Source organism: Dryas octopetala, chromosome 5 (genome assembly GCF_963921425.1).
Source record: "Dryas octopetala chromosome 5, drDryOcto1.1, whole genome shotgun sequence".
Classification (NCBI taxonomy): domain Eukaryota; kingdom Viridiplantae; phylum Streptophyta; class Magnoliopsida; order Rosales; family Rosaceae; genus Dryas; species Dryas octopetala.
This window is the reverse complement of record NC_141370.1, coordinates 1408114-1480202: the sequence shown is the minus strand read 5'-3', so window position 1 is coordinate 1480202 and position 72089 is coordinate 1408114. Positions and strand designations below refer to the sequence as shown.

The window sequence follows — 72089 nt, the reverse complement described above, 5'->3', positions numbered from 1 at the left end:
AATTTTAAATTTTGGAAAAAGGAATTTAAAAACCCAATTTTAACCCAAAAATCCTTTAGCTTAATTTCAAACTCAATATAGCTAAGTAATAGAATTTAATCATCAACATGTAAAAACATTTCAGAAAAATTTAAAAGTTAGTCCACTCACAGTGAGAAAATCTAACTTCAATCCTCCGCCAGATCGTCACGAACCCCGGTCGTCTCGCCTATACCATAAACAATAAAATACAATTAGTTTCGACTTGGCGATATTTAAAGTGTGTGTGTATACGAGACCTGACGTCATACCCGTCTCTCGTCCAAAATAAAGGTTAACAAAACCTCTTCTCTCACACCTAAAAGACCTTACTTAAATTCGAAACTTTCCGACTCAAATTGATGTTGAAGACAAAAGGTAGTCTAACCCTAAGTCCAAATCAAATATACAAATAAAAATATACATAGTCTACCCCAGAACCATTATCTATTTTAAGGCTAGTTTCGGTAATGGATAAGTACCCAAATATCGACTCAAAGGAAAACAATCTAATCCTCACCAACCCTTCCACCAAACTACGACCAATCATTAACTCAAAGACTCTCAAAGGACGATAGAAACCAAAATTTATAACCGAAGGAGTCATCACTACTGCCACTGCCCAAAGTGGCAACCCCAAAAGACAAGCTCACCCAAAAATTTTAGAATTTTCTTAAAGTTCCCTATTAGGCTCGGCACTTTGGGGTTTCAACGAGTAGAAATTTTCCCAAAAACACTCCAAAATTTCTACAACGTTCAGCCAAACCTCAGTAGACCCGAAATGGGTTCCCACCTTTGAAATCAGACTTCTCAATGTTCAAATTCTTCCAAATTTACTCTAAATTTATGGTTCCAAATGACAAGTGGGATTTCTAGAGACGTAAATTGTCCAAGAGAACATCAATAACGGCCCCAAACTCAGAGTTTCACAGTGAACCCGAAAATGGCCTTGAACCTAAAATTTTAAGTTTCAAAATTTATGATTTTAAGCTATAAAACTAAAGGAAATGAAAGCCCAAAGGAAGAGGAAGGAAACCCACCTAAAAACTCAAAGATTGAGGTGAAAATCCGACTAAAAATGGAGGGGAAGGCCGGCGGGTCTGTGTGGCTTTTCCGAGCAAAACCAGCGTGCAGGGGGGCTGGCTGGCTGGAGGAAGAGTCGGCGAGCTGGCTGGCGTCTGGAAGGCACGCCGCTGATCTCAGGTGGCTGGAAATGGCTGGGCAAAGAGAGGGGCGGCGGCTGGGGATTTTCTGACTTGTTCCCTGCGCGAGTGAGTGTTGGCTGCTGAAGGGAGTGGCGAGGAGTGGTGGTCGGCGCCTGGGAGGCGCTCGCCGGGGCAGAGGCTGGCAGGGGTGGCCGGCGATGGTGAATGGTGGTGGCTGGTTGGTGCGCGCAGGGGAAGGGTGCGGGGAAGAGAAAACACCCCCCGAGTGAGAGAGAGAGTGCGGGGGTGATAAATAGAAAGGGAGAGAAGGTTCTAGAGAGAGAGAGAAAGTTCAAAAAAAATCAGATTTTTTTAAACCCAATTTGTCATTTTACGAAATTGCCCCTCGTTTCAAACGCCCATATCTTCCAATCTGTAACTCGGATCGAAGCGTGCTACGTGTCTATGAACTCGGGGGATCGAAACCTATCTAACGGACCCAAGGTCAAAGTCGAAAACCCATTTATTTTAAAAGTCAACTTTTGGTCAAGCTTAAATTAAAACAAAAATAAATATTTAAATCAAAACCCTTTTTATTTTCCAAATAAATCTCATAATCTTTAAAATGAAATTCCACACCTTAAAAAATATCTCTTAAAAACATAGTTAAATAAAAATTTAAATTTCTAGTAAAAATTTGGGTCGGGTCGTTACAATTTTTATAAAAGCAAGGCAAAACTGGTGAGGAAGTTGCAAAATGCCCAGATCCAACTCCAAAGGTAAAATGATTCAAATAGTTTAAAACAACAAAGACATCTTCTTCTACATTCTATTGCCCATTTTCCAAATTATAGTGTAGAAAACTGTATCAACTAACATGTTTACCTCGGAAGCTGACATTTGAGTATTTTTATTGGTTTTATTTTAGTCTCCAGAACGTAGTACCCAAGTCCCTCCTAATGTGAACCTGTCTAGTGGAAACCTTGTTAAGGGAAAGTGTACACTTTTAAATTGGGATGGAACAGGCCAAGAAGTGGCAAGAGCAGAGATTGAATCTACAGATCCGACAACACTTATACATCATGTTGTCCTTGGACCAGATTGCTATAAAGTTTGGGTGCAAGACATTGTAGTTCATCAAGTGCCATTGTTCAGGAGTTCACGTGAATTTTTCATACTTGATGATGCTTTGGGAAGCACTGTTGCTTGGCCACACAAGTATATTAGAATTGACTAATGTTTGAGGTAATCTCCAAAGACTTTGGTTTAGTTATGGCTTTTTATATTGTCAATGTTTAATTTTCTTGCTGTTAAGGTACAACATGAATGATGTGATTGTAGATCTAGAAGTAGTTGCTAAGGACACTAATTAACAAGTGGAAAAGGTTTGAGGGTGTGGTCATCAACTTTCTATAAAATCCAGCTTCCTATTTCACAATACAAAGAGATAAAGTTAATCGTTTTGTAAGATTATATAGTGATACTTGCAATTGATATTGTACAATTTGTGAACAAATGTTGGAGAAAATTCCTTTGTCAAATTAAATAGTAAAAAGGAAGAAAACAAAAAACAAAAGGAGAGGACAAAAATTTGTGCTTTTTGTGACTGTGAGGCAACTGCAGGCTGCTTTCTTTATATTATTAAATAAAACCCTTATTTTTTAGGTGAGGTTATTTAATTTTCAGTCCTTTAGAATGTCTCATATGCTCTATGAAAATAAACCCAACTAGAAAATATATATATCCCTAGCTTGTTATGACAAAACATTAATTAAATGATATCTTGTCTGGATAGGAGAAATATAATGGCCATAAGAGTTTAATATCATCCTGGGACTTTATGATCAGGGAAAACATGCATCTTGATCATGACCAAATATTTCATTTTGTACAAGGTGCTAGGGAAGCATATATATTCATGTGGACATATATTGCAGAAAAAAAAAAATCTGTCTATTAATGTAGGTTATTGCATTTCCTAAATTTCTTGACAATTCTTCTTGCTTGGAAAAAATAACAAATTAATAGACATTTATTACATGAATACCTTCAGTTTGGTGATTCCCTATGCATCAAAATATAGAGGGTACCTGTTAAAAAACTCAATTAAGCTTAGGATTTCCTTTACAAGTCAGATAAAGCCTAGGAGTACCTGGAAATATTTGTTAGAAATACATTATGATTGTCCTTTTTTGAACATCTGAGTTACGAAAGCGAAACATAACTCAAATTAGAAATCAAAATTGTGGTGTTTGAATCAATAGCTGAACAATTTATGGCTTTTTTTGGTGTGTATGTTTTCTAATGAGTTAAGGATTGAAATAAACTATTAGTTTCTGACCAATATAAGTTTTATTATTTGAGATGGGTCTGGTACTCTGGTCTGATTTTGCTCAAGTCATAATTATGCACATTCCCCACAAACGGGTATACACACACACACACACACATACACACACACACACTAGTCATTACTGTTTTCAAGGAAAAAAAATTGTAATGTTTAGTAGGACTTGGACTACTTTGGTGTTCATCTCCAAGTTTGTCCATCACTAGTGTATTAGCTGCAAAAGGGCTGAGCCTTAAGTCCCAAATTTATATGTGATTGAGAATTGAGAAAAGAAAGTAGGCCTGGGAAGTCCCAAATTTATCTATTTTGCTGGCAGATTTCAACCTCATCATTTCTGTCCTCTGCAACATCCTTGTATAATTTGCTAGCTTTGATTAATTAAAGCTTTGCCTTGAGTTTGATCAGAGTTTATATCAACTAGGGATATATTTAGCTTTTCATACATACATATGGCCAGTGACTTGTTTGCATGATTTTTTTTCATCCAATGTTATAGGTCATCTAATGTTAAACTTTTTCAATGGCAATGTAAACAATGCCATAGAAAGGCTTTCATGACATTTAACAAACGTCATTGAAACGCTTTAACATGGCATATTTCAGATGTCGTTGTAGGCCCAACCCTTTCAATGGCGTTTGAATCATGCTATGTAAACACAATTAGATGACAGTTACTGAAGTCATCTAAAGTTAGCCATTTTCAATGACATTGAGATAACGCCATGGAAAGGTTTTGCATGACATTGCTCAAACGCCATATAAATTGTACCCTTTCAATGGCGTTGAAGCCATGCCATGTAAATTCTTTAGATGACATGTACTGAAAGTCATCTAAAGTTAGCCATTTTCAATGACATTGAGATAACACCATGGAAAGGTTTTGCATGACACTGTTGAAACGCCATATAAATTGTACCCTTTCAATGGCGTTGAATCCATGCCATGTAAATTTTTTAGATGACATGTACTGAAAATCATCAAAAGTTAACCATTTTCAATGACAATTAATTAACGCCATGGAAAGAATTTACATGACACGAATCAAACGCCATAAAAGGTGTGGAAGGATGACAATTTTTCAACGTCATGGAAACTATTTTAGATAGCGTTTTTCCGGTGCTGTAGTAGGGCCACCCTTTCCATGGCACCGTTATCTACAACGTGGTTCGTGGCGTCTGGAAACCGCCATGAAAAGCCTTCCATGACGTTTGAAAAACGCCATGGAAAGGGTTTTTTGTTGTAGTGTTTGTACAAGTATGCCCCGAAATAACGTTTTTGTGCGTTCATAACACCAAATGTAGTTCAATAGATGTTGAACGCTACTCCTAATATAAGAAAGTGCTTTCCCATGTCTTTCTTGCCAACCGGGCACCTTTTTTGTACAATTTGGACGAAATTGGAACAAGTATGCACCAAAATAATGTTTTTGTGCGTTCTTAACCCAAAATGTTGTTCAATAGGTCTAGAATGCTAGTCCTAACAACTGAAAGTGCTTCCCCATGTCTTTCTTTCCAACTGGGCATATTTTTGGTGCAATTTGGACGAAATTGGAACAACTATGCACCAAAATAATGTTTTCGTGCGTTCTTAACACCAAATGTGTGTCAATAAGTTTAGAACGCTAATCCTAACATGAGAAGGTGGTTCCCCATGTCTTTCTTGCCAACCAGGCACATTTTTTGTGCAATTTGGACGAAATTGGAAGTATGCACAAAAATAATGTTTTCGTGCGTTTTTAACCCAAATGTGGTTCAATTGGTTTAGAACGCTATTCCTAATATGAGAAAGTGCTTCCCCATGTCTTTCTTGCCAACCAGGCATATTTTTGGTGCAATGTGGACGAAATTGGAACATGTGTGCACCAAAATGATGTTTTCGTGCGTTCTTAACACCAAATGTGGTTCAATTGGTCTAAAATGCTAATCCTAACATGAGAAAGTGCTTCCCTATGTCTTTCTTGCCAACCGGGCATATTTTTTGTGCAATTTGAAGGAAATTGGAACAAGTATGCACCAAAATAATGTTTTCGTGTGTTCTTAACACCAAATTTGGGTGAATAGGTTTAGAACACTAATCTTAACATGAGAAAGTGATTCCCCATGTCTTTCTTGCCAACCGGGCGCTTTTTTTGTGCAATTTAGACGAAATTGGAACATGCCCCAAAATAATGTTTACGTGTGTTCTTAAAACCGAATATGGTTCAATAGGTCTAGAACGTTAATCCTAACATGAGAAAGCGTTTCTCCATGTCTTTCTTGCCATCCGGGCACGTTTTTGCTGCAATTTTGACGAAATTAGTACAAGTATACACCGGAATAACGTTTTCGTGCGTTCATAACACCAAATGTGGTTCAATAAGTCTAGAACGCTAATCCTAATATGAGAAAGTGCTTCCCTATGTCTTTCTTGCCAACCGGGCATATTTTTTGTGCAATTTGGATGAAATTGGAACAAGTATGCACCAAAATAATGTTTTCGTGTGTTCTTAACACCAAATTTGGGTGAATAGGTTTAGAACGCTAATCATAACATGAGAAAGTGCTGCCTCCTGTCTTTCTTACGAACCAGACACGTTTTTTGTGCAATTTGGACGAAATTGGAACAAGTATGCACCAAAATAATGTTTTCGTGTGTTTTTAAAACCAAATATGGTTCAATTGGTCCAGACCGCTAATCCTAAAATAAGAAAGTGCTTTCCCATGTCTTTCTTGACAACCGGGTATATTTTTGGTATAATTTGGACGAAATTGGAACAACTATGCACCAAAATAATGATTTCGTGCGTTCTTAACACCAAATGTGGGTCAATAGGTCTAGAACGCTAATCCTAACATGAGAAAGTGCTTCCCCAAGTGTTTCTTGCCAACCGGGCATGTTTTTTGTGCAATTTGGACGAAATTGGTACAAGTATGCAGAAAAATAATGTTTTCGTGTGTTCTTAAAACCAAATATGGTTCAATAGGTCTAGAACGCTAATCCTAATATGAGAAAGTGCTTCCTTATGTCTTTCTTGCCAGCCGGGCATATTTTCTATGCAATTTGGACGAAATTAGAACAAGTTCACCAAAATAATGTTTTCGTCCGTTCTTAACACCAAATGTGGGTGAATAGGTCTAGAACGCTAATCTTAACATGAGAAAGTGCTTCCCCATGTCTTTCTTGCCAACCGGGCATGCTTTTTGTGCAATTTGGACGAAATTGGAACAAGTATGCACCAAAATAATGTTTTCGTGCGTTCTTAAAACCAAATATGGTTCAATAGGTCTACAATACTATTCCTAACATGAGAAAGTGCTTCCCCATGTCTTTCTTGCCAACCAGACACGTTTTTGGTGCAATTTGGATTAAATTGGAACAAGTATGCGCCAAAATAATGTTTTCGTGCGTTTTTAACACCAAATGTGGTTCAATAGGGCTAGGACGCTAATCCTAACTTGAGAAAGTGCTTCCCCAAGTCTTTCTTGCCAACCGGGCACGTTTTTTGTACAATTTGGACGAAATTGGAACAAGTATGCACCAAAATAATGTTTTTGTCAATTAGTTGGGGACTCAAGACTACCCAAAACAAACAAAAAGACTCAAAAACTTTGTTTTTAAAATAATGTCGCACACTTCTAAAGATTCAAATCCATCACCAGGTGGATGAAATCTAAAGAAAAAGTGCATTTTGATGTGGGTTTGACACCCTAAGTTGAAAACAAAAGTAAATTTTTTTTTCTAACCTAAAAACACCAAATAAAACAAAAACAAATGTCTTCCCCCCCAAACTTAAATGGTACATTGCCCTCAATGTATAAGACATAAGTGCATAAATGCTCAAAATAAGTAAAATGGGAAATTGCAATTATCCAAAACCAAATAAACACACAACTAAAATGAAAATTATATTATGAAGCAAATAAGGAAATTGTTTACTTGCTCACGCAAGTTGGACACTCCAAGGGTTGGCGCGGCCTCCTTGGTCTTTATTAGCTTCTTCTGGATTCTTGAAAATAAAAACTTGGGTTGCCTCCCAATCAGCGCTTGGTTTTCTGTCTTCAGCCTGACATTGCCACTCCTCTACGTGTGTCCTTTCTTCTTTTTCTTGCCATTGTTACTCTCGACATCCCCCAAGAACGATTTGAGGAGATTCTTCATCTCTTCCTTCTCATCTCCACAATAGGTGATCTCCTTGCTGTCCGAAAGCTCAGAAGTGAGTTGGTACACTTCTTGGTGGTTTCTATGGTAGATCTGCATTAAGCACTCCATCGCCTTGTACTCCATGTTAGCGGTGCACAAGAATGGCCTCCCAAGAAGGATAGACATGTCTCCCGGAAGTCTTGGAACATCTAGCACTATGAAATCAAAGAGAATTAATAAACTTCAACATTTAACCAAAACGTCAACAAGCATACCAAGGGCTTTTTCAACCGAAGAGTTGGCGAAGCGAATAGTCGACTCAAACGGGTGCAAAACGGCTTCCACGAATCCAAGCTTCTTGAACACACAAAGCGGCATAACATTGTAAGCTGAGCCACTGTCAATCACGGCCTTCTCAATCCGATGCTCTGCTATGCTGCAAGGTATGATCAATGTGCCCGGATCTCTCTTCTTTGTTGGATGAGTCATGAAGAGATAACCACAAATCTCCATAGGAACGTTGTGACTATGCCCTTGCTCCTCAACCTTCTTCTCAATTGACTTCAATTCCCTCATGGTTGCTGGAAACTTAGTGACATCAATGTCCGGAATGAGAGGGATCACGCGCATCTTCTCATATTTTTCAGTCATAATTGGATCCTCTTCTTCCTCACTATCCATGATCTCAATCACCTCCTTGGTCTTAATTACTCTCACCCTCTTTCTTGGAGTTGTCTTCAGAATAGCATTCACATGCTCCTCATTCTTTGGGTTGATGACGAGCTAACTAAGTAGCTTCCCCTTCTCTCTTTGCCCTAAAGTTGTAGCAATCTGCCCCACTTGACTCTCTAAGTTCTCAATAGCCTTCGAATTGGCTTGCATCTACTGCTCGGTTCGGTTCATAAATGCGTTGGTGCTTTGAGCTAGGGAAGTGGGGCTTTGAGCAATCTGAGCAATCTCCTCCTCCAAGCTAGACCTTTCAGCATTAGGGTGCACATAAGGCTTGTTGTTGCTCCAACTAGCTTGCTGTCTATTGTTGTTGCTCCACCTAAAATTGGGGTTGTTCTTCCATCCAGGGTTGTAAATGTTCGAAAATGGATTATACGGCACCCTAGGGTAGTTCCCAACTTGATTCACTTGCTCCACATCATTCCCTTGTGCTTGCACACTCATCTTCTTCTCTTGAGCTAGTGATAGCTTCTGCATCATTGTCTTGATCTCGGCAATCTGTCCTTCCATAGTGTTAGGCGTATCAACTATCTCATACAACCCTCTCTTTGATCTTCCTCTTGAATGATTGGAATCCCATTGTTGAGAATTCAAAGAGAGCGACTCAAACAACTCATTGGCCTCATCTTCAGTTTTGGACATGAATGCACCACTGTTGAATGTGTTTTCTTAGAACAAAATAAACATTTATCTCATTCCAAGTATACTCGCAAGTGCACGAATCGCATTAGTAGCAAAGCGTACAAGCACGAGGTCGATCCCACATGGAATGGTTAATAAACAACAAATCAATGCAATTAATCACTAGAATAACTAAATGGGGGGTTTTGAAAGATGGAAACACACACGCACACATCAGATAAGCATGCAATAACCATCCAAGGCTAATGACAGTTAATTTGAACACAACATATTAAAGTTTGACTGCTAAAAAGGTTTGGCTAGTTACTTTCTCGCAATTGTTCTGTAACGACCCGACCCAAATTTTCACAAGAAATTTAAATTTTTATTTAACTATGTTTTAAGAGATTTTTTTTAAAAGGATGTGGAATTGTATTTTAAAGATTTTGATATTTATTGGGAAAATAAAAAGGGTTTTGATTTATTTATTTTTGTTTTAATTTAAGCTTGACCAAAAGTTGACTTTTAAAATGAATGGGTTTTCGATTTTGACTTTGGGTCCGTTAGATAGGTTTCGAGCCCACGAGTTCATAGACACGTAGCACGCATCGTTTCGAGTTACGGTTTGAAAGATACGGACGCGTGAAGTGAGGGGCAATTTTGTAAATTTATATAAGTGGGTTTTTAAAATACCCAAAATGATCAAAATCAGAAATTTTTCTGATTTCTCTCTCTCTCTCCAGAAAATTCTACACTCTTCTCCCTCCCCCTTTATCTTTCTCTCTCCCCCCCCCCCCGCACTCTTTCACTACTCCTTCCCTTTCCCGAGCCCCACTCCCCTCCCTTTCTCCCACCGGCGCAGCAGCTCCGGCCACCTTCCCGACGCCCCAAGACCACCGGCGAGTCGGCGCCAACCCCCCAGACCAGCCCCCTTCGCCAGCCAGCCACCACTTCGACGAGGGCCACAACACACAGCCTGCAATCCACCGCTGCACGCACCTGCCTCAGCCACCCAGCCGCGTCCGATCACTTTTTCGGCGACCTAAGGCTCCGGCGAGCCTCCCCCGACGCCTGCTAGCTCGCCGGCCACTCCTCTAGCCAGCCCAACCCATGCGCACAGAAATCCCAGCGGTTTGGCTCCCCTCTGTCTCGCCAAATTTTCGGTGAAATCCGGCGCCAACCACCTCCATACCAGGTGGGTTCTCTCTCCCTCTTGATGGGCTTTCAATACCTTGTGTTGTGGCTGTTTAATTTTGAATTTATATGGAAGATTGAGTTTGGGGATTTTGAGCCATTCGGGATATATGAGAATTTCAGTTTTAGAAGGATGTTCTTGTGGTTTTATATGGACGAAAATCTTCCCCATAAGACCTTAGGAATGTTTAGAATCAGAAATATAGAGTAATTTGGAGAAATTTGTGCAATATAGTTTGGTGCCGCCATTTTGAGCGGCGACAGCGTGGGTTCTGACCACCTGGCTGTCACGTAAATTATCTAGCGCTAATTGGGGTGCTAAAATTGAGTTGGTTGATGATTTTGAATAGGTGGGTGCAACTTGAGCGACGGAATCTCAATTTGGCTCGTGATCGAACACTTTACGGGGATCGTCTTTAATTCTAGGACGACCCCAAGTAAAGTTAGGCCACTTGCCGGTTTTCTCTTGAAATTGTGGCTAAAGTTAAGGACGTGGGTGTCGTAGTTGGAGTCGGGATGGATTTGGAATAGGGTGAGAGTGTATAGTTTAAAGAAAAACGATTTCTAACTAGTAGGAAAAATGTGAGACGGGAGGGACGTTAGGCTATACACACACACTCTTTAAATGTCGTAGAACCGAGGCTAATCTATGGCTTTATTGTTTTATTCTATAGGCGAGACGACCGTGGCTCGTGACGATCCGGCGGAGGATCGAAGCTAGGGCTATCACTGTGAGTGGACTAACTTTTAATTTTTCTGAAATGTCTTATACGTTGATGACTAAATTCTATTTCTTGGCTATACTGAGTTTGAAATTTAAGCCAAAAAATTTTGAGTTAGAATTTGGTTTTTATAAATCTTCCTTTTAAATTGATACTTATGGTTTTGCATATTAAAAGTTTTATGGATTTATGATTGAGATATTTTGAGTTAAACAAATGCATATTCAAAGTTTCGTGGATTTATGAATTTGGTTTTGTTCAAGAAAGTTTAGAAGGATACAAAAAGATTTGAGTTTTATATGTTTACGACGCGGTTGTGGAAAATGGTTTTCAAACCACCTTTGCAGTACCCTCCAGGTTATCAAATTTAATAGGTCTTTGGGACCCATCACGGCACACACATAGGCTTTGGGCCGTGTGTCGGGATGCTTCGCCCTTTGGGGGCCGCTCTGCGTGCACGTACGACAGAATATCCGGCTCTGCGTGCGTACGACAGACTCTCGGCTCTGCGCACGTAAGACAGAATTTGTGGCTCTGCATGCGTATGACAGATTCTCGGCTCTGCGCATGTATGACAGATTATTTATGGCTCTGCATGCGTACGACAGATTCTCGGCTCTGCGCATGTATGACAGATTATATGGGTAACTGACTGGTGTGTGTTTTCAAATGTTAAGTATTTTAAGTGATGAGTTTATGACAGTAAAAGTTTAAGTAAGACGGTTTCAGTTGAACAGTTTATTGATTTTCAATATGTTGAGAATGTTTGAGAAGAAAGTTTTCAGCTCAAGTTATTTATTTATAAATTGACAATATCGATTTCAGTTTGAGAACTTGGATTTCAAAGTTTGATTTTCAACTTCATATTTTATATTTTACTGAGAAATGGTTTTAAAAACTGGGGGATTTCAAAGGACATTCTAAGGTTTTAGAGTTAAATGTGTGAAAAAGGGTTTTTCTGAAAAGATATTTAAATCTTTGATTTTCATCTCCATTTAACTGTCCACTCACTGAGCCTATCTCACCGTTTTCTTGTTTTGTCTTAAATTGTCCCCCCAGGTAGTAGCGTTGGTGGAGGTCGAGCCAAACGCGTCGAGGCAAAGCATCCATTTTTCATTCCTGGTCCCTATAGGCGCTATGTTTATTTTTGTAAAAACTTATTGTAAATGATTAGTGGCTCTGATAACAACTCCTAAGGTTTAAGTGGGTCCAAGACCCTTTATTTGCTTGTGGTAGAGGTGGCTGAAAGACTTAGAAGTGCTTTTTAACAGGTTTAGAAGTTTCTGGGTTAGTCCATTTTCAGGAGAGGTTCTGCCGAATTTTCGGTAGGATTTTCCTTGAATTTAGATTCCCGCAGGACCTCTCCGGGTTTCAGGGTGGAATCTGGGGGCGGTCCTGTCATGTTCTCCTAATGCATAAACTAAGAGCTTCTTGGGCCTTCCTTAGCCAGTTAACCTACATGTTCCCTAGTTCAAGCTAAGGCAGCTGTTACCCATGCAGGAGTCATTAAGTTTTATGAGAACGTCAAACATGCAAAACATATAAGCTTTGACTATTTCCTTATAGAGGTCGCCCAACCCCACTACCAAGAATAATCCCTTATTCCCTTGTTACTTGTGGTTTAGTGTCTTTAACTATTTCACAGCTAAACCTAACAATTAAACCAGATGCAATTACCCTAAGGTGGTCAGTCAAATGATGCAAACAACTAGTGACGGGTTCAAATAGATAGTGGAAATTTAATACATGCAAACATCAAACTAACAGACCAAGAGACAGATAAACGATTTGTTAGAACATGCAAATCCATTAATCGACCTACAACTAACATGCAAGATAAAATAAATAACTACATAACTAAATTAAATAAAACAAAACAGCAACAATAAACAAAGTCCCAATTCATGCTTGCTAAGAAATCAGAAACACAAAGGAAACAAACTTAAAAGCATAAACGAAATAAAATTAGAAACACAACCATACTAGATTGAAAAATATAAACTAATTAGAATCTGAAACATGCATTAAATAAAACCAAAGCTTTAAACTAATTAAATTCAGAAACTTAATTAAATAGATTCAGAGGCATAATCCAACAATAAAATAGAAAACTAGAACAAAAATCGAAGGGAAACAACAAGAGGGGCTGTGGTAAGACAAGGAAGAGAAGGCACCTTGCACAAGCAATTGGCTCACGGCTATGGTGAGCTAGGGCTTGCGGCTTAGGGTTGCTCTTCCTTGCAGCCACGCCACTCCTTCCTCTCTCTTAACTTTCGGCTAGCCCTCACAATAACAAAACTAAAAACTGAAATAAAAAACGTAGAACAGAAAATAAACTAGGAGGCAAGGAAAATTCAGCTCAAGAGTGTGTAGGTCTCCTAGGGTTCTGAATTGATGGGATATATCTAGAGGACAAATCCTTGAGAGGCAAGGATAAGGCTTGCTGCACAACTAGGGCTTGCTGCACAACTAGGGTTTGCTGCTCCTTGTAGCTTGTGGCATCAGCTAGGGTTTCTAGCTATGGGCTTGCGGCAAAGGCTTGTCCTTTTGGGCTTCAGTGGCGCATGCAAGTCAGCTAGGACCTCTCTCCTTGTACATGGGCTGCTGGTCTTGGACCTTGATGGTGCATTGGGCTCACATGTGTTGGGCTGAAGTGGCTTGCACAAGATAGGCTAGGGTTTCACTCCATGGGCTTCCACCTTGGGCTTGCATCTTGGGCTTGTGCATGGGTCTTGCGCATAGGGCTTCTTGGCTGCTAGGGTTTGCATGGCATGCATGCGCATGCATGGGCTGCCACCTTGCTCCTTACGCATACATCTTGGGCTGCTAGGGTTTGGCCCATGCATGTGCATGCATGGCCCATCTTGGGTTCGGCATCCCTTAGGCCCATGGGCCCTTGACTTTTGACTTCCCATTTTGCCCCTCATTTCCATTTGAATTCAAATTCATTTCTTCCCTCCATTCATTTCCATGGATGTCCACCACCTTCTAGAAGCTTCTGGAACCTTGACTTTGTAGAGTTGACTTTGACCAACATTTCCTAGTGCAACTAGGATTCCTTGAAAATGAAAGATTCATTATCCATTTCGACTTCTCGTAATGACCATATTGCCCCTGGGGTCTCCTAGTGTCATTAGGACTCATTTCCCTAGTTGGGTTAAGTTTCCTAGTTCAACCAGGATTTCCTGTTTCAATCAGGATTTCTCATTTCTGGCTCCGCAATGATGGTTCTAGACTTGATGTTTCCTAGTGTGACTAGGAATCCTCATTTGACTAGGATTTCTGTACTTTTCCTGGTTTGACCAGAATTTCACTTGTTTTCCTAGTTTGACCAGGAAATGTCCCAAAATGGCTCCATTTGCTTCTTTTTCTCATTTCTGCTTCATTTGACCTGAAAACACAAAAACAAGACAATAAACACAAAATATCGAGTTCTAACACTCTAGGTTAAGGAATTAGTATCATAAAGTGATGCAAAATGCATACTCATCAACCACCACATGCCGAATCCACCTTAGCTTGATCCCTCTCCAAAAGTCCTTGATAAAAGCAACAAATCACATACCAAGGGGATAAGTTGTGGTGCGGGCAGGTAGTAAGCAACTCATTGAATCTGTCCCAAGTCTCATGGAATGGCTCATCAGCCTTCTGCACAAACCCAAGTATCTCCTTCCTAATCGAATTGGTCTTGGAAATCGAATAAAACTTGTTCAAGAACTTGTTAGATAGATCATCCCAAGTCGAAACAGAACCACTAGGCAACGAATACAACCATCTCTTTGCCTTGTCTTTGAGCGCAAAAGAGAACATCCTCAAACGATACTGATCGGCGTTCAATCCCCTAAATTATGTGTAACGCCCCGAACCTCGGGCCCGTAAATACACTGAAACTTTGACCTTTAACCCCTTTTTTTTTTTGTCAAAGAATGAGCCATGCACTTAACATAATAAATAAATATATTTGATAAATCATAGTGTGAGCCCAAAACATTTATGTAAAATTCATTGTATAAAATCGATTAAATCAAATTAAAAGGGGTCCCGCTGCATCGACGTGGAACGGTCCGACCTCGGTGGTCGCTACTAGCTGGGGGAAACGTCAAAAACAAAATTTTGAGAAAAACTCTTAGTGAGTGGACAAAATAAACTTCAAAACCTTTCATTTTAAAACCATTTTATAAAACTACTCATTCTCTTTGAAAACCCACAATTTTTAAAATACGTTTTGAACTGATAAAAAGAATAACTAAAAACATTTTTATCTAATAAAGTTTTTAGTAAAAACGTTGGCCATCTAAGCACCCAATTGACAGGCTCCACATTGGTACCGTACAAGATCGTCGCACTAAGTGGACCGTCTACATAACCTTCCACTCGCACCGTCGCAACGCCGTCATGCGAGTGGGCTTACTGTGTCCCTTGTACCGTCGCAACGCCGTCATACAAGTGGACTTATGGTGGCCCTCGTACCGTCAAATCGCCGTCGTACAATAAGCCAAAGTATCGTACGTGCACGTAGATTGCCCTTCCACCAGCACCGTCGCAACGCCGTCATGCGAGTGGACTTACGGTGTCCCTTGTACCGTCGCAACGCCGTCATACAAGTGGACTTATGGTGGCCCTTGTACCGTCGAATCGCCGTCATACAATAAGCCAAAGTATCGTACGTGCACGTAGACTACCCCCAAAGGGCGAGGCATCTTGGCACACGGCCCAAAGCCTGTGTGTGTGCCGTGATGGGTCCCAAAGACCTATCTGTATTTGTACCTGTGGGTGAGGGTACTTATATGGCGATTTGAAAATCGCTCTTCCACTTTCTAAAACCATTCTTGTAAATAGATATAGTCAACGATTTCTTAAGCTTTTCACAAATCCTCAAATCATGCAATTAATAAATCGTCTCAAAATAATATAGCTCTTAAAACCATGAAATCAAATGTCAAGCCAAAACATTATAAATTCATTAAAAGTAAGAATAAATCTCAAATTCAATTCTCAATGGATTATATTGAAAAAAATAATCATTCGGAAACCATAAACCTCTTCATATCAAAATCAAACTCACTATTCAACAAATCCAAGTAAAGCTCAAGGCAACAAGTAAGAATTTAAATCATGAAACTTCATAAAAACGTTTATAAAAAGAACAAAGTCCACTCACATATCCAAAATAAATCCCAAACTAAAAAAAAAAAGAAACTTGTCCGAGGCTCACTTCGATTCAGAAAGCTCGTCCTAGAGTAAAATCAGTATTAACAAGGTCTCAAACTTGTCACACCCCTCGCCAAATATTCAACTCGATTCAATTAAAGCACATTCCAAGGTTATTGATTGTCCAAGTAATAGTAATTCATCACATTTGTACATTCCATAGCAATCCACTTATCCAATTAATAGTAAAACATCATCAATCCACAAAACCGAACTAAATTAAATTCATTTAACCATGTATTCGATTATCAATCCACAATCATCCAAAATCATTAACATCACCAATTCAACCATGGCAATTCACAAAAATCTAATTAAATGACTCAGCAGCAAATCAATATGTATTCCCTTATAAAGTTAATAACATCAAGATATTATCAATCAAATGACCAATCCATAGCAATTCATATAGTGCACTAACAGCCCAAAAACATTATCAATTAATCTAGTCAAGCATAATCCAATACCCCAAATAATCTCAAAGAAATCATTTCCTCAATTTAACCAAATTCCATGCACACCAAAATTCACATCAATGCATCCCACAGTAACAGCAATTTATATGAGTAATATTTATACTCAATTAAAAATAACTAAACATAAATATTCATAACTAATGCTCTTTCACGGCACCATTGCTCAGATATCAAATCCGGCAGCATAACGGCATCGGGAATGAGACTTCCCGAACCCGTTTACCTGTTAAGACCAGACAACCAACATTTAAAATATTCAAGGTTCACAACTTGGCCGTTTAACAACCAAAATAGGCGGTAACCACCACGCACGGTGGCTGCTTAGCCCCAAACTACATACAAAACTCACCAACACGTAAACAGACCCTGGGATTGGCCTCTAGGAGTCCTGGGGAGGCTGATTAACAAGAAAAACCACCCAACTCGCCGCCACAAGTGGCGGAGCCGACGGTGGCAGCGGCGGCACAATCTAAAATCAATAATTTCCTAGAGTTTTCAATTCCAAATAACAATTATAGGTTATTGATGAGTGTGCATTTTGCATCACTTTATGATACTAATTCCTTAACCTAGAGTGTTAGAACACGCTATTTTGTGTTTCTTGTCTTGTTTTTGTGTTTTCAGGTCAAATGAAGCAGAAATGAGAAAAAGAAGCAAATGGAGCCATTTTGGGACATTTCCTGGTCAAACCAGGAAAACGAGTGAAATCCTGGTCAAACCAGGAAAAGTGCAGAAATCCTAGTCAAATGAGGATTCCTAGTCACACTAGGAAACATCAAGTCCAGAACCATCATTGCGGAGCCAGAAATGTGAAATCCTGATCCGAACAGGAAATCCTGGTCGAACTAGGAAACCTAACCCAACTAGGGAAAGGAGTCCTAGTGACACTAGGAGACCCCAGGGGCAATATGGTCATTACGAGAAGTCGAAATGGATAAGGAATCTCTCATTTTCAAGAAATCCTAGTTGCACCAGGAAATGTTTTTCAAGGGTCCAGAAGCTTCCAGAAGGTGGTGGAAATCCATGGAAATGAATGGAGGGAAGAAATGAATTTGAATTCAAATGGAAATGAGGGGCAAAATGGGAAGTCAAAAGTGGAGGGCCCATGGGCCCTATGGATGCCGAACCAAGTGGGCCATGCATGCACATGCATGGGCCCAAACCCTAGCAGCCCAAAAGCCACACGCAAGGAGGAAGATGGCAGCCCATGCATGCGCATGCATGCCATGCAAACCCTAGCAAGACAAGGGGCCATGCGCAAGCCCAAGGTGACAAGCCCAAGGTGGAAGCCCATGGAGTGAAACCCTAGCCCATCTTGTGCAAGCTACTGAAGCCCAACATGGAAGCCCAACATGCAAGCCCAAAGCCCAAGACTACCAGCCCAAACACCAAGGAGGGACCCTAGCTAGGCTAGGCGTGAGCCACTCAAGCCCAAAAGGGAGCAGCCCATCACGCCAAGGCCTGATCAGCTAGCCCTAGCTGAAGCCGCAAGGCACTAGGAGAGCAAACCCTAGCCAGCCGCAACTTGCTCTTCCTTGCCTCTCAAGGAAGGCTTCTCCTATTTAAATCCCCTCATTCAGACTTTTAGAGGACATTATTTTCTCTCCTCCTCCAGCCGAAATCACTCTCTCTCTCCCTCTTAGTTTTATTTTGCTGTTTTAGGGTTTTAGTTTCAGACTTTTATTCTTGTAAGGTGAGCCGAATTCAGAGAGAGGTTTAGGAAGAGGGTGGCGTGACAAGTGAGAGGGAAGGATGTTGTATGTTTTCCTAGAGCAAATTAAATAACCTTTTCTGAGCTCTAGGTTAACTCGCAAGTGCACGAATCGCTAAGTAGCAAAGCTTACAAATACGAGGTCGATCCCACAGGGAATTGTACTAGTGTACGATTACTACTTCAATTAAATTCGATTAAATCAACTCTAACTCACACACGCAAATGGGGGGTTTTGAATGGTTTTTGAGACTAGACAAACTAACAGATAAATGACAAAACTTTAAAATAACAACTGAATGAATTTGGATAAAACAATAATAAAGAAACACTAGGGGTCAGAATCCACCACTAGCATACCATTCACTCTACTATGGATATTAACAATCAATATATAAACATGTCAACAAAGTTCGTCTACTAAAAGGTTTGGCTAGTTACTTTTAGCAATTACTCCCCTTACTGTGCATAAACTAAGAGCTTCTTGGGCCTTCCTTAGCCAGTTAACTTGCATGTTCCCTAGTTCTAAGCTAAGGCAGCTGTTACCCATGCAAGAGTCATTACGATCTGTGAGAGTGACAAACACATAGCGCATAGCTCCAAATTAATGTACTGTATGTCATCTATGATCTCTTTTCTCATGAATATTATCTTAGGATATCCACTTGTTGCCTATTGAAACTATCATCCTTTCGAGCTTATTTAGTTTCACAACATATATCTAGATGCATGCAACCTAAGGTGATCAGTCAAAGATGCGAAACAAATAGATTCAATTTAAACAGAGATCCAAGATTTGTCAACATATAAACAATTAAATTATTAATAATCCATAGTAAAAGTGAACAGCAATGCTAGGGCTTCATCCTAGCCCTAGCCCAATATTCAGCTACACATAATTAAATTCACAAATAAATAATGCATGATTAAAATAATGAAAATAAAAGGAAAGGAGAGAGATCAAGCCGGGGCAGCAAGGTGGTGATGCGTGGCTAACGTTGGTGGCTGCGGCTTCAATGATTCCTCCTTCTTCGGTTCAGCACACAATAAAAGAAACACAATGAGAGGGGTTGGGGTGCTCGGCCACAAGAGAGAAGAAGAAAAATAAAGAGAGAGAAGGAGATGGTGGCTGCGGCACAAGAAGAACAGGGGAGAGGGTGCTGCGGCTAGGACAAGGAAGAAACACTAGCTAGGGTTTTCGAAAATAAAAGAGAAGAAAACAAACTTCAGAACAGAACAGCCCCCTTTTCTGATTTTTAGAGATATATTTATAGAGGGAAGTGGGGCTGAGATTTCTCTTTCTCTTCAATGTGGGATAAGTGCATTCCTTGCACACCAAGGCTTATAATTTTCGGCCAAGCATGGGCCTTGGGCTGATTTGGGCTCTTTTTGGGCGTAACTCCTTTTTCAGCTCGCGGAACTGCTGCGCTACCTCCACTAAAATGGCCATATCTTGAGCTAGAAAACTCGGAATCGAAATCCGTAAAATTCCCTGCGAAGCTAACATCCGTAGCTTTCCAACCATATATGGCATGACATCTGATTCGATCTGTAGAAATACAGAATCACTGTCGAAATTTAGTGTCTAGTTTCCAGGGTTTTGACTTTTTCTTTTAGCTAGGATTCCTTGGGAGGCAAGAACAAGAAGGTGCAGCAGCAGCTAGGGTTAGGAGAGCATTGGGCTTCATCTTGGGCTGGTGCATGCATGCATGCATGGCCCCTCAGATTTCGGCATTTGCATAGGCCCATGGCCCATTTGACTTGTTGACTTTTCATAGTTGACCCTTGACCATTAACTTTGACTTCCCATTTTGCCCCTCATTTCCATTTGAATTCGAATTCATTTCTTCCCTCCATTTATTCCCATGGATGTCCACCACCTTCTAGAAGCTTCTGGAACCTTGACTTTGTAGAGTTGACTTTGACCAACATTTCCTAGTGTGACTAGGATTTCTTGTAAATGAAGGATTCCTTATCCATTTCGACTTCTCGTAATGACCATAATGCCCCTGGGGTCTCCTAGTGTGACTAGGGCTCCTTTCCCTAGTTGGGTTAGGTTTCCTAGTTCAACCAGGATTTCCTGTTCCAATTAGGATTTCTCATTTCTGGCTCCGCAATGATGGTTCTGAACTTGATGTTTCCTAGTGTGACCAGGAATCCTCATTCGACTAGGATTTCGGCCCCTTTCCTGGTTTGACCAGGATTTCTCTCGTTTTCCTAGTTTGACTAGGAAATGTCTAAAAATGGTCCTTTTGGCTCCTTTTCTCTTCTTTGCTCATTTTATCCTATAAGAACAAAAACAAACTAACAACACACAAAATATCGAGTTCTTGCACTCTGAGTTAGGGAGTTAGTATCATAAAATAGTGTAAAATGAGCACTCAACAAAGGACCACCTGCTGCTGCAAGCCCAAGCTCACCTTGCCGTGAGCCAATTGCTTGTGCTAGGTGCTTCCTTCTTCCTCCCTCCTTGCCGCAGCCCCCATTTGTTGCACCTCTGATTTTTGTTTTCCTTTTCCTTCTAGTATCTATTCTTATTGTTGGATCATGTTACTGATTTTATTTAATTAGTTTGCTGTTTTATTTAGTTGTCTCTTTAATTCCTTTATAGCTTTGGTTCTGAAATTATTTAGCTATTTATGTTTATGCAATTTAATTTATGTGATCTCATTTAATTGTGTAGTTGTTCTAGTTGCTTTATGTTTCTGATTTTTTTAATTAGTGCATGCGTTTAATCTTGTGTGTCTTGCGTTTCTGATTTCATTTAGTTTATGCTTCTAAGTTTGTTTAATTTGTGTTTCTGATTTCCGTTAACAATCATGAATTGGGACTTTATTTATTTGTTGCTGTTTTGTTTCTTTTATTTGTTTTATTTAATTATGTAGGTTAGTTATTCTATCTTGCATGTTAGTTGTAGGTCGATTAATGGATTCGTATGCTTTAACAAATCGTTTATCCGTCTCTTGGTCTGTTAGTTTGATGTTTGCACGTATTAAATTTCCACTATCTATTAAAACCCCCGTCACTAGTTGTTTGCATCCTTTGACTGGCCACCTTAGGGTAATTGCATCTAGTTTATCCGTTAGGTTTAGCTGTGAAATAGTCAAAGACACTAAACCACAAGTAACAAGGGAATAAGGGATTATTCTTGGTAGTGGGGTTGGGCGACCTCTATAAGGAAATAGTCAAAGCTTATATGTTGTGCATGTTTGACGTTCTCATAAAACTTAATGACTCCTGCATGGGTAACAGCTGCCCTAGCTTGAACTAGGGAACATGTAGGTTAACTAGCTAAGGAAGGCCCAAGAAGCTCTTAGTTTATGCATTAGGAGAACAATGGCGAGAAAGTAACTAGCCAAACCTTTTTAGCTGTCAAACTTTAATATGTTGTGTTCAAATTAACTGTCATTAGCCTTGGATGGTTATTGCATGCTTATCTGATTTGAAACTGAAAACTTAACATTGCAAGATAGAATAAAGTGTGTGTGCGTGTGGTGATGTGTGCGTGTGTTTCCATCTTTCCAAAACCCCCCATTTAGTTATTCTATTGATTAATTGAATTGATTTGTTGTGTATTAACCATTCCCTGTGGGATCGACCTCGTGCTTGTACGCTTTGCTACTGATGCGATTCGTGCACTTGCGAGTAAACTTAGAATGAGATAATTGCTTATTTTATTCTAAGAAAACACATCAACAAGTTTTTGGCGCCGTTGCCGGGGAATGGTGTCTAATATCAATGAATTGGTGTAATTAGTCATTAGAATTAGGTTTATTAGCTAGATTTCAGTTTTTGTTAATTTTTAGTTTTTAATAAATGCCATGCCTTTATATGCATTCTTTCTACTGATTGTGTGTTTTTCTCTTGATTAGGTGTGTTTTATGAACCCTGAGCTTGTTGCTAGGTTGGAGAGGCTCAAGAACGAAGCTTTAGGTGCATCACAAGTCAGCCCGCAACCTAGTGCATCAGATTCGAGTAGTGAAGAGACTGAGAGTGTCGAAATGGCTGAAGCAAATGAGATGGTGCCGCAGCCCCTGAGCCATTTTTCAGCACCTTCGCTGCCCACTCAACCATCGTGCATTCGGTATGCCACCATAGCCACTGATTTCGAAATCAAGAGTGGTCAGATTCACTTGTTGCCGAGCTACCATGGGCTGAATGGGGAGGATCCGATCCACTTTTTGAAGGAGTTTTCTGGGGTTTGTGAAGCCGCACAATTGAGGGGCCTGAATGCCGATCAGTACCGTTTGAGGATGTTCCCTTTTGCGCTTAAGGACAAGGCAAAGAGGTGGTTGTATTCGCTGCCCAGTGGTTCCATTTCGACATGGGATGATCTTTCGAGCAAGTTTTTGAACAAGTTCTATTCCATTTCCAAGACTAATTCGATTCGGAAGGAAATCCTTGGATTTGTGCAGAAGGCGGACGAACCATTCCATGAGACTTGGGACAGATTCAATGAGTTACTTACTAGCTGCCCACACCACAACTTATCTCCTTGGTATGTGATTTGCTGTTTTTATCAGGGATTGTTGGAGAGAGACCAAGCCAAGGTGGATTCAGCATGTGGTGGTGCGTTTATGTCAAAAACGGAGGATGAGGTTACAGAATTGTTTGAGTCGCTTTCTTTGAGTTCTCAACAATGGGATTCCAATCGTGCAAGAGGAGGACAAAAGAGAGGGTTATATGAGGTGGCTGATGTGCCAAACACCATGGAGGGACAGATTATGGAAATCAAGACTATGGTGCAGAAGTTATCTTTGGCTCAAGAGAAGATGATGAGTGTGCAAGGACAAGGGGGTGACGTGGAACAAGTGAACCAGGTTGGGAGCTATCCTAGGGTGCCATATGACCCATATTCCAACACTTACAACCCTGGATGGAAGAACAACCCGAATTTCAGGTGGAGCAACAATAATGGACAGTAAGCTAGTGGGAGCACCAACAAGCCGTATGTGCACCCTAATGCCGAGAGGTCTAGTTTGGAGGACAAGATTGCTCAGATTGCTCAAAGAACCACTTCCCTTGCCCAAAGCACCAATGCCTTCATGAACCGTACCGAGCAGCAGATGCAAGCCAATTCGAAGGCTATTGCACACTTGGAGAGTCAAATGGGTCAGATTGCCACTACTTTGGGTCAGAGAGAGAAGGGGAAGTTGCCAAGTCAGCCCATCGTCAACCCGAAGAATGAGGAGCATGTAAATGCTATTTTGAGGACTACTGCAAGAAAAAGAGTTAGAGTGGTCAAGACTAAGGAGGTGAAGGAAGTGATTGAGATCAGTGATAGTGAGGAAGAGGAGGATCCAGAAATGATTGAAGAGGAAGCTGATACACGTGTGATTCCCCTCATTCCGGACATTGACATCACCAAATTTCCAGCAACCATGAGGGAATTGAAGTCTATTGAGAAGAAGGTTGAGGAGCAAGGGCATAGTCACAATGTTCCTAGGGAGATTTGTGGTTATCTCTTTGCATCTTTTCCAAGCAAGAAGAAGGATCCGGGCTCGTTGATCATACCATGCAGCATAGGGGAGCATAAGATCGCCAATGCCTTAGTTGACAGTGGTTCAGCTATCAATGTCATGCCGCTGGTTGTGTTCGAGAGGCTTGGATTTAAGGAGGCTGATTTGCAACCATTTGATGTGGACATTCGCTTCGCCAACTCTTCAGCCCAAAAAGCTTGTGGTATGCTTGTGGATGTTTTGGTTAAATGTCGTAAATTACTAATCCCCTCTGATTTCATAGTGCTAGATGTGCCGACAATTCCGGGCGACGTCTCTATTATTCTTGGGAGACCATTTTTGTGCACCTCTAACATGGAGTACAAAGCATTGGAGAGCGCCATGACGATTCGGTACTACACCAAGCGAGTGCTGTATGTGCTCACTTCCGAGATGCCAGAAAACGAGGAGGTCACTTTTTATGGAGAGGAGAAGTCCGAGATGGAGAGCTTCTTCAGTTCGTTCCTAGGGAATGCCGAGAGTAGCAATGGCAAGAGGAAGAGGAAAGGACGCAAGTAAAGGAGATGGAAATGTCAGGCTGAAGACAGAAAAACAAGCGCTTATTGGGAGGCAACCCAAGTTTTTGTTTCGAATAATGGAGGAAGAGTCATTGAGGACCAAGGAGGCCGCGCCTACCCTTGGAGTGTCCACGCTTGCGTACGCAAGTAAACAGTTTCTTTATTTCGCTTCATAAGACAATTTCTCGTTTTGGTGTGTTTATTTGGTTTTGGATATTTGCAATTTCCCGTTTCGCTTAATTTGATCATTTTTGCATTTATTTCATATACATTGAGGGCAATGTATCATTTAAGTGTGGGGGGAAGGGCAATTGTCGTTTGTTAGTGTTTTTAGGTTAGAACAAGTGTTTAGAGTGTTTTAAGTGTTTTTGAGTGTTTTTAGAAAAAAGAAAAAAAAATTTCGTTTTTAGTGTTTTTAGGTGTTTTTAGGTTAGAAAAAAAAAAACTTTTTCTTTTGTTTTTAAACTTAGGGTGTCAAAACCCACATCAAAATGCACGTTTTCATGAGATCTCATTCACCTTAGTGATGGATGTGATTCTTTTGAAGTGTGCGACATCGTTTTAAAAACAAAAAGTTTTTGAGTCATTTTGGGTGTTTCAGGTCGTTTTGAGTCCCCAACTAATTGATTTGAGTGTGCATGATTGTTATGAGCATGTTTTAGTATTGTGTGTATAATTGGTGTTCTTTTCATTCTAATAGTGTTCCATAACATATCTTGCAATTCTATGTCATTTGGCCTTGTTGATATGAATTTAGGTTGTGATTAGCATTACTAATGATTATATGCATAATAGAGTAGACTTGCATGACCTAAGTGAGCTTTTGAGCCCTGTTCTTCAATTCTTGAGTGTTGCGCGCCACTCTGATTCTATCATTGTCATATAAGTCGTTGTTTTGATCTCATTGTCTTTCATTTGGTCATTTGCTTGGAATATGCATAATCTTGAATCAATGAGCTAGAACTCTTTTCTTGTGTATACAAAGCATGCCGTATTTGCATAACTCTTGAGAAATGAATTTAGGCCCTGTTTGTGTACCCCATAGCCTGAAAGCCTACCCATTACATGTTTTATCCTTAGTTACCCATTTTGAGCCTTTTAAGCCGTTTTCTTTGTTACCCCATACCAAACCCTAAGTTTGGGGGTGTACCACCCCTTTTACCCGTTTTACCCTTTTTATGGTATTGCAAGCTGTTTACATGTTGATTGAGGTGAAAAAGAAGTGAAAATGCATAGCTTGTACAAAATGTGTTAGAAAAGTGTGTATGCCGTGCCCAAAGAAAAGAAAAAGAAAAGAAATCAAAGAAAAGAGATGGGACGGTTTCAAAAGAAAAAAAAAAAAAAAAAAAAAAAAAGAGAGCAAAAAGAGTTCAAAGTAAGCTATGAAGTGCAAAGAAGCAAAGTGTACCTCAGAATGTTCTATTGATGCTTGCAATTCCATGAAATTAGCCCTTTGTGTTTCCCTTTCATTTCAGTATCTTATCCTAGCCTAAGCCTTCATTATAACCCTATTAAAAGCCCTAGCTGATCTCAAGAGTGTGTATTATACTTACGTGGAGTCTATTTAAGAAGGGAGCCTATGGCTATTGATTCTATTTCAAGCATTTGTATTCCTTTCATGAGATCAGTATTCTTTCTAAAATGTGCCTTTATTTCATGTACATATGTGAGCTAATTGTTTTTGTTACATAATTCCTCTCACATATACTTTTGAGTGCACATATCAACCCAATTCTTGAGTGTTTATCATTGAGAGTATGCCATAGTGAGGATTGGAGTTGAATCTATTATGTATGTATTGATTTAGTTTTGTTTGTCTAATACTTGGATTTGTGTCAAGGATGGCCTATATGACAATAGAGGAGCGAGGTATGTTATTTGAAATGTTATTAGAATTTGGAGAATACCATTTATATGCCTTGCTTTCTTATGTGATTAATGGTTGTGCGCATGAATTCAGTTGTTGGGATGTTGGAGTCAGTTTTGAGTCTTTTCTTTCCTTTATTTGCTCGAGGACTAGCAAAATCTAAGTTTGGGGGTGTGATGAGTGTGCATTTTGCATCACTTTATGATACTAATTCCTTAACCTAGAGTGTTAGAACTCGCTATTTTGTGTTTCTTGTCTTGTTTTTGTGTTTTCAGGTCAAATGAAGCAGAAATGAGAAAAAGAAGCAAATGGAGCCATTTTGGGACATTTCCTGGTCAAACCAGGAAAACGAGTGAAATCCTGGTCAAACCAGGAAAAGTGCAGAAATCCTAGTCAAATGAGGATTCCTAGTCACACTAGGAAACATCAAGTCCAGAACCATCATTGCGGAGCCAGAAATGTGAAATCCTGATCCGAACAGGAAATCCTGGTCGAACTAGGAAACCTAACCCAACTAGAGAAAGGAGTCCTAGTGACACTAGGAGACCCCAGGGGCAATATGGTCATTACGAGAAGTCGAAATGGATAAGGAATCTCTCATTTTCAAGAAATCCTAGTTGCACCAGGAAATGTTTTTCAAGGGTCCAGAAGCTTCCAGAAGGTGGTGGAAATCCATGGAAATGAATGGAGGGAAGAAATGAATTTGAATTCAAATGGAAATGAGGGGCAAAATGGGAAGTCAAAAGTGGAGGGCCCATGGGCCCTATGGATGCCGAACCAAGTGGGCCATGCATGCACATGCATGGGCCCAAACCCTAGCAGCCCAAAAGCCACACGCAAGGAGGAAGATGGCAGCCCATGCATGCGCATGCATGCCATGCAAACCCTAGCAAGACAAGGGGCCATGCGCAAGCCCAAGGTGACAAGCCCAAGGTGGAAGCCCATGGAGTGAAACCCTAGCCCATCTTGTGCAAGCTACTGAAGCCCAACATGGAAGCCCAACATGCAAGCCCAAAGCCCAAGACTACCAGCCCAAACACCAAGGAGGGACCCTAGCTAGGCTAGGCGTGAGCCACTCAAGCCCAAAAGGGAGCAGCCCATCACGCCAAGGCCTGATCAGCTAGCCCTAGCTGAAGCCGCAAGGCACTAGGAGAGCAAACCCTAGCCAGCCGCAACTTGCTCTTCCTTGCCTCTCAAGGAAGGCTTCTCCTATTTAAATCCCCTCATTCAGACTTTTAGAGGACATTATTTTCTCTCCTCCTCCAGCCGAAATCACTCTCTCTCTCCCTCTTAGTTTTATTTTGCTGTTTTAGGGTTTTAGTTTCAGACTTTTATTCTTGTAAGGTGAGCCGAATTCAGAGAGAGGTTTAGGAAGAGGGTGGCGTGACAAGTGAGAGGGAAGGACCACCTGCTGCTGCAAGCCCAAGCTCACCTTGCCGTGAGCCAATTGCTTGTGCTAGGTGCTTCCTTCTTCCTCCCTCCTTGCCGCAGCCCCCATTTGTTGCACCTCTGATTTTTGTTTTCCTTTTCCTTCTAGTATCTATTCTTATTGTTGGATCATGTTACTGATTTTATTTAATTAGTTTGCTGTTTTATTTAGTTGTCTCTTTAATTCCTTTATAGCTTTGGTTCTGAAATTATTTAGCTATTTATGTTTATGCAATTTAATTTATGTGATCTCATTTAATTGTGTAGTTGTTCTAGTTGCTTTATGTTTCTGATTTTTTTAATTAGTGCATGCGTTTAATCTTGTGTGTCTTGCGTTTCTGATTTCATTTAGTTTATGCTTCTAAGTTTGTTTAATTTGTGTTTCTGATTTCCGTTAACAATCATGAATTGGGACTTTATTTATTTGTTGCTGTTTTGTTTCTTTTATTTGTTTTATTTAATTATGTAGGTTAGTTATTCTATCTTGCATGTTAGTTGTAGGTCGATTAATGGATTCGTATGCTTTAACAAATCGTTTATCCGTCTCTTGGTCTGTTAGTTTGATGTTTGCACGTATTAAATTTCCACTATCTATTAAAACCCCCGTCACTAGTTGTTTGCATCCTTTGACTGGCCACCTTAGGGTAATTGCATCTAGTTTATCCGTTAGGTTTAGCTGTGAAATAGTCAAAGACACTAAACCACAAGTAACAAGGGAATAAGGGATTATTCTTGGTAGTGGGGTTGGGCGACCTCTATAAGGAAATAGTCAAAGCTTATATGTTGTGCATGTTTGACGTTCTCATAAAACTTAATGACTCCTGCATGGGTAACAGCTGCCCTAGCTTGAACTAGGGAACATGTAGGTTAACTAGCTAAGGAAGGCCCAAGAAGCTCTTAGTTTATGCATTAGGAGAACAATGGCGAGAAAGTAACTAGCCAAACCTTTTTAGCTGTCAAACTTTAATATGTTGTGTTCAAATTAACTGTCATTAGCCTTGGATGGTTATTGCATGCTTATCTGATTTGAAACTGAAAACTTAACATTGCAAGATAGAATAAAGTGTGTGTGCGTGTGGTGATGTGTGCGTGTGTTTCCATCTTTCCAAAACCCCCCATTTAGTTATTCTATTGATTAATTGAATTGATTTGTTGTGTATTAACCATTCCCTGTGGGATCGACCTCGTGCTTGTACGCTTTGCTACTGATGCGATTCGTGCACTTGCGAGTAAACTTAGAATGAGATAATTGCTTTTTTTATTCTAAGAAAACACATCAACAGTTATTAGGGTGAGAATTGTCTAAAACCATCCAAAATCATTTCCCAAAATCGAAATCAAGAGGAACTCGAAATGGGTTTAAACCCCTAAAATCCAACTTCACCAATTTCATAGAATTAACTATCAACACCCTAGGGGAAAGAATACTCGTACCTAGGGGATCATTTTTGACATCTGGAATGAAGGCCAAAAGTCGCCGGAAACGCCGGAATCAGCGGCGGAAGCCGCCAGCCTTCACAACGTTGATTCGTCTTCGAGAGGCGTCGGGTGGGCAATCGGAGCACACCACCATGCTCGGCTCGACGAGAGGAAGCCTCCTGGGCTGAAGCTGGGCCGCGAAGACGCCGGAAACGGCGAGTCAACGCCGGAGCTCCAAACAGCGAAACCTGGGTTCTTGGGTTCAGAGGGATTTCTGGGCTGCGCCGACACCAAGGGGAGGAAGAGGGAGGGACGGTGAGCTCGGGGAGCTCTCATCCGTCTCCATCCGCCGCCGGACGCGCGCCCACGCGCTGGTGACTGATCGATGGTACTAAACAGGCGAGAGAGAGAGAGAGAGAGAGAGAGAGAGAGAGAGAGCATCGGGGAGAGAGAAGAGAGAGTGTGCCCGAAATTTCTGGATTTTGGGTATTTAAAACCCACTCATGCAAAATTATGAAATTGCCCCTCCCTTCAAATGATCATATCTCTCAAACCGTAACTCTGATTTATACGTGCTTCGTGTCTACGAACTCGTGGACTCGAGATCTATCCAACAGGCCCAAAGTCAAAGTTAAAAGACTACTAATTTTAAAAGTCAACTTTGAAAGATACGGGATCTCACATTATGCGACTTCACATACCCCAAAAAATTCCTTTAGGAAGTGGATGGGATCCTCTCCATTCAGACCATGATAACTCGGCAACAAGTGGATTTGACCACTCTTGATCTCAAAATCAATAGCTATTGTCGCATAACGGATGCAAGAAGGTTGTGTGGGCAGCGAGGGTGCTGAAAAGTGACTCAAGGGCTGCGACACATTCTTATTAGCTTTAATCATTTCGACGCTCTCAATGTCCTCACTACTCGACTCAGATGCACTAGGTAGAGGACTGATGTTCGGATGTCCTAACGCTTCGTTCTTGAGCCTCTCTAACCTCTCAATGATTTCAGGGTTCATAAACAATACCTAATCAAGAGCAAACATCAAATCAGTAGAAAAAATGCTTATAAAGTCATGACATTTATTTTAAACTAAAAACTAACCAAAAATAAATCTAACTAATTTATCCTAATTCTAATGACTAATTAAATCAATTCATTTATATTAGATATCATTCCCCGACAACGGTGCCAAAAACTTGTTGATTGTTTTCTTAGAACAAACTAAAAATGCATTTTATTCTAAATATACGCACAAGTGCACGAATCGCATCAGTAGCAAAGCGTACAAGCACGAGGTCGATCCCATAAGGAATGGTTAATAAACAACAAATCAATTCAATTAATCAATTAGAATAACTAAATGAGGGAGATGGAAACATGTTCGTTATATTTTAATACTCGCAGTGCACGAATCTATATATAATATAGATGGCAAGCAAGGTCGATCCCACGAGGACTAATTAAGATCTTTAAATGATAATCCTAATGCTCAAGAAATAAGAAAATAAGACACAAGTGGCTGCCCAAGTTGTCACACCTAGGGCAGCTACTTACTGAAATGAAACACACACACGCACACACGAGTTGGAGGGGGTTTGTATGACTTAAAAACAGCAAATTAAACCTACTTTAAAGACTAAGATGCGCAACTAGCAGAGAGGATGAAAACAACAAGTTATCTTGTGAAAATAGATGGATGATGATACTAGGACTCTAAGATTTTACCACTAGACCTCCTATTTAATGTCATGGTGCAATTTCTGAAATCTTTAATTCCTATTGATGAATGTATTCGCATATTCACCTATGGCATAGCATGAAATGCGTGATTCCCCAAATGTACAAACTAGTGCATGGCGTCTACCCTAGTTTGGTACCCTAAATGCAACCTAGGCATGTCATCTACCTAAGAATGCAGCAAGGTCCATTAACACACAAATGAGATTATGAATACAAATAAAACCCTAAGGCATGGTGTCTACCTTAGGTGCTTTAGTATTGATTTCACACAATTAGAATTCAGCCAATTACTAGATCCTAAGTTGTTTATCACTTGTATTAGGGGCTGATTGGTTGTCCTCACCCTAAATTGATTAAATTCTAGATGCAATAACCCTAGGTGATCAATCAAGGATTATAAACACATAGAGAACAATGATAAAAATGAAATCAAAATCATCAAATCCATGGAATTAAACAAATAGCAACTACATCACCAATCCACTGAATATTCGGCCTAGGGCTGAACCCTAGACCCTATAAAATGTGATTAGTTCATGCTAGATAACAAGAACATCAAAGAAATCATGTTTATCATCTCCAAATTACAAGAAAAGAGAAGAAGAAAAGCCAAAACCCTAGGAGAGCTCACGCCTCCAAGCTGCAGCCCCTCTCTCTCTTTTTCTGATTTTTCTCCAAGTCTGGGAACCCTAGAACTCAGCAAGAGTTTGGTTTAAATAGGTAAGTGTGGCGGATCCCAATAGACTTGCATGTAGCTGATTTCCTCCCCTAATAAGCCTCCAATAAATCAGAAATTAAAAGGAGATAAATAAGGTAATTAAAAATCTGATTTTTAGAGCCAAATTAGGAAGGAGATTCTTTGCAAGGTGCGGCCAGCCTTTCACTTAGCACACACGCCACTTCTCTTATGGTTTGGGCTGGTCTTTTACTTGTTTCATGCTCTTGGAAGAATGGCATTCACATGCTTCTCATTCTTCGGGTTGACGACGGGCTGACTAGGCAACTTCCCCTTCTCTCTTTGACCCAAAGTAGTAGCAATCTGACCCACTTGACTTTCCAAATTTGCAATAGCCTTCGAGTTGGCTTGCATCTGCTGCTCGGTCCGATTCATGAAGGCATTGGTGCTTTGAGCTAGGGAAGTGGTGCTTTGAGCAATCTGAGAGATCTTCTCCTCCAAGCTAGACCTCTCGGCATTAGGGTGCATATAAGGCTTGTTGTTGCTCCTACTAGCTTGTTGTCCATTAGTGCTGCTCCACCTTAAATTGGGGTTGTTCTTCCATCCAGGGTTGTAAGTGTTGGAATAAGGTTCATACGGCACCCTAGGATAGCTTCCAACCTGATTCACTTGTTCCACGTCATTCCCTTGTGCTTGCACACCCATTAACTTCTCTTGAGCCAATGACAATTTCTGCACCAAAGTCTTGATTTCAGCAATCTGTCCCTCCATGGTGTTTGGTGCATCAGCCACCTCATATAACCTTCTCTTTGATCCTCCTCTTGAACGATTAGAATCCCATTGTTGAGAACTCAAAGAGAGTGACTCAAATAATTCTGTAGCCTCATCTTTAGTTTTAGACATAAATGTACCACCACTTGCCGAATCCACCTTAGCTTGATCTCTCTCCAAAAGTCCTTGATAAAAACAACAAATCACATACCAAGGGGATAGGTTGTGGTGCGGGCAACTAGTAAGCAACTCATTAAATCTGTCCCAAGTCTCATGGAATGGCTCATCAGCTTTTTGCACAAATCCAAGTATCTCCTTCCTAATCGAATTGGTTTTGGAAATAGAATAGAACTTGTTCAGAAACTTGTTCGAAAGATCATCCCAAGTTGAAATGGAACCACTGGGCAGCGAATACAACCACCTCTTTGCCTTGTCTTTAAGCGCGAAAGGGAACATCCTCAAACGATACTGATCGGCATTCAATCCCCTCAATTGTGCGGCTTCACATACCCCATAAAATTCCTTTAGGAAGTGGATCGGATCCTCTCCATTCAAACCATGGTAACTTGGTAATAAGTGGATCTGACCACTCTTGATCTCGAAATCAGTAGCTATTGTTGCATAACAGATGCACGACGGTTGTGTGGGCAGCGAGGGTGCTGAAAAGTGACTCAAGGGCTGCGACACATTCTCATTTGCTTCAACCATTTCGACGCTCCCAATGTCCTCACTACATGAATCAGATGCACTAGGTTGAGGGCTGATGTGTAAAGTTCCTAATGCTTCATTTTTGAGCCTCTCTAACCTTGCAACAACTTCAGGGTTCATAAAACAACACCTAATCAAGAACAAACACACAATTAGTAGAAAGAATGCTTATAAAGGCATGGAATTTATTAAAAACTAAAAACTGACCGAAAATAAAAACTAACTAATATAACGTAACTCTAATGACTAATTAAACCAATTCATTGATATTAGACACCATTCCCCTGCAACGGCGCCAAAAACTTGTTGATTGTTTTCTTACAACAAAATAAAAACATATCTCATTCTAAGTATACTCGCAAGTGCACGAATCGCATCAGTAGCAAAGTGTACAAGCACGAGGTCGATCCCACAGGGAATGGTTAATAAGCAACAAATCAATTCAAATAATCAAAAGAATAACTAAATGGGAGGTTTAGGAAGTATAGAACTCACGCACACATCACCACACGCACACACCCATTATCCTATCTTGCAATGTTAAGTTTTCAGTTTCAAATCAGATATGCATACTGTAACCATCCAAGGCTACTGACAAATCAATTCAAACACAATATATCAAAGTTTGACTGCTAAAAAGGTTGGCTAGTTACTTTCTCGCAATTGTTCTCCTAAGGCATATATTAAGAGCTTCTTAGGCCTCCCCTAATCAGTTAACTTACATGTTCCCTAAGCGGACTTAAGACAACTGTTATCCATGTAAGAGTCATTAAGATCTATGAGAACGTCAAACGTGCACAACATACAAGCTTTGACTATTTCCTTATAGAGGTGGCACAAAACCATTACCAAGAATAATCCTTATTCCCTTGTTACTTGTGATTTAGTGTCTTTGACTATTTCACATCTAAACCTAATAAATAAACTAGATGCAATTATCCTAAGGTGGCCAGTCAAAGGACGCAAACAACTAGTGACGGATTCATCAAGAGACGGATAAACGATTTGTTAAAAAGCATGGCATCTCTGAAAATCAACCTACAACTAACATGCAAGATAGAATAATAAACTATATAATTAAAACATAAAAAGAAATCTGAATTACATAAACAAAATCTCAATCCATAATTAAATTAAATTCAGAAACACAAAACTAAAGTAAAAGAAGAATTCTAGACGAAAAATTAAAGAACATCAATGGAGGGGGCTGCGGCAAGAAGAAGAGAAGAAGGGAACCTCACACAAGCAAGTGGCTCACGGCTAGGGTGAGCTTGGGCTTGCGGCAAAGGCACCTTCTCTCTCTTGCTGTCACGCCGACTTTCTCTCTTTCTCTCTCTATCTTTCGGCCTCTCTCTCTCTCTCTCTCAATTTTGAAAATAAAAAAATATGGGAACCCTCAATAATGAGAGAATAGAATATATTTATAGAGGTGAGAAAGAAATCCTTGTGAAGCAAGGCTTAGGATTTGTGGCACCAGCTAGGGTTAGAAACATAAGGGCTTGCGGCAAGGCTTGTGCAATGGGCTTAAGTGACTCACGCCTAGGCCTCCTAGGATTTCCTTCTATCATGCACATGGGCTGCCACTTGGATCTTGCGTTATGGGCTGCATGGTTCAGGCGCATGGCTTGCATGGCATGCGCATGCATGCATGGGCTGCCACCTTGTAATTGACGCTTACATAGGCCCATGGCCCATTTGACTTGATGATATGTCATAGTAGACCCTTGACCATTGACTTTGACTTCCCATTTCGCCCCTCATTTCCCTTTGGATTCGAAGTCATTTCTTCCCTCCATTTGGTTCCATGGATGTCCACCACTTTCTAGAAGCTTCTGGAACCTTGACTTGATAGAGTTGACTTTGACCAACCTTTTCTAGTCCAACTAGGATTTCTTACAAAAGAAGGATTCCTTATCCATTTTGACTCTCGTAATGACCATATTGCCCTTGGAGTCTCCTAGTGTCATTAGGACTCCTTTCCCTAGTAGGGTTAGGTTTCCTAGTTCAACCAGAAATTCCTATTCCAATTAGGATTTCTCATTTCTGGCTCGACAATGATGGTTCTGGACTTGATATTTCCTAGTGTGACTAGGAATCCTCATTTGACTAGGATTTCTGCTTTTTTCCTGGTTTGACCAGGAAATGTCCCAAAACGGCTACATTTGCTCTTTTTTCCTATTTCTGCTTCATTTGACCTGAAAACACAAAAACAAGACAAGAAACACAAAATATCGAGTTCTAACACTCTGGGTTAAGGAATTAGTATCATAAAGTAATGCAAAATGCACACTCATCAGTGGGGAAGCAATTTCTCATATTAGCATTAGCGTTCTAGAACTATTGAACCACATTTGGTGTTAAGAACGCTCGAAAACATCTATTCGGTGCATACTTGGTCCAATTTAGTCCAAATTACTCTAAAACGTTCTCGATTGGTAAGAAAGGCTTGGGGATGCACTTTCACATGTTAGGATTAGCGTTCTAGACCTATTGAACCACATTTGGTGTTAAGAATGCTCGAAAACATCATTTCGGTGCATACTTTGTCTAATTTTGTCCGAATTGCTCCATGACGTGCCTAGTTGGCAATAAAGACATGAGGAAGCACTTTCACAAGTTAGGGTTAATGTAGCCTTGTTGAACCAGATTAAGTGTTAAGAACGCACGAAAACAGAATGTTGGTACATACTAGTACGAATTTAATCCAAGTTACTCCAAAACATTACCGGTTGGCAAGCAAGACATGGGGAAGCACTTTCACCTGTTGGGAATAACGTTATAGACCAATGGAACCATAATTGGTGTTAAGAATGCACGAAAACAACATTTCGATGCATACTTGGTCCAATTTCGTCCTAATTGCTCCAAGACGTTCCCAGTTGGCAATAAAGACATGAGGAAGCACTTTCACAAGTTCGGATTTGCCTTGTAGACCTATTGAACCACATTTGGTGTTAAGAACGCACAAAAACGTCATTTCGGTGCATACTTCTACCAATTTCGTCCAAATTGCACCAAAAATGTGCCGGTGGGCAAGAAAGACAAGGCGAAGCACTTTCTCGTGTTAGGAATAGCGTTCTAGACCTACTGAACCACATTTGGTGTTATGAATGCACGAAAACGTCATTTCGATGCATACTTGTACCAATTTCGTCCAAATTGCACCAAAAATGTGCCCGGTGGGCAAGAAAGACATGGGGAAGCACTTTCTCGTGTTAAGAATAGCGTTCTAGACCTATTGAACCACATTTGCTGTTATGAACCCAAAAAAAGGTCATTTCGATGCATACTTGTACTAATTTCGTCCAAATTGTACCAAAACTGTACCCGTTGGCAAGAAAGACATGAGAAAGCACTTTCTTGTGTTAAGAATAGCGTTCTAAACCTATTGAATCACATTTGGTGTTATGAATGCACGAAAACGTCATTTTGGTGCATACTTGGACCAATTTCGTCCAAATTGTACCAAAAATGTGCCCGGTTGGCAAGAAAGACATGGGGAAACACTTTCTCATGGTAAGAATAACGTTGTCGACCTATTGAACCACATGTGGTGTTAAGAACGCAAGAAAACAACATTTCGGTGTACACTTGGTCCAAATTCTTCCAAATGGCTCTAAAACATTACCAATTGGCAAGAAAGACATGGGGAAGTACTTTCACATGTTAGTGTTACAGTTCTTGACCTATTGAACCAGATTTGGTGTTAAGAACGCACGAAAACATTATTTCAGTGCATACTTATACGAATTTAATCCAAATTACTGCAAAACGTTACCAGTTGGCAAGAAAGAGATAGGGAAGAACTTTCTCATGTTAGGATTAGCATTCTATACTTATTGAACCACATTTAGTGTTATGAACGCACGAAAACGTCATTTAGGTGCATGCTTGTTCCAATTTTGTCCAAATGGCTCCAAAACGTTACCGATCGGCAAGAAAGACATGGGGAAGCACTTTCTCATCTTAGGATTAGCGTTATAGACCAATTGAACCACATTTGGTGTTAAGAAGGCATGAAAACGTCATTTCGGTGCATACTTGTTCCAATGTTATCCAAATTACACCAAAAATGCGACATGGGAAAGCACTTTCTCATTTTAAGAATCACGTTGTCGACCAATTCAACCACATTTGCTGTTAAGAACGCAAGAAAACACATTTCAGTGCATACTTGGTCCAATTTCTTTCAAATTGCTCCAAGACGTTCCCAGTTGACAAGAAAGACATAGTGAATCACTTTCTCATATTAGCATTCTAGACCTATTGAATCACATTTGGTGTTAAGAGCATAAGAAAACAACTTTTCGGTGCATATTTGCCCCAATTTTGTCCAAATTGCACCAAGACGTTCCCGGTTGGCAAGATAGACGTGAGGAAGAACTTTCTCATGTTAGGATTAGCGTTCCAGACCTATTGAACCACATTTGGTGTTAAGAACGGATGAAAACGTCATTTCGGTGCATACTTGTTGCAATTTCGTCTAAATTGCACCAAAAATGTGCCTAGTGGGCAAGAAATACATGGGGAAGCACATTCTCATGTTAGAAATAGCGTTCTAGACCTATTGAACCAAATTTGGTGTTAAAAACGCATGAAAACGTCATTTCGGTGCATACTTGGTCCAATTTCGTCCAAATTACTCCAAAACGTTCTCGGTTGGCAAGAAAGCCTTGGGGATGCACTTTCATATGTTAGGGTTAGCGTTCTATACCTATTGAACCACATTTGGTGTTAAGAACACTCGAAAATATCATTTCAGTGAATACTTTGTCCAATTTGTTCCAAATTGCTCCAAGACGTGCCCGGTTGGCAATAAAGACATGGAGAAACACTTTCACATGTTAGGGTTAATGTTCTAGACCAATTGAACCAGATTTGGTGTTAAGAATGCACGAAAACGTAATTTTGGTGCATACTTGTATGATTTTAATCCAAATTACTCCAAAACGTTACCGGTTGGCAAGAAAGACATAGGGAAGCACTTTCTCATGTTAGGATAAGCATTCTAGACCTATTGAACCACATTTGGTGTTATGAACGCACGAAAACTTCATTTAGGTGCATACTTGTTCCAATTTTGTCCAAATGGCTCCAAAACTTTACCGATCGGCAAGAAAGACATGGGGAAACACTTTCTCAAGTTTGGATTAGTGTTCTAGACATATTAAACCATATTCTAGACCTATTAAATTACATTTGGTGTTAAGAACGGAAGAAAACAACATTTTGGTGCATACTTGTTCTAATTTCGTCTAAAATGCACCAATTTGTTCCCGGTTCACAAGAAAGACATGGGAAAGCATTTTCTCATGTTTGGAATAGCGTTCTAGACCAATTGAACCACATTTGGTGTTAAGAAGGCACGAAAACGTCATTTCGGTGCATACTTGAACCTATTTCGTCCAAATTGTACCAAAAATGTGTCTGGCAAGCGAGAAAGACATGGGGAAGCACTTTCTCATGTTTGGAATTGTGTTGTCGACCTATTGAATCACATTTGCTGTTATGAACGCAAGAAAACAACATTTTGGTGCACACTTGGTCCAATTTCTTCCAAATTGCTCCAAGACGTTCCCAGTTGGCAAGAAAGACATGGGGAAGCACTTTCTCATGTTAGGATTAGTGTTCTAGACCTATTGAACCACATTTGGTGTTAAGAACGCCAAAAAACAACATTTTGGTGTATGCTTTGTCCAATTTCTTCCAACTTGCTCCAAGACGTACTCAGTTGGCAAGAAAGACATGAGGAAACTCTTTCTCATGTTAGGATTAGCGTTCTAGACCAATTGAACCACATTTGTTGTTGAGAATGCACGAAAACGTCCTTTCGGTGCATACTTCTACAAATTTCGTCCAAATTGCACCAAAAATGTGCCCGGTTGTCAAGAAAGAGATGGGGAAGCACTTTCTCAAGTTAGGAATAGCGTTATCGACCTATTGAATCACATTTGGTGTTAAAAATGCAAGAAAACAACATTTCAGTGCATACTTGGTCTATTTTTGTCCAAATTGCTCCAAGACGTTCCCGGTTGGCAAGAATGACATGGGAAAACACTTTCTCATATTAGGATCGGCGTTCTAGACCTATTGAACCACATTTTGTGCTAAAAATGCACAAAAACGTTATTTCGGTGCATGCTTGTTCCAATTTCGTCCAAATTGCACCAAAAATGTGCCCAGTTGGCAAGAAAGACATGGGGATGCACTTTCTCATGTTAGGAATAGCATTCTAGACCTATTGGACCACATGTAGTATTATGAATGCACGAAAATATCATTTTGGTGCATACTTTTACCAATTTCAACCAAATTGCACAAAAGATGTGCCAGGTTGGCAAGAAACACAAGGGGAAACACTTTCTCATGTTAGGAATAGCGTTGTAGATCTATTAAAAGAGATTTGACAGCGTGCATATGTGCGTTGTAGTGAATCCTTTGACAACATGCCACGCACGTTGTTATACAAATTAAAAAAAACAAAACAATTAACAAACATGACCTATGCAGCTATGCTACAACCAAAATTTATATCCACAATGAATCTTATATACCAAAAGAAAATATATCTCATTAATTCACCAATCAAAAGTTATTTCCCAATGAAAAGATAACTAAAATATATATATATATAAATTTAGTTAAGAGAATTAAACATCCATCAATTCTTCATATGAAATGAAATTAGAAAATATTGACGTGGACACCTTGCATTACAAAATTTGGTGTGTGGCCTATTTGCTAAGTCTGTTCTTCACTATACTAACACCAACAGCACCATCACAAGTTCACAAAACATGCTGATGCAAAAACCATCCTGCCTTAAATATATTGAAATTGAGATAGAATAACCTAACAGCACCATCACAAGTTCACAACACAAGCTGATGCAAAAACCACCCTGCCTTGAATATATTGAAATTGAGATAGGATAGCAGCGAGTCCATCTTGGGGTCACCACTACAAACATACAAAGATGAGAAAATAAGAGAGAGTGAGAGGGGGAGTGACATGTATGATTGCACTAAATACAAGAAAAAACAAAAGAAAATTGCATCTCAGCTGAGGCTAAAAAAATACCAACTGAGGTTGAAATTATGGCATAGTAAATATCAATTGAGGCTGAAAAAATACCTGAAAGAAAGTCATATCTCTTCCCTTTACGAACAATTGAGGCTGAATAGCTTTTCTACAGCAATTTGATAGAGCTTTTGGGCCATGCAACTATACTGCCTATAGCTTCACCAAGCAGTTTGAATTCATCTGTGACCCTATACAAAGACAGCTGTTCATTGAGCACGTCATCAACCTATACCTTCCAACAATCACGCCCAAGGGGTATGTGATGTACGTTTGTCCTTGGGTCTGTTGATGAAATGCGTCCTTCAGCCACAACTTCCTCTGAATCAAAATTGTACCAATGCAAGAGCTGACACTTTGCATTTTCCAGATTGTTGCTTTTGTCTTGCATCTGACGGCTTCCTTGTTGTGACTACAAATAGCATAATGAAATTGATATCAAGACTGATGTGTTTATATTTGATCTTAAAGAAAAATGTACAAAACTATATTTGTAATGAAAGTCTACTTACAACAGGAGTACATGCATGTGAGCTTATCATATCCTCCACATTTTTGGTTTGGTGCTGCAAAAAAGATACAAGTAAGATTGACATAGAATTTGTAAGTATTCGAACATTAAAAGACTGAAACTGACTTAGTACATGGATTATTACACGAAATTAAGTACCTCTTGACTCAATTTTAAAATTGCTTCTAGCTTAGCTTCAAAACTGTCCAACTTTTCGCCTTGAGTTTTTACTATAGCTTCAAGCTCCTTAACTTTTACATTACCATGAACTGCTGCATTTACTTTGGAGGGAGTCACACCAAAACCAAGGGCACGAACTCTCCCACGAGTTTCAGGTCCCAAAACTCTTGCAAGAGCATCATCTTGTACAAGATCTTTGCTTGGTGGATTCTCTTTTGACTCACTAACCTTCTTTATTTTTTCCTATAAAAGTTGAATATTATCTCAACAAAATAGCATCAGTATTACACAAGTGAGAGCTTTTGTGAGGCTTACCATTAAGTCACCAGCTAGTACCTCATTGACAGGGGTTCCATCCTTTTTCTAATATGCTTTAAGCCATAAATCAACCCTTGTTATTTGTTCAGGATTAGGATGGTTCAGTTTCTACATGAGTATATAACATATTCAGCTATATTAACTTAGCAAGCAGTTCAAGTTATAAATACAAACAGCACAATCAATTCAATTTGTTACCATTTCCTGCTCCAAGCGAGCATAGCCCCTTTGACTCATTGTATGTTTGATTTTTTGCTTCTTAGCCATTGCTTGGTACTTTTCCCTGTCAGCCTATACAAATATATTTTCAAATGTTAACCAAAAATAGTACATAATTCAGTTCTAAATTTTCATCACAACTCTCTCTCAGAAACTGTCATTGTAGAACAGTCAACTTTGAGGATTAAACTGCACCTCCTCAGAAGGAATTAGCTAATGAGCCTTATATCGTTGGAAAGCTTTGGAAGTCAAATTTTTGGAGAATTTGACGGATTGTGATTCCGAATTTTATAGAGGGAGATATGATGGTTTTAGTGCCAGCTGTTCAGTATAGGAAATTTGTGCGAAAATTTACCATAAAAATCAGTTCAAGGCTACTTCAAAAACTAAAATAAAAAAACTTACTCGAAATTGAGGTCCAAGTCTCTCGATGAAAAATTGGTCCCATGCTGCGTTTGATGTCACATTTGGTGGTTTCAAAAGGCCCATAGCACGTTTCTTATTTGGCATTTCACTTGCTCGAAAAATCTGGCTTGTTACTTTACATCTATATTGCCTCCAATACTTTGCCATCATTTGGAAAACAATGGGTTGATGAACCTCATTCACAATAAAGTATTGCTACAGTACAAAGAATTATTAGATATTAATTTTTTTTAATAGACTTTGATGAAAACATAATAATCAACTGAATGTGTGTCTCACCTGAATTAAAGACCATAAATCACCCTTCAACTTACTCCATTCTTCCTTCTCAAGGTCCTTCCAAGTTATCACGATAGGCACATGTTGGCGTGCTATGACACCAAGGAAGGAAACTAGTTTTTGTGAGTTTTTCCCATAAGGTTGCCCTTTGACATTGAAAGCCACCGGAAGCTTTTCAATTTCACCTTTTGGCAGAACTCCCATTGTAGTTGGACCTCGTGTCTTTTTTGGTTCTGTATGATCTGCATTTTCAGGGGGTCTCTCATTATTGGCTAGTTCATTAGGTGGAGTAGTGGCTACCTCATTGGCTGGATGAATAGATGGCAGCATGGGTCTCTCATTGGCTGGATCAATAGACTGCATCATGGGCTCATTGGCTGGATTAGCAGTCTTCTTTTGTTGTTTTGCAGACTTTCCTTTAGGGTCTTGGTCCTTGGTCCTTTTCACTCCATTAGTGGTCTTCTCATTGACAATTCTAATTCCCTCATTTCCATTATGGGTTTCAGCAACAAAAAGAGCTCGACGTTGCTGTGACCCTCTCTTTTCGGGTCTCTTAGAGGTCTGAACAACCAAGTAATTAAGGGAGCTTGTGAGAAACAACTTATTAAACACTTGATCATGATAAACAAGCCCAAGAAAGAAAAAAAAAAAGTAACTTTTGTGCATCTATTCAAAACCAAATACGTATGTTAAAGCCTTACCTCAACAGTATCCATTTTGTGACCTTTGCTTGATTCAACAGTGAAGCTAGCTATTCCTCAGAAAAATGCTACCAACAAACCTGGAAAAAGAAAGGAGATTGTATAATTTAGCAAAGTACCTGAGATTATTTTATAAATTAAACTCTTTCATAACTAAGAAGTTACAACTAAAAAAATAATAATAATTCTAAACATTAATACAAAAGCAACCACAAACTATTCCACAACAATAGGCTTCAATATTTACCCAATTATAAACCATTAATATAAAGATGAAGATACATTTCTAGAGTTCACTTAATAAATAGCACAAGCTAGCCATCACACTTGGAATAAGTTTTACTAAAAAAAAAAAACATGTATGTCGCACATCAAAATTAGGACACCAATGAAATACATTATGCATCACATAGCACCCCATCCACACCCATCCGTGCATATTCTTCTTCCTCATCTCCATTGTAACTAAGTCTTGATACATCAAATGGTGTAGATGGTACACATTCAATCTCATCACAGCTATCAAACTCTTTAAACCCTCTTGCTGGTGGGTGCATCATAACATACCAATTTGAAGTATCATCCACCCTAGAATAAAAAATTTGGTTAGCTTGTGATGCTAGAATAAAAGGATCCTTTTGAAACTGACTTTGTCCTTGATGGAGGTTGACTAATGTGAACCCATCCTCAACTTTCACACCATTCACAATATTTGCCCAATCGCATTTGAATAGTGCAATATGAAATGAATTATAGGACAAAACTATGACATCTCTCAAAACCCCATAGTAATTGACTTTCTCATTAACCATTGCATTGTCCCTTGCACTAGCTCTACAAACCGTTGCCGCTTCAATGGTAACTCCACTCATTTGTCGAGATTTCTCTTTATCTTGAGTGCGAAATCGAATACTATTTATAAGCAACCCAGAATATGAAAGGGCCTGCTGCAATGGGCGACGTGAAAGCCACCTTATAATCTTTGACACATTTTGGACCACCATCTCAGCCTTAATCTGTTTAAGGTATGAGCATAAGTTAGAAATAACAGTGGCAAATAAGATAAAAGTGAAATCTAATTGTGTAATGTCAAATATATGCATGGCAACCTTATTTGCAAACCATGAAGTGAATGACTCCATGTGTTTCTTCTCTAACAATGCATCATTCCTTTCGAGACGTCTATCTAAAGTCTTAAGCTCATCCTTGTGCATTCTAGTACAAAAAGCTAGATGTTAGATTAATTTCACCAATGTCTCTTAATTTATATTTTTAATGTAGAAAAAGGCATTTCTAGAGCAAGAATGACTTACTGTACATAAGGCTCAACTTCTTGTGTATTACACAACACATAGCGATGGGCAGCTTCTGACATTTCTGGAGTAAGAATGATTCGCTTCTTTGTAGATAAAGGGTGCCCTTCCAGCAATAAACCATTCTCAAACTCTTCATTGCGTCCATGCCTAGAGCCTATATCATCATCTTTTGTTATGTACTTGCTACATAACAATGCGCACTCTTCAGCAAGGTATCGTTCAGCAATACACCCTTCAGGCCGTGCACGATTCATAACATAACCTTTCAATACTTTCATATACCTAAAATAACGATAAAATCTCTATTTAAGATTTTACATTACTTAGAACAAGTTATACTTACAAGTAATAAAAATAAAATAAAAAATTACCTCTCAAATGGATACATCCAACGGTATTGTACTGGTCCACATAATCGAGCTTCTCGTCCTAAGTGAATTGTCAAATGGACCATAATATCAAAGAATGAAGGAGGAAAAAACCTTTCTAGCATGCACATAGTGTCCACAATATCTTCCTCCAACTTTTCCAGTTTGTTTCTATCTACAACTTTCTGACACAACTCATTAAAAAATGCACACAATCTGAAAATGGCAGTTCTAGGCCCTTTGGGAAGAAGACCTCTCAATGCCACTGATAACAGTTGTTGCATTAGAAGGTGACAATCATGAGACTTCAGCCCAAATACCTTGCAGTCCACCAAGGATATACAGTTTCCAAGATTTGACCCATAACCATTAGGCAATTTTAAATTTGCAAGCCTACTGCAAAAAAGTTGCTTTTCTGTCTTGGACAAAGTGTGAGGTGCTGCTGGAAGATAAAATTTATTCCCTCTTTTTTCAGGGTGTAAATCGCTTCTAATTTGCATTTCTTCCAAGTCCTTACGAGAATTTACTCCATCTTTAGTTTTCCCCTTCAACATCAAAAGTGTTCCAATAATGCTCTCACAAATGTTTTTTTCAATGTGCATGACATCTAAATTGTGGCGGACAAGAAGACTCTGCAAATTACAGCAACCATGGTCTGTGTTATAATCATGATAAGCTATTCTAAAAAAAAAAACATGTATGTCAAACTTTAAAAGAAAATGACTAATATCATTACCTTCCAATATGGTAACTCAAAAAAAATTGACTTTTTCTTCCACTTGGTTTCAGATGGCAGATTTGTGTCATTCTTCTTCTTCCTCTTTCCTATTGTTTTCTTATCCTTTTTCCCAAAGTTATTCACAATTCCATCAATTTCAACATAAATTTCCTCACTTGTAGAAATCTTAGGCCTCCTCCCATTTTCATGATGCCCATTAAACCAACTTCGTCTCGTTCGAAGGGGATGACTTGGAGCAAGAAATCGTCTATGACCCATATACGTAAACTTACGGCTATAGGTCAACCAATTTGAAAATGTGTCTTCACGACAAACGGGACATGCAACTTTTCCTTTGGTGGGCCATCCAGATAAGTTTCCATAAGCAGGAAAGTCATTGATTGTCCACATCAAGATAGACCTTAAGTGAAAAGTCTCCTTACTAAATGCATCATACATCTCCACTCCATTGGTCCATAGCACTTTTAAATCGTCTATAAGTCGCGCCAAATACACATCTATGTCATTACCTGGTTGCTTTGAACCTGGGATCAGTAAAGTCAACATTAAGTTTTCCTTAGACATGCATAACCATGGAGGCAAGTTGTATGTAGTCAAAATCACCGGCCAACAACTATATGGACACTTGAGATCATGAAAAGGATTAAAACCATCAATAGCAAGGCCAAATCTGATGTTTCGAGGATCTGATCCGAAAGATGGCCACTTTCTGTTTATCACATCCCATGTCACCAAATCAACAGGATGTCTCATCTTACCATCGTGACTTTTATTATTTGCATGCCACCTTAATTGTTCTGCTGTCTCACTCATTGCAAACATCCTTTTCAACCTTGCTATTAATGGAAAGTATCGCAATAATTTTGCTGGGACCCCTTTTTCAATTTTAGTAGTGCGTTCATTAACTTTTCATCTTGAAGCACCACATTTAGGACACATCTCTACATGCTCAAGCTCATGCCTAAATAGACAACAGTCATTGACACATGCATGTATCCTCTCATATCCAAGTTCAAATGTCTTGAAAAATTTCTTTGTCAAATAAAAGGAATCTGGCAGCACATTATCATCTGATAGCATATCACGAAACATTTGAAGCATGGCAGTGAATACACTATCAGTTAAGCCAAATGAAGCTTTCAACTTGAACATAGAAATAATTGTCGACAGCTTTGTGTACTTTGTACAACCAAGGAACAGCGGCGTTTCAGCCTCTTTAACCATGTTTTCAATTTCAGCCTCTCTACTTTCCCTAGGCTCCTCTACAACTTCATCTTGTTGAAAAAAAAAATCCTTGTACATCCTATATGCCTCAGGCATCTCCACATCATAATGCTCGTTAGGTTTACTTGGTCTTTCACCATGAAAGACCCACATCTTGTAATTAGGGTCAAACCCTTTCATGATCAAGTGTTCGTACACTATATCAAAGTGGTGGTGTTGTAAGTTTCTACATACCAAACAAGGACACACTATCATATCTGAATCTCCTGCTTTTGCTCGAGTTTCATTAACAAAATTACGTAATGCCTCCTTAAGACTCTCCATACTGGGAGACCAAGTGTACCAAGCCTCCTAGTTTGTTGATGATATAGGTACTTGAAAAAAAAAAAAAATTGCAAGATCAATATTCTAATACTATATCGAACAACTAATCAACAAACACTGCTAAAATTCTCAAACATTAATTGGAATGAAGTTTACTAAGTTGACATACATGTATACCAGGCAAGAAAAACTTTTGCACACAACAACAAAAAACACTCCCTGCACAATCTAACTAAAAAGTGGAGAAGAGCACAATGCACTGAAGAAAATAACAAATAAATCTAATCAGAGAGGAACACCATGAGGGAAGTGGAGGTGGTAGTGATTTCTTAAGCTTAAAAATGATTTCAATAGGAAGTTTTGAGCAAATATGAACTGAATGCTGCACATTCTAGATGTTAGATTAACTTCACCAACGTCTCTTTCTATTTTCAGTGTTGAAAAAGGCATTATTATGACTTACTGTACATAACGCTCAACTTTTAAAACTATATCAAACAACTAATCATGCTAAAATTCTCAAACATGAATTGGAATAAAGTTTACTGGGTTCACATACATGTATACCATGCACTACTTTTACAACAACTATTACAGCTTATCAAATTAGATTAAAAACCAATTTACCAAAACGATTGCACCAGTATCAATTTAAAGAGAAAACCATACATGTGTCACTGTCCTTTACATCAGAAGCTTGATCACAAGCAAACCAGGATGCCTAAAACTAACATTTTTGGCCCCTAACATAGAAATCAAAAGTTGACACCAAACTAATAAAATTCACTACTTTATTAATACCTTTTGTACTTGAATAAAAAACTCAGAAGTTTAGCACCAACCCACCACAACTCATTACTCTTGACAAGACCGCCCCCGGATTTCCACCCTGAAACCCGAAGAGGTCCTGCGGGATCCAAAATCAAGGAAAATTCTACCGAAAATTCGGCAGAACCTCCCCTAAAAATGGTCTAATCCCAAAATTTTATAACCTGTTAAAACACACTTCTAAATTTTCAACTTCCCTACCACAACCAATTTGGGTCTCCGACCCAACATAAAATTTACAAATTTCATAAGGTTACAACCAAACATCAGAGCCAACTACAAGATAAGGTTTACATGAAATCCTACACTATACAATACGAAGAGAAAGCCCGCCTCGACGAGAAAATTGTGACCGGCTGCCGCTTCCACCTGGGGGAAACCATTAAAACACAAAGAAAAATGACTCACGGTGAGAAGGGCTCAGTGAGTGGATGAACAAATCAAATGATAACAAAGTTAATAAGGTAAAACATTTTATTAATAATCTAAATTGCACAAACACAATAGATTTCACCCATTTAAAATATGCTTTGAACTGATAAAAAGAATGACTAGAATATTTATTTAATAAAGTTTTTAGGATTATCGTGGGCCATATAAGTACCCATTTGACGGGCTCCACATTGGTACCGTACAAGACCGTCGCACCAAGTGAAGCGTCTACTTAACCTTCCACCCGCACCGTCGTAACGCCGTCATGCGAGTGGGTTTATGGTGTCCCTTGTACCGTCGCAACGCCGTCCTACAAGTGGACACAGGGTGGCCCTTGTACCGTCGAATCGCCGTCGTACAATAAGCCAAAGTGTCGTACATGCACGTAGATTGCCCTTCCACCCGCACCGTCGCAACGCCGTCATGCGAATGGACTTATGGTGTCCCTTGTACCGTCGAATCGCCGTCATACAAGTGGACACAGGGTGGCCCTTGTACCGTCGAATCGCCGTCATACAATAAGCCAAAGAGTCGCACGTGCACGTAGACTACCCCCAAAGGGCGAGGCATCCCGGCACACGGCCCAAGCCTATGTGTGTGCCGTGATGGGTCCCAAAGACCTACTTAATAATCGGTGGGTACTTAGACGGCCTCTTAAATAATTAGTTTTAATTATTTAATAACCCTTAGATCAACATGGCATATAATTCAATCCATTTAAAATATTTATTAATGCAGAACGGACTTCACTCAATTCATTATTTCATTATTTAACTCAAAACTTCAAAAGTAATATAAAAACCACAAGACCCATAAACTTTGCAAGCAAAAGAAAGTCCACTCACAATATTGGAGCCTAGTGTCGGCCTCCGGATGAATCACCTCTAGTCTCGGGAGCGTCGCCTAGAGAGGAAAAACCCCCAAAATTTCATGGAAAACGGGGTAGAAATCTGGCCGGATTTGAAAGAGTTGTCGACTGCCCTTTTCGCTCGTTTCTGGGCTGTTTGTTGCAACCGGGGTTGGGGGGGTGGCTGGGCTGGTGGCGCCGGCGGCTAGGAAGAGTGGCCAACTACTCGACGTCGGCTGGAAGTGGCCGGAAGGGCTAGACTTGTGTGGAGCTGAGTGTGCGCAGGGAATTGTTGCCCAGAGAGAGAGAGAGAGCTTAGGGGCTCGGGGTGGACGATCGGCTCCGGCGATGGGGGTCGCGCGGCTGCCTTGGTTGACGAGGAAATGGTCGGCGTTGATGGTTGTGGTGGTGGCTGGCTGGGTGTTTGCAGAGAGAGTCACGGAGGGAGGAGAAGAGTGAGGTCGCGGGTAATCCGAGAGAGAGAGAGAGAGAGAGAGAGAGAGAGAGAGAGAGAGAGAGAGAAATAGATAGGGGGTGTGTTGAGTAACATTGTTGGGGTTTCTAGAGAAATCCTGTTTTAATACTAAAAATTTTCTAGAATTTTCGTGTAAAAGGACAAAATTGCCCCTAAAATGTTTCGCCCCACATTCTCAAACCGTGGCCCAAATTTAAATTTCGTCTTCGGAAGTACGTTATGAACTACTTCATTACCCCCGTCTATTGAAATTTTCTAAAAGTTTTTATCTTCCTTAATTTCCCGTTTGACTACCCATTTTCTTATTAGAATGTATAAGTCTCTTTCAAATTAAACTTCCCAACTGGGTCACCACCGAATGAAATTTAACTTGATTTTATATAAAAGAACGAAACTTGGGTCGGGTCATTACAATCTTCCCCCGTTAGAAAAATTTCGTCCTCGAAATTTACCTGTTAAGAAAACAAATGTGGATACTGAGCCCTCATCTGATCCTCGGGTTCCCATGTCGCCTCTTCAACCGTGTGATTCCTCCATAAGACTTTGACCAAAGGAATAGTTTTTGTGCGAAGTACTTGGTCTCTGCGATCCAGAATCTCCACAGGTTGCTCCTCGTAAGATAAATCTTCTCGTAATTCAACAGGTTGATTTTCCAATATGTGGGAAGGGTCGGGTCTATATTTACGCAACATCGATACATGGAACACATCATGAATCCGCGATAACTCCATAGGTAGCGCCAATCTATAAGCGACTTGACCAATTCGTTCAGTGATCTCATATGGTCCAATAAATCGAGGACTTAACTTTCCACGCTTCCCAAAACGTACCACTCCTTTCCATGGCGATAATTTCAAAAAGACTTTATCTCCGACTTCAAACTCTAAGTCTTTTCTACGATTGTCTGCATAGCTCTTTTGCCGATCTTGTGCAGGCTTCAGTCTGTTCTTTATAATTTGAATCTTGTCGGTGGTCATTTGAATGTACTCGGGCCCCACTAACTTCCTTTCACCAACCTCATTCCAACAAATTGGTGTTCTACATTGTCGACCATATAACGCTTCATAAGGAGCCATACCAATACTTGAATGGTAACTATTATTATAGTCAAACTCCATTAATGGTAAATGAGTATCCCAGTTGCCTTTGAATTGTAGAGCACAAGTCCTCAACATATCTTCTAGAGTCTGTATAGTCCTTTCTGACTGCCCATCAGTTTGTGGATGGAATGCAGTGCTAAACTTTAACTTAGTACCCATTGCCCGTTGTAGGCTTTCCCAGAATCTAGAAGTAAATCTCGAATCTCTATCTGACACGATGGATACTGGTGCACCATGCAAGCTTACTATTTCATCCACGAAGAGTTTCGCCAGCTTATCCAAAGTATATTTCTCACGGACAGGTAAAAAGTGAGCTGACTTTGTGAGTCTATCCACCACGACCCAAATTCCATCATGTCCACTTTGGGTTCGAGGGAGCTTGAACAAGAAATCCATAGTTATGTGCTCCCACTTCCATTCAGGAATAGGAAGTGGTTGCATAAGTCCTGAAGGCTTCTGCCGCTCTGCTTTAACTTGTTGACAAATTAAACATCTTGCCACAAATTCTGCTATATCTCTTTTCATGCCTGGCCACCAATGATGTTCTCGCAAAGTGCGATACATTTTGGTGCTCCCTGGGTGCATTGCATAGGCTGAACTATGCGCTTCCTCCAAAATTTCTTTTCGAAGAGCTTCATTTGTTGGAACACACAATCTAGTGCCCATTACCAAGGCTCTGTCGTCCCTTACCGAGAAATCTGTTCTCAATCCTTTCTCAACCTCATTTTTGAGTTTCATCAACAAGGAATCATGTAGTTGGGCTTCACGAACTTTATCGATTAAGGTTGGTCTAACTCGGAAGCTAGCCAACAATGCTCCTGTTTCACTTATCGTTAAATTGGCTCCTGTTGCCCTCAATTCGACTAGCAAGGGTAGGTGCACCGTTCTTAAGTATGCTAATGATCCGGATGTTTTTCTACTCAATGCATCTGCCACCACATTGGCCTTCCCAGGGTGATATTCAATAGTGCAATCATAGTCCTTTATTAATTCCAACCATCTCCTTTGTCTCAAATTCAATTCCTTTTGAGTAAATAGATACTTGAGGCTCTTGTGATCGGTGAATATCTGACAAGACGCTCCATATAGGTAATGTCTCCAAATTTTCAAGGCAGAGACTATAGCTGCAAGTTCTAAACCATGAGTTGGGTAATTCAACTCATGTTTCTTGAGTTGTCTAGAAGCATAAGCAACCACCTTATCATTCTGCATCAACACACAACCTAGACCCTGTCTTGAAGCATCACTATAAATCACGAACCCACTATCGCCATCGGGTAATTTCAACACTGGGGCAGAAGTTAATCTATCCTTTAGTTCTTGGAAACTTTTCTCACATTCATTAGACCATTCATACTTGACTCCTTTTCTGGTTAGCCGAGTAAGTGGTGCTGATAATTTGGAGAAGCCTTCCACAAATCGGCGATAATATCCTGCTAAGCCCAGAAAACTCCTCACTTCTGGCACACTAGTAGGCCGCTCCCAATTCTTTACTGCCTCTACCTTTTGTGGATCTACCATGATGCCTTCGGCTGAAATTACATGCCCCAAAAATCCCACTCTATCTAGCCAAAATTGGCATTTACTGAACTTAGCGTATAGCTGATTCTCTCTCAAGATTTTCAACACTGTTCTTAAATGTTCCTCATGATCTTTGTCGCTCCGTGAATACACCGATATGTCATCAATGAATACCACCACAAACCGATCCAAATAGGCGTGAAAAACTCGATTCATAAGATCCATAAAAACCGCTGGAGCATTTGTTAATCCAAAAGGCATCACTAAGAACTCATAATGCCCATATCGAGTTCTAAAAGCAGTCTTGGGTATATCAGCTTCCTTAATCCTCAACTGATGATACCCTGACCTCAAATCAATCTTGGAAAACACCTTTGCACCCTGCAATTGATCAAATAAATCATCGATACGAGGCAAAGGGTACCGATTTCGCACCGTAACCTTATTAAGTTGTCTATAATCGATGCACAATCTCATCGTCCCATCTTTCTTCTTCACGAACAAGACCGGTGCACCCCAAGGAGAAACACTTGGTCGGATAAATCCTTTCTCCACTAATTCCTGTAACTGAATTTTCAACTCCTTCAACTCAGCTGGGGCCATTCTATAAGGTGCCTGAGATATAGGTGCTGCTCCCGGAATTAAATCAATAGTAAAACCTATCTCTCTTTCCGGAGGTAAACCCGGAAGATCTTCGGGAAATACGTCCTGAAAATCTCGCACTACAGGTAACTCCTCTAGTTTCTTCTCACTAGCCCGGGTATCAATTATGTGAGCCAAGTACCCCGTACAACCTTTACGAAGCAACCGTCTAGCCGATAATGCCGAAATCATACAAGATGGAAAAACTCTACGCTCCCCATAAAATACTACCTCGGTTTGTTCTGGTCAATTAAAGGTTACTTTCTTATGGAAACAATCGATGGAAGCATGATGGGTAGCCAGCCAATCCATACCCAAGATGACATCCACATCATAAATATCTAATGGAATTAAATCGGCCTTAAAGTCCTGATTATCAATCCTTATCGGACAATCTCTAAGGACTTCACGAGCCATAAGTGAAGTTCCAGCGGGTGTAGCTATGATTAACTCATAATCTAGTGGTGTAGGCATTCGATCAGCACAAAAAATAAGTCTACGTGATATAATTGAGTGTGTGGCCCCAGGGTCTATTAAAACACGAGCATTTTGTCCATAAATAAGTAACGTACCCATTATGACGTCTGGTGATGCTTGAGCTTCCTGTTGGGTCATAGCAAACACTCTGCCTTGAGCTCTGGGACGTCCTTTTTGGCCTCTTTGCTGTCCTCCAGCTCTACTAGTATGACTGGACTGAGCCCCACTACCGGACGCACTACCTCCAGTCTGAACTGCTCCTTGGCCCTGTTTTTGAGTCCCTGAAGTCTGTCTCGATCCAAAAGTAGATCCCGAAGTCCCACTATCTCCATGATACAATAGTGGACAATCTTTCCTGAAATGTCCCTGCTGGCCACAATGGAAGCAACCACTACTTCTCCTCAAACAAACTCCATCATGGCGCCTTCCACAAGTGTTACATGGTGGTTGGCTAGGTTCTTGGGGTCGACTTCCTTGCGACCCACTCACCGGTGCGGTGCTCCGAGCTGAACTGCCCACAGACTGATGGCTGGAGCTACGACTCTGCCCTGATCCTCTACTGCCACTAGAACCACCTCTGTAACCTCTGAATCCACCACTTCCGGATGAACCAGAGCTGAAACTTCCCCTTTTTGCTGGTCCTTGACTCGGTCCGCCAGACACAGCACTCTGAGGGTGATGGCGTCTCGTACCACCCGGTTCCGCTCTGTGAGAGACCTCTCCACCTTCATAGCGGCCTCCCTCAAGTTGGGGTAGCTAGTATGGACGGCTGCAGCAACCACTGTACGAATCTCCTCCCGTAAGCCATCCTCAAGGCGAGAGCACTTGTCTCTCTCATCAGCCACAAGTTGGGGACAAAATCGAGACAACTCAGTAAACCTCCTCTCATACTCTGCTACCGTCATAGTTCCTTGCCTCAGCCTCTGAAATTCTGCTCTCTTTTCATCACAGTAGACCCGAGGATAATACTGCTCGTAAAAAGCTCTCCTAAATTGATCCCACGTACATTCCTCGGCAGCGAGTCCCACCTTTTCGGACTCCCACCAATGATACGCATCGCCATCTAGTAAAAAAGGAGCTAGAATCATCTTCTGATCCTCTGGGCATCTCATAACGTCAAAGATTCTCTCCAACCTCACGATCCAATCATTGGCAACGCTGGGGTCAGTAGTGCCTCTAAAGTCAGTGGCCCCAAGCTTACGAGCTCGTTCAATACTATAATCTCCTTCAGCTGGGCCACGAGTGCGCACGGCATTAGTCACCGCCTCAACTAAACGGTCTACGGTCTGCTCTAATCCAGGTGCAGCCTCATCTGCATCATGAGCTACTCTATGGCGGTTCCCCCGAGGATGGCGACGTCGAGGAGGCATAGTACCTATATAAAAACCAAAATTTTATCAATTTACAGAAGGGACACTGGTTCAACAATATGAAACCTAGGCTCTGATACCAAATTGACAAGACCGCCCCCGGATTTCCACCCTGAAACCCGAAGAGGTCCTGCGGGATCCAAAATCATGGAAAATTCTACCGAAAATTCGGCAAAACCTCCCCTAAAAATGGTCTAATCCCAAAATTTTATAACCTGTTAAAACACACTTCTAAATTTTCAACTTCCCTACCACAACCAATTTGGGTCTCCGACCCAACATAAAATTTACAAATTTCATAAGGTTACAACCAAACATCAGAGCCAACTACAAGATAAGGTTTACATGAAATCCTACACTATACAATACGAAGAGAAAGCCCGCCACGACGAGAAAATTGTGACCGGCTGCCGCTTCCACCTGGGGGAAACCATTAAAACACAAAGAAAAATGACTCACGGTGAGAAGGGCTCAGTGAGTGGATGAACAAATCAAATGATAACAAAGTTAATAAGGTAAAACATTTTATTAATAATCTAAATTGCACAAACACAATAGATTTCACCCATTTAAAATATGCTTTGAACTGATAAAAAGAATGACTAGAATATTTATTTAATAAAGTTTTTAGGATTATCGTGGGCCATATAAGTACCCATTTGACGGGCTCCACATTGGTACCGTACAAGACCGTCGCACCAAGTGAAGCGTCTACTTAACCTTCCACCCGCACCGTCGTAACGCCGTCATGCGAGTGGGTTTTTGGTGTCCCTTGTACCGTCGCAACGCCGTCATACAAGTGGACACAGGGTGGCCCTTGTACCGTCGAATCGCCGTCGTACAATAAGCCAAAGTGTCGTACATGCACGTAGATTGCCCTTCCACCCGCACCGTCGCAACGCCGTCATGCGAATGGACTTATAGTGTCCCTTGTACCGTCGAATCTCCGTCATACAAGTGGACACAGGGTGGCCCTTGTACCGTCGAATCGCCGTCATACAATAAGCCAAAGAGTCGCACGTGCACGTAGACTACCCCCAAAGGGCGAGGCATCCCGGCACACGGCCCAAGCCTATGTGTGTGCCGTGATAGGTCCCAAAGACCTACTTAATAATCGGTGGGTACTTAGACGGCCTCTTAAATAATTAGTTTTAATTATTTAATAACCCTTAGATCAACATGGCATATAATTCAATCCATTTAAAATATTTATTAATGCAGAACGGACTTCACTCAATTCATTATTTCATTATTTAACTCAAAACTTCAAAAGTAATATAAAAACCACAAGACCCATAAACTTTGCAAGCAAAAGAAAGTCCACTCACAATATTGGAGCCTAGTGTCGGCCTCCGGATGAATCACGTCTAGTCTCGGGAGCGTCGCCTAGAGAGGAAAAACCCCCAAAATTTCGTGGAAAACGGGGTAGAAATCTGGTCGGATTTGAAAGAGTTGTCGACTGCCCTTTTCGCTCGTTTCTGGGCTGTTTGTTGCAACCGGGGTTGGGGGGGTGGCTGGGCTGGTGGCGCCGGCGGCTAGGAAGAGTGGCCAACTACTCGACGTCGGCTGGAAGTGGCCAGAAGGGCTAGACTTGTGTGGAGTTGAGTGTGCGCAGGGAATTGTTGCCGAGAGAGAGAGAGAGAGAGAGCTTAGGGGCTCGGGGTGGATGATCGGCTCCGGCGATGGGGGTCGCGCGGCTGCCTTGGTTGACGAGGAAATGGCCGGCGTTGATGGTTGTGGTGGTGGCTGGCTGGGTGTTTGCAGAGAGAGTCACGGAGGGAGGAGAAGAGTGAGGTCGCGGGTAATCCGAGAGAGAGAGAGAGAGAAATAGATAAGAGGGTGTGTTGAGTAACATTGTGGGGGTTTCTAGAGAAATCCTGTTTTAATACTAAAAATTTTCTAGAATTTTCGTGTAAAAGGACAAAATTGCCCCTAAAATGTTTCGCCCCACATTCTCAAACCGTGGCCCAAATTTAAATTTCGTCTTCGGAAGTACGTTATGAACTACTTCATTACCCCCGTCTATTGAAATTTTCTAAAAGTTTTTATCTTCCTTAATTTCCCGTTTGACTACCCATTTTCTTATTAGAATGTATAAGTCTCTTTCAAATTAAACTTCCCAACTGGGTCACCACCGAATGAAATTTAACTTGATTTTATATAAAAGAACGAAACTTGGGTCGGGTCATTACAACTCTAATTGTACTACCTACTCAATTCTCCTCCAATAGGACGCAGCATCCCCAGAGAAAAAGGCAATAAAGTAACTAATTACAAAGAAAAAAGCACCTTTTAAAAGTAAAAAAGTTACTAGGTACGTGAGAAGGAGGAAGTAGGTGCAAGTAATATGGAAAAGAGAAGAATCAACTCAGATGCCAATGATAACAAAGAAATTACATAGATTTTGCTTTTGAAATATAAGGGTCACCCTTCAATTACCAAATTCCTATAAATCATTTAATTTCTTAAAAGAACTAAATTTGTCCTTTGATCAACAAAAAATGTCGCTCAAAGAAAAAAAAAATTCACAAATTCTATTTAAAAATCAATCAAAGAGCTAATAAGGACAGAAGATTGCCCAAATTTTTAATTCCCATTTTGAGACGCCAAATTAGAATTCACATATGCAAATAAAACCCACCTCTCACAAATTCTAATAGAGACCCCTGTTCCCAGATCATGAAATAATCAAAGCAACGTTAAATTCATCCTTGAAATTCATTAAACCACTAATCACCCAAGTCATACAACACAAGCAACAATGAGTCAATGACCCACAACAACAACAACAACAAAAACAATAAAAACCTTATTAATCCACCTACATAATTAAGAACAACAAATTTATCAAAATCCAATGAAAGCTTAGCTCCGACATACCCATCATGATTATCAATCCAATTAGCAGTTGGCTGGCTTCGTCAGGGTCATTTCGTACAACGTTGGCACTCGGCCGGCTTCGTCAGGGTCTTCTACTTACCGTAACAGCGTTTCCACTTGATCTGTTCCTTGCAGCGAGGGCAGACGCCAGTGATCTCTGACAACAGCCTGAGCCGGCCTCCGACCTCTGTCTCTTTGTACCCCAAGAATTTTTTTGTGGACTACGAGAGGAGGATTCAGGCGTGGGGAGAAATTACAGAAAGAGAAGAGGGAAATCGTGAGTTTTGTCTAAATTTTTGGACTGAGAAGAGAGAAGGTTAAGGTTTTGTCTGAACTCTTGGGAAATCAATCTTGAGTTTTGTTTGAATTTGGGGCTATCTGAAATTTTGGCGTGAGGTCTAGAGCGAAATGTATTCCCGTTTAACCAAAATATATTTTAGGGCTTTCCAATTTTTTCTAAGTATCAGAGCACTATTAGTCTAATATATTTTAGGGCTTTCCAACTTATAACAACATGGTAAACAACATGCTTACCATGTTGTTATAGGTAAACTCATTGACAACGTGCACATCTCGTTGTTGATTCAACTTATGTCAACGGGCAAAGAGTGCATGACATGACCGCCCCCGGATTCCACCCTAAAAACCCGGAGAGGTCCTGCGGGAATCCAAAATCAAGGAAAATTTTACCGAAAATTCGGCAAAACCTCTCTTGAAAATGTACTAACCCAGAAATTTCAAAACCTGTTAAAAGCACTTCTAAATCAGCAACCACCTCTACCACAACCAAAAAGTTCTTATTCACCAAGGCACATGATAATCAGAGCAAAACTAAACTTCAATTGCAAAATAAAAGTTATCTCCACAACTTAAGGGAAATGACGCCGAAGAATTGAAAGTCCTGCCTCGACGTGGTACGGCCCAACCTCAGCAATCTATAACACCTGGGGGGGGAAAATGTTATAAACAAAATAAAGAAAACGTGAGATAACTCTCAATGAGTGGACAGTTTAAATAAACGAAAACATAAGTAAAATTTCTGTTTCAGAAAATCCTTCAAAAAAACACGTTTAGCACTAAAACCTCACGTCACTCTTTGAAATCCCCCAGTTTTAAAACCATTTCCAAGCTTTAAGAATGTTATAAAACTCATGGAACTCAAGGAAAAGATAACTCAAAACACATTTCTCAATAACCAGCCATCTAAATTAACAAAGTCGTAAAAATAATAATAAAATCGAAATCATTATAAAACTCGAAAGATATTTCTCACTTAAAATCCATACTTAAACTCTGAAGATACCAATTCCATTTTCCACCATGCTATATACCCTGAATAATCCTGGCCATACACCTGTGTGGAATTACAGGCAGGCACTATCCTGGCCATACACACGCGTGGAGTAAAATCCAACACGTGCAGGCAATATCCTGGCCATACACACGTGTGAATAAAATCAGCACGTGCAGGCAAACCTGGTCATACGTGCACGCAGAGCAGCCCCCAAAGGGCGAAGCATCCCGACACACGGCCCAAAGCCTATATGTGTGCCGTGATGGGTCCCAAAGACCTATGTATCTGATAACCTGGAAGGTACTGCAAAGGGTAGTTTGAAAACCATTTTTTCATAAACCAAATAATAGATCTCTTTTTTCCACTGACAATAAATATCATAGTACTTTTCCGATAGAAACTTTAAATCCATAAGCCAATATATGAAATTCGAATCAAATTCAATATACGGGGACCGAAATAATACTTTTCGACAAAAACGAAATATTAAATAAACCTTGTATATAAAATGAGAAACCAAATTCCTTTTCCAAGCCCAACAACTCGCTAAAACTAACATGTAAATATATGGTTTTAAAACTTATTTATGAACACATTTGAAATTCGAAATCCATCGCCATTGATTAAATCCCAAATTAAAATCAACATCACAGAATAATTAAAATGATACGATTTTCATAACTCATTAAGGATTAAACAACCAACTCAAAGATTTTTATTTCTCAAACAATAACTAGAAAACCAGTATAAATTAAATTATAAACTTCCAATAAACATTTTCAAAAATAAAAAGTCCACTCACAGTTTAACCGATCAATGTCTAATCCTTTCCGGAAATACGTTCCCATTTCACGATCCCTTCTTGTTCGTCACTAGAAATAGCCAAAAGACGAGGCTCCATCCACCTAACACAAAAGTACCACTAACTTAAATAGTCAAGAATACGAGTGTCGATTGAAATCGAATGAAGAAAAATCTAAGTGCCCCTATGACTTATCCGAAAGTCTAGAGTTTGTCCCGAGTTAACTAAATTTTATACCAAACAAACGCGATTACTAAGTCGCCCAATTATCAATACAACTCCAAGATCAACGTAAACGATATAAATAAATCCTCACCAAGTAATTATCTAAACCACCTTGTTAATTCGATTCCAAGTTCGGCAACTGACCAATCACATAATCGAGCTTCCCAAACATCCTGAATTCACAAATAACCACCAATAGCAAACCATCAACCTAACTCCAATTCAATACACACCCAAAACGAAAACATTGCAAAATACTTATATACCAATTATACCTTTCTCACGTCTGATAACCACCATGACACGGCTTAAGGTTTCCTTAATAGATCGGCCACGAATTGTTGTCCTTAGGATATGCATACTCTGTCCATAAAAACAATGCATTACAATCTAATTCCAGAGTTCACAAAGAATATTAACTTGGCCGTTGATCAATCGATTTGGGTGATAACCACCACGCACGGTGGCTGCCCGACTCCAACTAACACATCAAAACTCACCCAAAACACAACGGAGCCTGGATTTTGTCTCTAAGAGTCCCGGGGAGGCTGAATAGCAAGAGAAACCACCCAACCCGCCGCCACAAGTGGCGGTTTCGACGGGGGCAGCGGCGGCACAACCTAGAAAGCACCCGAAAACAACTCCAATTAGTCCTAATTGCACGGTAGGACGTTCAATTGCACCAAAAACAACTCGATTTCATCTCCAATTTAAGAAATTCGAAAAATAACAAAAACCCTAAAATCAAAATTTCAATTTCTCAAAATTGGGGCGTGCCCACCTTAGGGGAAAGATTACCCATACCTCGAGGATCGTTTTTGACAACTGGACCGACGGCCAAAAGTCGCCGAAAATGGCCGAAATCGGTGGTGTGGTTGACGGTGGAGATTTGGTTTCCCAAGCTCATTGCTCCGTCGTGGAGCATCGTATGAACGAATGGAGACCATGGCTAGACTCACCATGACGAGGGGAACAAAGCCCAGTAGGTCCGGCCATCCAATTTCTACCGGAACAGTGAAATCGCGGTGGTGCAGCCGCAACTTTGCTGGCTTGCTGCGCTGTCGTGGGTGGTCGGATGGTTGATCTGAGACAACCAATAGAAAGGTATCGTCGATAGCTTTCCAACGTCACCAAGAACGCCTGAATCGGAGGTCGGGAGTGAGAGTTATGGCCGGTCAAAGTTTGGTCAAGAGGAGAGGATGAGAGAGGAGAATTCGGGAAGAGAGAGAGAGAATGCACGGGAGGGAGAGAGAAATGAGGAGAGAGAGAGGGGTTTCTGACTTTTTGGGTTTTAAAAACTCACTTTTGTATAAATTACAAGTTTGCCACTCACTTCAAAAGCCCGTATCTTTCAAACCGTAGCTCCGATTGACGCGTGCCGCGTATCTACGAACTCGTGGACTCGAGACCTTTCCAAGAGACCCAAAGTCAAAATTGAGAACCCACTAATTTTAAAAGTCAACTTTCGGGTCAAGCCCAGTTTAAAACAAAAATTAAAAATTAAACCAAAACCCTTTTTATTTTCCAAATAAATCTCAAAATCCTTAAAGTAAGTTATCAAAATATTTAAAATAAATCTTTGAAAAAAAACATTTCCAAAGTCTTTCACATTTCGTTTCCTTATAAAATCTCTTAAAATGAACAAGGTAGAATAAAAATTTTAAATTTCCGAGAAATTTGGGTCGGGTTGTTACAGTGCACGTTGTCAATCACTTGTAAATGACCAATTCGACAACGTGTTTTAAAAGCACGTTTTTGAATATTACATTTCACAAAGAGTTTTCACTGCACGTTGTTAATTTCGTGTTGTTAAAAGTGTTTTTTCTTGTTGTGTAAAAACGCATGAAAACGTTATTTCGGTGCATATTTGTACTAATTTCGTCCAAATTGCTCCGAGACGTGCCCAGTTGACAAAAAAGACATGGGAAAACACTTTCTCATGTTAGGATTAGCGTTCTAGACCAATTGAAGCACATTTGGTGTTAAAAATGCACGAAAACGTCATTTCGGTGCATACTTGTACCAATTTCATCCAAATTGCACCAAAAATGTTTCCTGTTGGCAAGAAAGACATGGGAAAGCAATTTCTCATGTTAGGAATAGCGTTGTAGACCTATTGAAACACATTTGGTGTTAAAAACGCCATAAAACAACATTTCGGTGCATACTCGGTCCAATTTCGTCCAAATTGCTCCAAGACGTTCCCGGTTGGCAATAAAGACATGGGTGATGAGTGTGCAATTTGCATCAGTTTATGATACTAACTTCCTAACCTAGAGTGCAGGAACTTGATATTTTATGTATTTTTAGTTTGTTTTTGTGTTTGTAGGATTAAATGAGCAAATGAGAGGAAATGAGCTTAAAAGACCAATTTTGAAGGTTTTCCTAGTCAAACTAGAAAATGAGGAGAAATCCTGGTGAAACACCCCGGACCTCGGGCCCATGAAAATACTGAACATCAAGCTGTTCAATCTGTTTTCTCTTACTGTTGAGCCATGCACAGCAACATAAGTAAATATAATTCTGTCAAAGACATTTTAAACAAACCACTGAGTAAAAACAATTAAATAAATCTTTCTGGGTCCCACTGCCTCGTCTCCCCCCCACTGCTTCCTCAGTTTGCTTAACCTACAAAACACAAATCCCACTCCACATTCATGGTGTACCGGGTTATACAACAAACCCGATAAGCCCACTAGAGCTCGTCTGAGTGAAATGACATAAACAATAAACCCCTCTAAGTTAATCCATAATAACACCCATACTTACTGATTCACATCACAATTTCATCAATAAATAATAATCCTCATTCTGGCAAATCAATTGCCTAAACGTCAACTATTAACCTCAATCTCAAATCATTCACATCCTAACTCATAATCTCAATGCATAATCCATCATCAATTCCATCCTCAAGATTCAAGCCTAGACTTACCCAGTCCTAGTCAAATCAGGTCCTAGCAAACAAAAGCACGCAAGCACACAGCAACAAAACAGACTATCTAATTTCACTCACATCGCTCTTTGAAATCCCCCAGCTTTAATAGCTTTTCACAAATCCATTTTTGTATCATCTCAAAACTGTAAATCAAACTCTGAAAAGCAAATAATATTCTGAAGCTGTAAAACTATTAAAATATCTTAAACAGTACGCAATGCCTTTTTCTGAAACTGTCATTTAAAACATTTACTGATGTAATTTCATTTCGCAAAATACTCCACAAACTGAAATCTCACGCCACACTAGTACCCAAGGAACTGCTGGTCATACACTGCCGAGTCATCTCTAGGCAAGTGCAGAGCAAATTATACCTGCTGTGATGCTGGTCATACACTGCCGACTAGGCAAGTGCAGAGCGAATGCTGGTCGTACACTGCCAACTAGGCAAGTGCAGAGCAAATGTCATGCTGGTCATACACCGCCAACTAGGCAAGTGCAGAGCAAGTGCTGGTCGTACACTGCCAACTAGGCAAGTGCAGAGCAAGTGCTGGTCATACACTGCCGAGTCATCTATAGGCGAGTGCAGAGCAATATATACCTGCGTGCTGGTCGTACACCGCCGAGTCATCTCTAGACGAGTGCAGAGCAATTATATACCTGTGTGCTGGTCGTACACCGCCGAGTCATCTCTAGGCGAGTGCAGAGCAATTATATACCTGTGTGCTGGTCATACACCGCCGAGTCATCTCTAGGCGAGTGTAGAGCAATATATACCTGTGTGCTGGTCGTACACCGCCGAGTCATCTCTAGGCGAGTGCAGAGCAATATATACCTGCTGAAGGGGGTACTAGTATGGCGGTTTGAAACCGCTTCTGTATATCCCAATCAACCACACCTCAAGACTATCCTCCAGATAAAAACTGAAATTTAATTCTTTCCATAAATCCACTTAAATAAAATCATTCTCAAATTATGAAAGCTGCTTGATCAAAATCATTTTCTAAAGGACATAAATTCATTAATAATACTTCTCCAAAATAATACCAAAAACCATTTCGAAAACCAAAGATCTACTCATAGTCTACCCCGAGCTACACCGAAACCTTCTCTGAAACCTGATTCCTACTCACGCCCCCTCACTTGTTTGTCATTCCTACTCACAGTCTATTGTATGATAATTACTAAATCCTCACTTAATCCTTTAGTCTCAATCTTCGTCAATTCCTTCTCATGGTCTGAACCCTATACTTGGCTTCCTTTAACATAAGCATCAACTCACACAAAACTGACGATTTATTAACAGTACTTTACAATAAAACTAGAAGGTTTCACTCACAATTTAACTACGTAAAAGACCGAAATACCCTTCACGGTGTCATTGCTCGGATACCAAATCCAGCAGCATAACGGCATCGGAAATGAGATTTCCCGAGCCCATGTACCTGTTAAGACCAGACAACCAACCATATACAATGGATTCTTTAACTAGCTGTCAAACAACCGAAACAAGCGGCCAACCACCACACACGGTGGCTGTCCGGCCATAAACAACACGCAAAAATAATCCCAATATGCAAACAAACCCTAGAATTGGCCTTTAGATGTCCTGGGGAGGCTGATTGACAAGGAAAATCACCTGACCCGCCGCCACAAGTGGCGGAGCCGACAGTGGCAGCGGCGGCACAAACTTAAAAATACCCAAATTCAACTCCAAACAATCCTAATCATATAATTGAACCTTTAATTGCACAAAAACAACACGAATTTGAGTCCAATTTCAAGATATTCGAAAATAACATAAACCCTAAAATCGAATTTCTAAAATCGAATTTCTAAAATCTCAAAATTGAACATCAACACCTTAGGGGAAAGATTACCCGTACCTAGAGGATCGATTTTGTCAACTGGATCGATGGCCAATTATCGCCGGAATCGGCGGCGGAAGCCGGCGGCTGGCTTGGCTTGGCTTCCCGAGCTCATTGCTCTGTCGTGGAGCCTCGTATGGACGAACGGAGACCATGGTTGAACTCACCATGACGAGGGCAACAAAGCCCAGTAGGTCCGGCCATCCAATTTCTGCCGGAACAGTGGAATCGCGGTGGTGCAGTCGCAACCCTTGTGGCGTCGAATCGTCGTTGTGGAGCGTCACCGTCGTGAGGGAAGGTCATGGGCAGACTCGCCGTGGCCTGGGGAAGAGAACCCAGGTGGTCCGGCGCCGCAACTCCGTCGAAAAACACAGATCGCCGGCGGGGTGGCTCGGCCCTGTTTTGTGTCGTTTCTCCGTCGTGGGTGATCGGCCGGTGGAATGGAGTCCATAGGGAGAGAGAGGGGAGGGAGGCGATGGCGGCAGGCCAAAACCCGAGCCCAGCCGCCGTCGGACGCGCCGTCACGCGCCGGTGACAGGCGCGGCGAGGGTGAGGGGCGAGAGAGACTGGCACGGGGAGAGAGGAGGGAGAGTGTGCGGGGGAGAGAGATGTAAATAATGAGAGAGAGAATATTCTAGAAAGAGAGAGAAACTTCTAGAAAAATTTAATTTTTAAACCCAATTTGTCTATTTTACGAAATTGCCCCTCGCTTCAAACGCCCATATCTTTCAAACCGTAACTCCGATTGACGCGTGCCACGTGTCTATGAACTCGTGGACTCGAGACCTTTTCAACGTGCCCAAAGTCAAAGACGAAAGTCCATTATTTTTAAAAGTCAACTTTGGGTCGGGTCGTTACACCTGGTCACACCAGGAAAGGTGCAATCCTAGTCGAATAAGGATCCTGATCACATCAGGAAAAGTCATTCTTGGAGAAGAAGAAATCACCATTGCCAGAAGTCATAAATAAGAAGTCCTAGTTGGAGCAGGAAATCTTGATTGAACTAGGAAACTTAATCCTGGTTGGAAAAAGAGTCCTAACCATGTTAGGAGACATCAAGGGCATTATGGTAAAAGTGAAAAGAATGGGAAAAAGAATCTTGTGTGAATCTTCTAGAAGAATCTGGAATCTGGAAGGAATCTTTGAAGAATCTCAGACATAATCTTTTGAGAAATCTTTTTGGTCAAGGTTAACTTTTGGTCAAAGTCAAAGGTCAATGGTCAAAGTCAATGGTCAACCATGCCACATCATCGCATGACATGGACCACACATGCAGCACATGCACTATGGGCCATGCGCATAACCCTAGCCCAAAGGACCAAGGCCAAGCGCCTATTGCAAGCCCAATTGGAGGAAGCCCAAGTTGTGCCATTCCAAGGTCCAAGAGCCCAAGCCTATGCCGCACTCACTCAGCTGATCCAAGGCCCAAGGAAGGAATCCTTCATGCTCAAGGGAAATCTCATAGGATTTAGTCAAAGATCATAAGGAATCCTAGTTGAAGAAAAAGTCAAAACCCTGGAAAATGAACACTAAATTTTGACAGTGATTCTGTATTTCTACAGAGCGAATCAGATGTCATGCCATATATGGTTGGAAATCTAAAGATGTTAGCTTTGCAGGAAATTTTACGGATTTTGATTCTGAGTTTTCTAGCTCAAGATATGGCCATTTTAGTAAAGGTAGCGCAGCAGTTCCGCGAGCTGAAAATAAGTTACACCCAAAAAGAGCCCAAATCAGCCCAAGGCCCATGCTTGGCCGAAATTACAAGTCTTGATGTGCAAGGAAAGTGTCAATCCCACATTGAAAAAGAGAGGAAAGCTTCAGACCCCTTCACTCTATAAAGACATTGATGTGAAGCCCTAGTTATGCTATTCACTTTTGCTATGGATTGTTGAATTTTTATTTATATTACATGTTGATAAATCTTGGATCTCTGTTATATTTGAATCTATTTGTTTTGCATCTTTGATTGATCACCTTAGGTTGCATGCATCTAGAATTTGTTATGAAATTGAATAAGCTCAAAATGATGATAATTTCAGTTGATAACAAGTGAATATCCTAAGAAAATATTCATGAGAAAAGATGTCATAGATGACATAGGGTACATTAATTTGGATCTATGCTCTATGTGTTTGTCGTTCTTATAGATCTTAATAAATCTCACATGGTTAACATGCGCCTAGGGAATGCCTAACAAAGCTCTTAGGACACATGTGTAGATAACTAACTTTGGAAGCTTAATAGGCTCTTAGTTATGCAAAAGAAGAATGATTGCTGGAAGGGGAATAACCAAAGCCTTTTGGTAGACAAACTTTATTGATATGTATGTTATTTGATTGTTCATATCCATAGTAAAGTGAATGGTATACTTGTGGTGGATTCTGATCCCTAGTGCTTCTTTATTATTATTTCCATTCAAATCAATTCTGTTTTCTATTTTAGTTGCTTTTCATATAATTGTTTTGTTTTAATTCTCTAAATCAATCCAAACCCCCTTATTGCGTGTGTGAGTTAGTGTAGATTTAATTGAATTTAATTGAGTTAGTAATTGTGACATTAATACAATTCCTCGAGGGATCGACCTCGTATTTGCAAGCTTTGCTACTCTACGATTCGTGCACTTGCGAGTTAACCTAGAGTTGTTAAAAAGGTTTAATATAATTGCTCTAGGAAAACAACAACAATGGGGAAGCACTTTCTCATGTTAGAAATAGGGTTCTAGACCAATTGAACTACATTTGTTGTTAAAAATGCACGAAAACGTTATTTCGGTGCATACTTGTACCAATTTCGTCCAAATTGCACAAAAATGTGCCTGATTGGCAAGATAGACATGGGAAAACACTTTCTAATGTTAGGAATAGCGTTCTACATCTATTGAAGCACATTTGGTGACATGACCGCCCCCAAATTCCACCCTGAAACCCGGAGATATCTTGTGGGATCCAAAATCAAGGAAAATCCTACCGAAAATTCGGCAGAATCTCCCCTGAAAATGGACTAACCCAAAAATTTCAAAACCTTTTAAAGCACGTCTAAAACATCAACCACCTCTACCACAACCAAATAGGGTCTCAGACCCAACAATTTCAAATAAAAACCATCTTAAAATTTAAAAGTCGTTATCGGAGCCACTAATCTATTACAAGAAATTTTTACAAAGCTAGAATGACGCCTACAGGGTTTGAGTAAGGATATGGACGTATATGCCTCGACGTGATTGGCTCGACCTCCACTAAAGCTACTACCTGGGGGAAAAAATTTAAGACAAAACAAAATAAACTGTGAGATAAACTCAGTGAGTGGACAGTTTAATGAAAATGAAACCAAAGGTTCAATATCTTTTCAAAAAACCCTTCATAACCACATTTAACTCAAGACCTCACGTTGCTCTTTGAAATCCCCCAGTTTTAAAACCACAAAGTGTATTTAAACTTAAGAAATCCAATAAAACAATATATAACTTCTCAAGATAACAATTTTCTAAAATAAAAGAACCATAAAAGCATCGTAACAGCAACCTTGATAAAATTCAAAAGAATTCCTCACTTAAAATCATATTTAATAACTCCTGAAAATAACCTTTTAATTACCACCATGCTTATACCCTGAATAACCTGGCCATACACTTGTACGGAATTCGTGCATCGCACAAGCAGACAATATCCTGGCCATACACACGCGTGGAGTAAAATCCAACACGTGCAGGCAATCCTGGTCATACGTGCACGCAAAGCGGCCCCCAAAGGGCTAAGCATCCCGACACACGGCCCAAAACCTATGTGTGCCGTGATGGGTCCCAAAGACCTATCCAATCTGATAACCTGGAGGGTATTGCAAGAGTGAATTTTGAAAACCATTTTCCAAACCAAGTCATAAATCCTTTTTCTACCGAGAATAAATATCATGGTACTCTCCCAAAAAGAAACTTAAAATCCATAAGCCAACACACGTAATTCGAATCAAATTCGATATACATAAATCAAAATAGTACTTTTCGACAAAACCGAAATATTAAATGAACATTGTATATAAAATGAGAAACTAAATTCCTTTCCCAAAGTCCAACAACTAACGAAAACCAACATGTAAATATATTTTGTTTAAAACTTACTTATGAAGCATTTGAAATCTGAAATCCAACATTTTTTCATCAAATCCCAAATCAAATTCAAGCTATCATGCATAATAGGATTAATGAAATCTTTAATGAATTTATTTGACAACCAAAGTTCGCTCACATTTGTTATTACTAAAAACAAATTCAATTAACCAAGATAAAAATGCAAATTTCATAAATCGTTTTAATGAAGTAAGGTCCACTCACAGAGATAGCCCTAGCTTCGATCCTCCGCCGGATCGTCACAAGTTACAGCCGTGTCGCCTATAGAATTAACAACCAAAGAAATACAATTAGTTCTGACTCAAAATACTTAAATGTAAATGTGTACTCAACTTACGTCACACCCGACTCTCAATCTAACTCAAAGATTCCCAACATCCATTCGTAGACCTAAAACTCCTACGTAAATACTCCGAAAGCTCCCTGGCTCAGCCTAACGAAAAACATCCTAACCAAGATCAATAACCAACTCTAAAGTCATCCTAAAATAAACCTACAGTAGCAAAAAGGTAGTGAGGGTTCAAGGTCACCGCGTGTGCCGCTCGAGGTGACTGTTTCCAGTACAAATTCAACTAATTAAATTTAATTTCAACCAAACCCACTAATTTTCTCAGTCCTAGACAACTATTGAGTCTCCTAGGGACAGAATTTGTCCTAGAAAACACCATAATGGCCCCAAATCCTAACATTTACAAAAAACCCGAAATGGCCTCAAATTCTCAAATTTTGAAGTTTCAAAATTTCAAGATTTCTGAGCTACAAAACCAGAAGAAATGAAAGCCCAAAGAAAGAGGAACAAAAACCCACCTAGGATGGAGGTGATTGGTGCCGGAAAACTGGTCGAAGAAGGGAGAAGAAGCCGGCGGTCAGGACTGCCTTTTTCGAGCTGGATTCACGCGTAGAGGTGGTTGGGCTGGCTGGAGGAGGCTTGAACTGAGCTGGTCGGCGTCGGGGGAGGCTCGCCGGAGGTTGGCGACTGCGAAAGGAGGCCGACGTAGATGGCCGGTGCTACGCACAGAGAGGATGCAGAGAGAGAACACGGGGAGAGAGAGAAGGCTAGAGGGTGGTCGGCGCCTGGGGGGTGTTCGCCGTAGCCAGGGGCCGGCAAGGGTGGCCGGCAATGGTGAGTGGTGGTTGCTGGGTTGTGGGCGCAGGGGAGGGGTGCGGGGAAGAGAAGACAGAGAGAGATAGGGTGCGGGGAGAGAAAGAAATAAAGGGAGAGAGAGAGAGAGAATGTTGTAGAAAATTCGAGAGAGAGAGAGAGAAATCCCCTTTAAAAATCTGATTTTGGATTTGTAAAACCCAAATTCGTCAATTTTACAAAATTGTCCCTCGCTTCAAATGCTCATGTCTCTCAAACCGTAACTTGGATCGACGCGTGCTACGTGTCTATGAAATCGTGGGCTCAAAACCTATCCAACGGATCCAAAGTCAAAATCGAAAGCCCATTTATTTTAAAAGTCAACTTCGAGTCAAGCCCAAATTAAAACAAAAAATAAAAAAATTAAACCAAACCCTATTTATTTTCCAAATAAATCTCAAATCTTTAAAATGCAATTCAACATCCTTTAAAACCTCTTAAAATCATAATTAAATAAAAATTTAAATTTCTAGTGGAATTTTGGGTCGGGTCGTTACATTTGGTGTTAAGAACACACGAAAATATCTTTTATGGGCATACTTGTTCCAATTTCCTTCAAATTGCTTCAAAACGTTACCAGTTGGCAAAATAGACATGGGGAAGCACCTTCTTATGTTAGGAATAGCGTTCTAGACCTATTGAACTACATTTGGTGTTAAAAACGCACGAAAATGTCATTTTGGTGCATACTTGTACAAATTTTGTCCAAACTGCACCAAAATGTGCCCGGTTGGCAAGAAAAACATGGGGAAGCACTTTCTAATGTTAGGAATAGCGTTCAAGACCTATTGAAGCACATTTGGCGTTAAGAACGCACGAAAATGTCTTTTAGATGCATACTTGTTCAAATTTCCTCCAAATTGCTCCAAAACATTATCGGTTGGAAAAAAAGACATGGGGAAACACATTCTCATGTTAGGAATGGTGTTCTATGTTGGTTGTTTTCATAGAACAAAATAAAGATGCATTCTATTCTAAGTATACTCGCAAGTGCATGAATTGCATCAGTAGCAAAGCGTACAAGCACGAGGTCGATCCCACAGGGAATCGTTAATAAACAACAAATCAATTCAATTAATCAATTAGAATAACTAAATGGGGGGTTTGGGAGTTGGAAACACACGCACACATCACAACACACACACACACACACACTAGACTATCTTGCAATGTTAAGCATTCAGCCATCAATTCAAATAAGCATACTCTAAGCATCCAAGGCTAATGATAAATCAATTTCAACACAACATATCAAAGTTTGACTTCTAAAAAGGTTTGGCTAGTTACTTTCTCGCAATTGTTCCCCTAAAACATAATTAAAAGCTTCTTAGGTCTCCCCTAATTAGTTAACTTACATGTTCCCTAGTACTAAGCTAAGGTAGCTGTTACCAATGCAAGAGTCATTAAGATCTATAAGAACGTCAAACATGCACAACATACAAGTTTTGGCTATTTCCTTGTAGAGGTCCTACGAAACCATTATCAAGAGCAATTTCTTATTCCCTTGTTACTTATGATTTAGTCAATGAACTTGTTGGGGACTCTAAAAACACAATTAAAACAGAAGACTCAAAAGTTTGTTTTTGTTTAAAAACAATGTTGCAACAAGGTTCTACTGATTCAATTCCATCACTAGGGTGAAATGAACATTAGAGAATTGCATTTTGATGTGAGATTTGACACCCTAATTTGAAACAAAACAAAAAGAATTTTTTTTTTTTTTAACCTAGAAACCTAAAAACAATGAAATTGCCTTTCCCCTCAAACTTAAGTGACACATTGTCCCCAATGTGAAAGAAATACTAACCAAACATGCTCATTAAAGTAAGGGAATCAAAACAATTATCCAACAAAACCAAAAATACAACCAACTAGAAATTGGTTCACTGGAGCAAAGATGAAAGGAATTGTGTTCTTGGCTTGCAAGCATAGCTCAATGAATGCACAGCCACTATGATCCTCAAAGCATAGGCGCGGCCTCTTTAATCTTCTCGACTCACTCCCTTGATTTTTTCAAAAACTTTGGGTTGCCTCCCAAACAGCGCTAAGTTTGTACGTCTTCTGCTAGACGTTGCTAGTCTTCTACTCAAATGTCCTCTTCTTCCCTTTCTTGCTTTCGGCTTTGGTAAGCTCGCCACCCTTCATGGACTCTTTGAACCTTCCAAAAACTCTCAAGAAACAATAATTGGTTAGAATAGAGATTAAAGTAGAAAACAGCATTAGTAAAACCTAAGAAGAAACTAGAAAGAACAACTACTAACCTAACTTAATTCTAATGATAAGTAAACCAATTCGATGATATTTAACACCATTCCCCAGCATCGGCACCAAAAACTTGTTGCTCCTTTTTGTACAACTTGGTTTACTTGGAATTTATAAATGAATACCAAGTTGTATCTCGCAAGTATACGAATCGCTTATGTAAGCATAGTGTATAAATGCGAAGTCAATCCTGCGAGGAATAGGTAAATACACATCAAACCAATTCAACTTACCAAATAGAATTCACTAAC

General features: G+C 40.2%; 1 protein-coding gene, 3 long non-coding RNA genes, 3 other non-coding genes and 2 pseudogenes across 11 annotated transcripts in view; 3 read left to right on the top strand and 6 right to left on the bottom strand.

Annotated features, from left to right (window-relative positions):
• LOC147283514 (uncharacterized) overlaps positions 1 to 2316 on the top strand; it is a 7921-nt gene extending 5605 nt beyond the window's left edge. The window contains exons 2-3 of the long non-coding RNA XR_015122341.1: positions 1892 to 1942; positions 2092 to 2316. This is a non-coding gene — a long non-coding RNA (uncharacterized LOC147283514). The remainder of the gene's footprint in view (positions 1 to 1891; positions 1943 to 2091) is intronic.
• Positions 2317 to 14472: 12156 nt separating this feature from the next.
• On the top strand, positions 14473 to 14579 carry LOC147283513 (small nucleolar RNA R71). The gene has a single exon (XR_015122702.1). It is a non-coding gene; the product is annotated as a small nucleolar RNA R71 (small nucleolar RNA).
• An 8100-nt stretch (positions 14580 to 22679) lies between these two features.
• Positions 22680 to 22785, bottom strand: LOC147283512 (small nucleolar RNA R71). Its single transcript, XR_015122710.1, has one exon. It is a non-coding gene; the product is annotated as a small nucleolar RNA R71 (small nucleolar RNA).
• A 9652-nt stretch (positions 22786 to 32437) lies between these two features.
• Positions 32438 to 32544, top strand: LOC147283511 (small nucleolar RNA R71). Its single transcript, XR_015122709.1, has one exon. It is a non-coding gene; the product is annotated as a small nucleolar RNA R71 (small nucleolar RNA).
• Positions 32545 to 39678: 7134 nt separating this feature from the next.
• LOC147283510 (uncharacterized) lies at positions 39679 to 42168 on the bottom strand (annotated as a pseudogene). Its single transcript, XR_015122340.1, has 8 exons — positions 41939 to 42168; positions 41639 to 41854; positions 41213 to 41305; positions 41012 to 41122; positions 40676 to 40939; positions 40518 to 40571; positions 40060 to 40417; positions 39679 to 39885 (listed from the first exon to the last, which is right to left on the bottom strand). The product of XR_015122340.1 is annotated as an uncharacterized LOC147283510 (transcript).
• An 869-nt stretch (positions 42169 to 43037) lies between these two features.
• On the bottom strand, positions 43038 to 45815 carry LOC147283509 (uncharacterized). Its single transcript, XM_086243965.1, has 5 exons — positions 45060 to 45815; positions 44327 to 44955; positions 43953 to 44237; positions 43749 to 43854; positions 43038 to 43655 (listed from the first exon to the last, which is right to left on the bottom strand). Exons 1-5 carry the CDS (start codon positions 45813 to 45815, stop codon positions 43038 to 43040), a joined length of 2394 nt encoding a protein of 797 aa, XP_086100091.1.
• A 1788-nt stretch (positions 45816 to 47603) lies between these two features.
• Positions 47604 to 48819, bottom strand: LOC147283508 (uncharacterized). Its single transcript, XR_015122272.1, has 2 exons — positions 48716 to 48819; positions 47604 to 47807 (listed from the first exon to the last, which is right to left on the bottom strand). It is a non-coding gene; the product is annotated as an uncharacterized LOC147283508 (long non-coding RNA).
• A 3882-nt stretch (positions 48820 to 52701) lies between these two features.
• LOC147283507 (uncharacterized) lies at positions 52702 to 54302 on the bottom strand (annotated as a pseudogene).
• A 4979-nt stretch (positions 54303 to 59281) lies between these two features.
• On the bottom strand, positions 59282 to 60736 carry LOC147283506 (uncharacterized). Of its 4 annotated transcripts, none has more exons than XR_015122432.1 (5): positions 60308 to 60736; positions 60004 to 60123; positions 59779 to 59866; positions 59595 to 59676; positions 59282 to 59381 (listed from the first exon to the last, which is right to left on the bottom strand). It is a non-coding gene; the product is annotated as an uncharacterized LOC147283506 (long non-coding RNA). The 4 variants fall into 4 exon arrangements; XR_015122430.1 differs by having other exon boundaries at positions 59615 to 59676; XR_015122431.1 differs by lacking the exon at positions 59595 to 59676.
• Positions 60737 to 72089: the final 11353 nt, after the last annotated feature.

Bases quoted from the DNA above. Each gene is read 5' to 3' on its own strand.
- LOC147283509 (XM_086243965.1), bottom strand. From the start codon at position 45,815: ATGAGACATCCTGTTGATTTGGTGACATGGGATGTGATAAACAGAAAG. The intron at 44,238-44,326 runs GTAATTTTTTAT...TCGTTATTTTAG, and splicing joins TGGATGTATCCATTTGAGAG to GTATATGAAAGTATTGAAAG. The intron at 43,855-43,952 runs GTAAGTCATTCT...TTTTTGTACTAG, and splicing joins GAAGTTGAGCCTTATGTACA to AATGCACAAGGATGAGCTTA.